At 40.5% G+C, this 63,296-nt stretch overlaps 2 protein-coding genes and 1 long non-coding RNA gene across 6 annotated transcripts; all 3 read left to right on the top strand.

Annotated features, from left to right (window-relative positions):
• The first annotated feature begins 4,209 nt into the window (after positions 1–4,209).
• LOC124856471 lies at positions 4,210–32,217 on the top strand. Of its 4 annotated transcripts, XM_047346892.1 has the most exons (16): positions 16,804–16,959; positions 17,244–17,270; positions 17,474–17,764; positions 17,894–18,423; positions 20,704–20,787; positions 24,542–24,580; positions 24,658–24,711; positions 27,231–27,287; positions 28,714–28,785; positions 29,230–29,325; positions 29,709–29,727; positions 30,914–30,933; positions 31,032–31,078; positions 31,186–31,255; positions 31,628–31,668; positions 31,770–32,217. In XM_047346892.1, exons 8-16 carry the CDS (start codon positions 27,284–27,286, stop codon positions 31,860–31,862), a joined length of 462 nt encoding a protein of 153 aa, XP_047202848.1. In that variant the 5' UTR covers positions 16,804–16,959; positions 17,244–17,270; positions 17,474–17,764; positions 17,894–18,423; positions 20,704–20,787; positions 24,542–24,580; positions 24,658–24,711; positions 27,231–27,283; the 3' UTR covers positions 31,863–32,217. The 4 variants fall into 4 exon arrangements, with proteins under 4 accessions (XP_047202849.1, XP_047202850.1, XP_047202848.1 ...); XM_047346893.1 differs by lacking the exons at positions 16,804–16,959; positions 17,244–17,270; positions 17,474–17,764; ... (2 more) ...; positions 24,542–24,580; positions 24,658–24,711 and adding an exon at positions 4,210–4,728; XM_047346894.1 differs by lacking the exons at positions 16,804–16,959; positions 17,244–17,270; positions 17,474–17,764; ... (3 more) ...; positions 24,658–24,711; positions 28,714–28,785 and adding an exon at positions 4,216–4,728.
• Positions 32,218–43,374: 11,157 nt separating this feature from the next.
• LOC124857242 lies at positions 43,375–45,366 on the top strand. Its single transcript, XR_007035550.1, has 3 exons — positions 43,375–43,684; positions 43,782–43,907; positions 44,171–45,366. It is a non-coding gene; the product is annotated as an uncharacterized LOC124857242 (long non-coding RNA).
• A 9,051-nt stretch (positions 45,367–54,417) lies between these two features.
• Positions 54,418–59,963, top strand: LOC124856154. Its single transcript, XM_047346389.1, has 5 exons — positions 54,418–54,662; positions 54,838–55,146; positions 56,765–56,833; positions 58,108–58,179; positions 59,935–59,963. Exons 1-5 carry the CDS (start codon positions 54,518–54,520, stop codon positions 59,961–59,963), a joined length of 624 nt encoding a protein of 207 aa, XP_047202345.1. The 5' UTR covers positions 54,418–54,517.
• Positions 59,964–63,296: the final 3,333 nt, after the last annotated feature.

Raw genomic sequence — 63,296 nt, 5'->3', positions numbered from 1 at the left:
AGGTGCGAGTCCAAGGTCAGTTTTTGATGTTTTACATGTTGAGCTTGTTATCATTGTGTAATTTATTACTATGTGCTATTAAAGTGACCTAATGTCTTAAACAAAGGATGTAGTTAAAATATATTTCCTTTTATATACGGATTAACAAATAATTTCTCACAAGTAATGTTACGTTCTAATGCAGCAACTAAATATTTGATCCTATGTCTCTGTTTCAGTTCTTCCTCAGGCTAAACTGACGGTGAATTCATCAACAATAACAGAAACAGACTCAGTCACATTAAGCTGTCAGGCTCCAGCTCGTGTTTCTGTGCATAAGTGTCATTTCTATGTGAACAGTGGAACCCAGACACAATTCCCTTGTATGAACACTTTTACAGGAACTGAGCTGCTGAGGATGGCAAAGAATGGTTCATCCTCTGTGGTTGAAGTGAGATGTTATTACATTGTAAAAAATGGAGTTGTAGATTCTCCATCTCCCCACAGTGATACATCCTACATCACTATAGGTAAGTGACAGCTTCATTCGTCAAAGAAATTCACATTTAGTTTTATTCATAAAAAATCTAAGCATGAACTCGGTTTCAAAAGTCTTTTTTTAAATTTTTTTACTTTGCCTTTTGCATACATTTTTCTAGGTCTAAAACCACAAATGAATGTTCAATACCTTAAGGGGCAGTATGCTATCTTCATCTGCTCTCTGCCTGGATCTGTGAAACATGATACAACATGTAACCTGTACTTTGGAGGATCCAGTCATCCAGCCAAAACAACAACCACAGGGAAGACGGAGACCAATCAGTGGTTCTGCTGGACTGAGATACAAGAAGATGAATTGTTGAAGCATCTACATTCAGTTCAACAGAAGGAGGTCAGCTGTGATTACAGTTTGGAAAGTGATGGGAAATCTTTGTCACCTCGTAGTGATCCATACACCTTGCCTGGTGAGTCCAACATGACATTGATTCAATAAATACTGTTAAAGAATAGATCGTTTTTAATGAAGGCATGGACTTTTCTAGACCCCCAAAGGTGCAGTGTTTATCGGGCACCAAGATGTAAGCAGTAGATCATTCAAGTCTTGTTAGTTGTGAGGTGGAACCTCCAAGATCAGTCTTCTTTGACCAGCCCATCCCACAGATGCTGGATTAGAGTCCTTGGAATCCAAGTTAGCTCCTAGAACCATTACTGAACCATTTGTGATTTTTTTTGCAGGGTACTGAAAAAGGGCTTTCTCATTAGTCTGTGGCTATGCTGCCCTATGTGCAACAAACTGTAATGTACTGATCTGACAGCTTTTTATGAGTCTATTTGAACTTCTTCAGCAGTTTGAGCTACAATAACTCACCTGTTTATTCTGACCACATGGGCCAGCCTTCACTCTCCACGTGCATTAGTGAGGTCGAGCCACCCCTCACCCTGTCACCGGTTCATCACTGTTGCTTGCGCCAAAATTTGCCATATTATAATGGTATGTCTGATTGGTGTATTTATAATCGTACTCGTCGTCTTCCGCTTATCTTCCGCTTATCCGAGAGACATAGTCCCTCCAGCATCCCCTGGGTCTCCTCCCGGTGGGACGTGCCTGGAACACCTCCCGAGGAAGGCGTCCAGGAGGCATCTGGTATAGATGCCCGAGCCACCTCAACTGGCTCTTCTCGATGTGGAGGAGCAGCGGCTCTACTCCGAGCCCCTCCTGGATGGCCGAGCTCCTCACCCTATCTCTAAGGGAGTGCCCGTCCACCCTACAGAGGAAGCTCATTTCAGCCGCTTGTATCCGGGATCTCGTTTGTTCGGTCATGACCCAAAGTTTATGGCCATAGGTGAGGGTAGGAACGTAGACTGACCGGTAAATCGAGAGCTTCGCTTTTCGGCTCAGCTCTCTCTTCACCACAACGGACCGGCACAGCGCCCCCATTACCGCGGCAGCCGCACCGATCCGTCTGTCAATCTCCTGCTCCATTCTTCCCTCACTCGTGAACAAGACCCTGAGATACATAAACTCCTCCACTTGAGTGTATTAATTATTTATTTAATTAGAAACTACAATAAGCTTTGAATGAATTGTGAAAAACTCTTAAGTAAGCATAACTACATTTTCAAGAAGTCTTATGAAAATAACACAAAGATTCCTAATTTAGCTGCACTTGACACTGACAGAATATCTGTTTTCTAATTCCAGGTATTGTAAAAACAACTGAGATGAGAATAACACCAACAAGATTTACAAAGACCACAAGTTCATTTGGATCATTGTTGCCCATCCAGGGTAAGGATGAATTATATTTCAGAAAAAGTAGATTGTGTTGCTATCTGTACTAAAATCTAAATCTCAGTATCTAAATGTGTTGGTTGTCAGCAGGTTGCAGACTAAACAGTCTAGTCAAAGCAATTTCCCCTTTAAACAGTTCCCTCCAAGACCAATGTCATGGTGGGAATAAGATAAATTACCATATAGAAACATATTAGTAAGGAATTAGAAAGGATGTCAATAGATATTTTTTTAGTTATACACTAGTTTGTGTTTGTTGATCAAATAAGGTCATCAGGTCAGATGGGAGACAAAATGTAAAACTCTGGCCGACATGTCCAAAACCACAATGTTACGTGGTGTGGAAAACTATGTGTCCACTATGAAAACCTCATCTGTTCACAGATGCTCTCCATCCAGTATGTTTGAGCTTGAGCTATTTAAAGAAAGAAGAATAGGTACAAATTTTTGTTTCTAGATGTGCAAAGTTGGTAACAACATATTTTAAATGTCTTGGAGCTTGAGCTGCTTCAAAGGGTGGTTTTACAAAGTGTTGAGTCAGGAGAGCTGAATATAACGTTATGCCATGGTTTTTAGATCTTTATGTTTTGTCTTTAATTTGGAAAACCATGTTTCATTTTCTGTCTAGTTATGCACAACTTTTCTTTATGGTATGAGAAAACATGTTAATATTTGTGGTTATACTTTAATGTGACAGCATGTGAAAATGGTCACGATGTGGATGAATACTTCAGCAAGGCACAGTATAATGGACTTTCACATTCTGAGAATCACAGAACGTCACAGTTTGAGTGCTTTAATTATTTTGGTATGTTTTTATTTGTACATTTGACTGTAAAAAAAAATCTTCCTCTGAAATGAATGCTTGGTAATATGTCTACCAATCAATAAATTGTAGTTTTCAGAATGTCTGACATATACTGGTTGTGTAATGGTAAAGATTGCAGAAACAAAGGTTTCAAATTAGCTTTAAACTATTTTACGTGTGACATTTATATATATATATATATATATATATATATATATATATATATATATATATATCAGAATAACAGCAGTGACTCAGAACATAGTGGTACATAATGTTTTGTTTTTAGGTACCACAGAGCTGACAACGAGCACGACCAGTGTTTCCACTTCAACCATATCAGGTACGAAAATCCACACTACCGATGTTGCTTTATGGCATTTTAATCTGAGAAACGTGCAAAGAAAGCTTTGCAGTTTCATGTTTTAACTTTAAGTTTGACTATAAAATGTAAGAGGCATTTCTTGCACTGCAATCTAATGTACACTCCTTTTAAGTGGAAAAACAACATGATATATATATATATATATATATATATATATATGAGTTAACAACTCAATTAAAATGTACAGGCCAAGGTGTCTTTATTTCCTCAACCCATGGTTTACAACATATAATATTTTGAGATATAATTCAAACACCTTGATTATTTCTCAAGCTGCTTTGTAATTGACTGGATTTGTTATAAATCAATAAGTCTGCTGTACATTTGGTTTTAGCTCTTAATACACTGATAACTCCTAAATAAAATATAGTGTAACCAATTGCCTTCAGATGGCACCTAATTACTGGACAGAGTCCATCGGTGTGTAGTTTAATCTCAGTATCAATCCAAGGACCACAGTAGACAGGTCAGGTAGATAGCTTTTATATCAAGACGTCACTAAACAGGTTGGTGGTAACTCTGTGAGCTGCCGCAGAGATGAACAGAATTTTTTCAGTTATTCACTAGTTTGTGTTTGTTGATCACATAAGGTCATCAGGTCAGGTGGGAGACCAAATTTAACTTTTCTGGCCAACATGTCCAAACGACAATGTTACGTGGTGTGGAAAACTATGTCTCCACATCACTATGAAAACTTCATCTATTTACAGATGCTCTCCAAATTTTTGTTTCTAGATGTGCAAAGTTGGTAGAGACATATTTTAAATGTCTTGAAGCTAGAGCTGCTTCAAAAGGCTGTTCTACAAAGTGTTGAGTCAGGAGAGCTGAATATAACGTTATGCCATGATTTTTAGATCTTTATGTTTTGTCTTTAATTTGGAAAACCATGTTTCATTTTCTGTCTAGTTATGCACAACTTTTCTTTATGTTGTGAGAAATCATGTTAATATTTGTGGTTATACTTTAATGTGACAGCATGTGAAAATGGTCACGATGTGGATGAATACTTCAGCAAGGCACAGTATAATGGACTTTCACATTCTGAGAATCACAGAACGTCACAGTTTGAGTGCTTTAATTATTTTGGTATGTTTTTATTTGTACATTTGACTGTAAAAAAAAATCTTCCTCTGAAATGAATGCTTGGTAATATGTCCACCAATTAATAAATTGTTGTTTTCATAGTGGTGCATAATGTTTTGTTTTTAGGTACCACAGAGCTGACAACGAGCACGACCAGTGTTTCCACTTCAACCATATCAGGTATGAAAATCCACACTACCGATCCAAAGTCTCATTTAATGGTTTTCCTTATGTTTATGACTATAAGAGAAAATGCTAAGATACCAAAGAAGTAAGCAAAGCAAAGAGTGGCTATTTTGAAGAATCTATATATATATATAAACACACATATATTTGTCTGTATACATAAACAAACTTATTTTAATATAGTTTAATGTTGCTTTATGGCATTTTAATCTGAGAAACGTGCAAAGAAAGCTTTGCAGTTTCATGTTTTAACTTTAAGTTTGACTATAAAATGTAAGAGGCATTTCTTGCACTGCAATCTAATGTACACTCCTTTTAAGTGGAAAAACAACATGATATATATATATATATATATATATATATATATATGAGTTAACAACTCAATTAAAATGTACAGGCCAAGGTGTCTTTATTTCCTCAACCCATGGTTTACAACATATAATATTTTGAGATATAATTCAAACACCTTGATTATTTCTCAAGCTGCTTTGTAATTGACTGGATTTGTTATAAATCAACACAAAGTAGTACAGAACTATATAGGTATAGGAAAACAATACACGTTTTTTAAAATGATCTATTTATATATAAATCAATAAGTCTGCTGTACATTTGGTTTTAGCTCTTAATACACTGATAACTCCTAAATAAAATATGGTGTAACCAATTGCCTTCAGATGGCACCTAATTACTGGACAGAGTCCATCGGTGTGTAGTTTAATCTCAGTATCAATCCAAGGACCACAGTAGACAGGTCAGGTAGATAGCTTTTATATCAAGACGTCCCTAAACAGGTTGGTGGTAACTCTGTGAGCTGCCGCAGAGATGAACAGAATTTTTTCAGTTATTCACTAGTTTGTGTTTGTTGATCACATAAGGTCATCAGGTCAGGTGGGAGACCAAATTTAACTTTTCTGGCCAACATGTCCAAACGACAATGTTATGTGGTGTGGAAAACTATGTCTCCACATCACTATGAAAACTTCATCTATTTACAGATGCTCTCCAAATTTTTGTTTCTAGATGTGCAAAGTTGGTAGAGACATATTTTAAATGTCTTGAAGCTAGAGCTGCTTCAAAAGGCTGTTCTACAAAGTGTTGAGTCAGGAGAGCTGAATATAACGTTATGCCATGATTTTTAGATCTTTATGTTTTGTTTTTAATTTGGAAAACCATGTTTCATTTTCTGTCTAGTTATGCACAACTTTTCTTTATGTTGTGAGAAATCATGTTAATATTTGTGGTTATACTTTAATGTGACAGCATGTGAAAATGGTCACGATGTGGATGAATACTTCAGCAAGGCACAGTATAATGGACTTTCACATTCTGAGAATCACAGAACGTCACAGTTTGAGTGCTTTAATTATTTTGGTATGTTTTTATTTGTACAGTTGACTGTAAAAAAAAATCTTCCTCTGAAATGAATGCTTGGTAATATGTCCACCAATTAATAAATTGTTGTTTTCATAGTGGTACATAATGTTTTGTTTTTAGGTACCACAGAGCTGACAACGAGCAAGACCAGTGTTTCCACTTCAACCATATCAGGTATGAAAATCCACACTACCGATCCAAAGTCTCATTTAATGGTTTTCCTTATGTTTATGACTATAAGAGAAAATGCTAAGATACCAAAGAAGTAAGCAAAGCAAAGAGTGGCTATTTCGAAGAATCTATATATATATATAAACACACATATATTTGTCTGTATACATAAACAAACTTATTTTAATATAGTTTAATGTTGCTTTATGGCATTTTAATCTGAGAAACGTGCAAAGAAAGCTTTGCAGTTTCATGTTTTAACTTTAAGTTTGACTATAAAATGTAAGAGGCATTTCTTGCACTGCAATCTAATGTAAACTCCTTTTAAGTGGAAAAACAACATGATATATATATATATATATATATATATATATGAGTTAACAACTCAATTAAAATGTACAGGCCAAGGTGTCTTTATTTCCTCAACCCATGGTTTACAACATATAATATTTTGAGATATAATTCAAACACCTTGATTATTTCTCAAGCTGCTTTGTAATTGACTGGATTTGTTATAAATCAACACAAAGTAGTACAGAACTATATAGGTATAGGAAAACAATACACGGTTTTTAAAATGATGACAGAAATATTAAAATAAATGTGATATTTTCTGCAGCACCAAGGTTTTCCAAAGTATAAACTAAATGACACCTTTTTATTTGCATGATTATCAACTTATACAGAAGCCAGAATGCAAAGAAAATAAAGCTGCTGCCATGCAATTGGCTGATAAGAAATTTGAGTTAACGAGCATTTGGACAGGTTTACCTAATAAAGTGGCCGGTGAGTGTATTTCCAGTGACAATATCTAATGTACGTTCAGTTGACCTCCAGATGGCACAGCAGGCTCAGCAGATTGAAAATAACACTAGAACAATAAAGCTTGTTTACAAACCAGAAGTCTGGTCACTACTTACTGGTTACGAATCCACCGCTGTTAGACCACTGAGTTACTAGGTAGGCAGTCACAGCCCCATATCAGCTGACTTGTGTAGTTATGTAACAAACTCCTATATATCAGCAGGTAGACACTGGACATGTCTCTCTTCTAATGCTGAGATGCTTTTATGGAGCGTTGGAGCAGGTTTGACTTTGGGTGCCATCTTGTGTGGAGCAACATTTCTCTTCAGTCTCTGCAGAACTGGTGAGAATGAAATGGTCACATTTATGTCTTTATTAGTTTGTTTTCTGCCGTGATTTAAAAAAAGTACTTAAGGACTGATTAACTTAAAACATCTAACGCAAATAAGTTTATTTTATGTTTCTTCCCCTTTTATTTTTTCACAGAGAAACAGCATTCTAGGAGGTAAGAAGTTATAGAATTATTTGAATTTAATAATGATGTTGCGAGTGTATTCATGACTGCTACTATTGCCTGCTTTACATTCACTCTCCTAAACATTTATTCAGTCCTATTAAAAAACAGATTTCTTCTTATAATCTTATATTGTTCAAAAATACATTTAATTTCAATATTTGCTAAGCTAAAGAAGACATTTTTGCTCTAACATTCTTAAAATCCTACCCAATATAAACTGCTCAAAAAAAATAAAGGGAACACTTAAACAACACAATATAACTCCAAGTAAATCAAACTTCTGTGAAATCAAACTGTCCACTTAGGAAGCAACACTGATTGACAATTAATTTCACAGCTGTTGTGCAAATGGAAAAGACAACAGGGGGAAATCTTTGGTGATTAGCAAGACACACTCAATAAAGGAGTGGTTCTGCAGGTGGGGACCAATTCAATTCATTTTCAATTCAATTCAATTCAATTCAATTCAGTTTATTTATATAGCACCAATTCACAACACATTGTCGTCTCAAGGCACTTCACAACAATCAGGTACATACATTCCAATTAATCCTAACCATTGAACAGTGCAGTCAGAGTTAGCTTTTTATTCAAATTGGATAAAAAGTTTTTCTGTCTAAGGAAACCCAGCAGATTGCATCCAGTCAGTGACTTGCAGCATTTACTCCTCCTGGATGAGCATGTAGAGACAGTGGACAGTCACTGGCGTTGACTTTGCAGCAATCCCTCATACTGAGCATGCATGTAGTGACAGCGGAGAGGAAAAACTCCCTTTTAACAGGAAGAAACCTCCAGCAGAACCAGGCTCAGTGTGAGCGGCCATCTGCCACGACCGACTGGGGGTTTGAGAGAACAGAGCAGAGACACAAAAAGAACAAAGAAGCACTGATCCAGGAGTACTTTCTATGGGAAGGAAAAGTAAATGTTAATGGATGTAGCTCCTTTAGTCGTTTCACCTAGAAAGAAAGAACAGATAAACTCAGAGCCAGTTTTCAAGGTTAGAGTCTGAAAGAGAGCACAGAGAGTTAGTCACAGTAATAGCTCAGTCAATCGCCATGTCTAGGAGAGAGAAAGGGTTAAACACTAAAAGACAGGGCCATGTGGATCATTGGTAGAGGGTGAGCATTAAGTTGTTGCCAGCAGAAGCTTGGACAATGCCCCTCTCCAGAAAGGTGTCACAAGTAGACACAGAGTCAGGCCAGGTGTAGCTTCTAGACCACAGAACACTTCTCAGTACCTCTGCTTTCTGGCTGATGTTTTGGTCACTTTTGAATGTTGGTGGTGCTTTCACACTCGTGGTAACATGAGACGGACTCTACAACCCACACAAGTGGCTCAGGTAGTGCAGCTCATCCAGGATGGCACATCAATGCGAGCTGTGGCAAGAAGGTTTGCTGTGTCTGTTAGCGTAGTGTCCAGAGCCTGGTGGCGCTACCAGGAGACAGGCCAGTACACCAGGAGACGTGGAGGAGGCCGTAGGAGGACAACAACCCAGCAGCAGCACCGCTACCTATGCCTTTGTGCAAGGAGGAACAGGAGGAGCACTGCCAGAGCCCTGCAAAATGACCTCCAGGAGGCCACAAATGTGCACGTGTCTGCACAAATGGTTAGAAACCGACTCCATGAGGATGGTATGAGGGCCCGACGTCCACAAATGGGGGTTGTGCTTACAGCCCAACACCGTGCAGGACACTTGTCATTTGCCAGAGAACACCAGGATTGGCAAATTTGCCACTGGGGCCCTGTGCTCTTCAGCAGGTTCACACTGAGCACATGTGACAGACGTGACAGAGTCTGGAGACACCGTGGAGAGCGATCTGCTGCCTGCAACATCCTTCAGCAAGACCGGTTTGGCAGTGGGTCAGTAATGGTGTGGTGTGGCATTTCTTTGGAGGGCCGCATGGCCCTCCATGGGCCCACCAGAGGTAGCCTGACTGCCATTAGGTACCGAGATGAGATCCTCAGACCCCTTGTGAGACCATATGCTGGTGCGGTTGGCCCTGGGTTCCTCCTAATGCAGGACAATGCTAGACCTCATGTGGCTGGAGTGTGTCAGCACTTCCTGCAAGATGAAGACATTGAAGCTATGGACTGGCCCGCCCGTTCCCCAGACCTGAATCCGATTGAGAACATCTGGGACATCATGTCTCGCTCCATCCACCAACGTCACGTTGCACCACAGACTGTCCAGGAGTTGGCGGATGCTTTAGTCCAGGTCTGGGAGGAGATCCCTCAGGAGACCATCCGCCATCTCATCAGGAGCATGCCCAGGTGTTGTAGGGAGGTCATACAGACACGTGGAGGCCACACACAATACTGAGCCTCATTATGACTTGTTTTAAGGACATTACATCAAAGTTGGATCAGCCTGTAGTGTGTTTTTACACTTTAATTGCGTGTGACTCCAAATCCAGGCCTCCATTGGTTAATAAATTAGATTTCCATTGATGATTTTTGTGTGATTTTGTTGTCAGCACATTCAACTTTTACAGAACAAAGTATTCAATGAGAATATTTCATTCATTCAGATCAAGAATGTTATTTGAGTGTTCCCTTTATTTTTTGAGCAGTGTACATTGTGTCAACCTTGCAAGGGATTTCTTTCTTTCTGCATGTCAGAAAAGTGTTTGAAACTTGATATATGAAAACCTGTTGGAAGCTTGTTTTCCTGATCCGACAGATAATAAATAAACATTTGATTTGTTGTTCTAACTTAAATGAACCATTGGAATTTATAATAAATTCACACAGCCACAAAACATGTGAGGGTTAAAATCTTTTTAAAGCTTTACACAGTCTGGGCAGCAGTGGACAATTCAAAAATGTAGTGGAATAACATTTTATCAATTCAAAACTTGGAAAATAAAATGATGAAATTGATCAAAACCAAATATTTTTAAGCTGTCTGAGCATTAAATCCTAAAGAGTTGATAGAGATAGCCTCATTTATAAGCAAAGAGAAAGATTTGCTGCTGCAGGAAGATCCCTTTAAATAGATAAAAACAACATTAGATTTCTCCCCTAATTTTAGAACGAACAGAACATTATTTTAGAAATATATTTTCATGTTGAGATTTTCCTCGTGTAATGTGGACAAAGTTTTCAACATTAAATTGTGTTTTAGGTTCCTTACAGGTGCTGGGATAAGTATGGTGAGTTGCTGATTATCTCTGTTTTTAAATCTCTAAAATGTAATGACTGTAGTGTCTTGGAGTAAAACTGTTCTTCCTCTATTTTGTCTGACATAATGTTTAATCATCTGTAGGCTGATTGTGATGAAACCTCCACCATTGTTGCCTACAATTGCAAAACTCATCCTTGGTAAGTTTTTTTTTTCTAAGGCTTTGTGTTTATCCTAGTTTCAGCAGGATTTGACTTTATTTAAGTTTTGGGACACAGGAACAGATTTTCTATGTTTCTACAATAGAACTAATTTGCCTTTTATATAGTTTTCTAACTGAGCTGCTTGTAGAGTGACAGTGTTCTCACTTTACCTAGTTAATGATGTAGTAAACAGCAAATGTGACTCTGAGCAGATCAAACACAACCAGCCACACAACCGGCCACCTGATGACGCCATTGTTCGCACAAAATAATAAACTTCAAATATGCACTTTCTCACTAGTATGATGATAAATGTGATCTCTTAGTCAGAATTAATGCTGTGTTTCATTTTCACAGAGTGATGATAAATCTGCTGCTGGAGATCCAGAATACAGAACTCCACTTTTGTTTACACTCAGTTTTTATTTACTTGTTCACTAAAATGGATCATATAATAAATAAATTAACTATAAATGAGTTGAACATGTTGATTACATATGTATGTAGTGCTTCACAAACATCCCATTTGTTACAGTCATCAGGGGTAATTGGAAAACCAAAATGAAATCAAAACATTCCTGTTAGTTTTCTTCCTGCTAATGTTTTAGGTAATTTCTTCCAGCGTAAAATGTGTTACAAAGGTTTTAGCTCACTAGGTATTTTGATTAGTCTTATAAACAATTTGTCAGACTGGCATGGATTTAAATATGAACAGATCGACTGCAGTATGAAGCAGGTTTACACATGGAGTTTAAACAAAAATTCAACATGGAAAACTCACCATCACCGCCAGCTTCGTCTAATTACTCCTCAATGAGGCTCTGTTCCACCAATCAGCGTCAAGTCTGCATTTCTCCTCAGCCAATCATCCTTCAAGACTCCACTTTAAAAGATCTTCATCCATGGATCCCTCCGTTCTGCAGGTGAGCTTTGACCCTCCTCCACCAAATCTCCTCAGGCCTCCACTCTACCACCAGGATCGGATCCCAATGGGGGGAAGATATCTCTAAATCTAACCCTAAGATGTTCATTCAAGCGGATGTCATTCTCAGCATTCAAGTCTTCCACTGTGGTCCGAGCACCAAATAAATAAACATTCACTAATAAACTTTTCTAATTGCATCCCTGTCTTCTCTTTGTGAGTCTTTCCAGGTTGAAATACACTCTCATTCTTGGTGGCAAAGAAAGCATTTGGAGTTTGCTTGCGATGTGACCCTCTTCTGTTTAGCAGCAGGTTTAATTTCCACCAAGGGCCAAGATCATAAAGAAATAGGTACAGCATCTAGCAAAAGTGTTGAACAGGGCAGATTTAAATTTTGCACATTGTGTTATTTTACTATAACACAGCTCAATGAGTGATTATCTGTAATAATACAGCACACATTAGCAAATAATGAAAATGATACATGGTTCTCAAATTCTTTTAAAAATAAAAATCTGAAAAGTGTGGTGTGTATTTGTATTCATGTCCACCTAGTCAATACTTTGGACAAGCAACTTTTGTTAAAATTACAACTGCAAGTTTTTTGGGGACTGTCTCTAGAACAACATACACTGTAATGCCAAAATTATTTGTCTGCCTACTTTTCCATATACATGAACTTTGATGGCATCCTATTCATAAGGTCCAATTTGTAGATGAACTTTAACTGGGCCGTTCTAACAAATGAATATGCTTTGCTGTAAACCATTGTTCTGCAGCTATGGCTGTATGTTTAGGGCTGTTGTCCTGCTGGAAGGTAAACCTCTAACCTAATTTCATGTTTTTTATGTCTCTAATTCGGTTTTCCTTTAGGACTGCCCTGGATTTTGCTCCATCAATTTCAGGGGTTGGTAACTCCAATACTCAAGTGCCAGTGTCCTGCAACTATTAGACGTGTTACTGCTTCAACACACCTGAATCAAATAATTAGATGACTAGCAGGACTCTGGAGAACTTCACTGCATACTGAGGAAGTAATTCAGCCATTTTATTCAGGTGTGCTAGACCAAGGACACCTCTAAAAGTTGGAGGACACTTTAGGACTGGAGTTGCCCACTCCTGATAAATTCTCATCAAGTATGACCAACTATGACCAAGAAAACATCTCCACACAATGATGCTACCACCTCCATGTTTCACAGTGGACAGTCCATCCATGGTGGTGGCAAGGTGATGTGCAGTGGTAGATACCCTTTATACATAACATTTTTGCATGTGGGCCAACAAAGTTCAAGTTGGTCTGGGCTAATCAGAGGAGCCTCTTTCTGCATGTCTACTGTGTTCCCTGCATTTATTGTGGCAAACTTCAAAAGACTGTTGGGTTTCTGTCAACAATGTTTTTTTTTCCTGTCACTGCTCTATAAAGGTCAGAAAAGTGGAGTGAACAACTAACAGTTATCATGTCATACTCGTGCCCCACCTGAGCTGCGGATCGTTGCAGCTACTCCATAGTTATCAGGGGTCTCTTAGCTCACTCCTTTTCTGGCTTGTCCATTTAGATGGACAGTCATGTCTTGGTAGGTATGTAGTTTTGCCGTTCTCTTTCCATTTTCAGATAACAGATTGAGCAGTGGTCTCTGAAATGATCAAAACTTTCTCCCTGATCTGTCTGTGTGGTTGCTTGGTCTTCATGAAGCTGTTTGTTCAATTCAATTCAATTCAATTCAATTCAATTCAATTCAATTCAATTCAATTCAATTCAATTCAATTCAATTCAATTCAATTCAGTTTTATTTATATAGCGCCAATTCACAACAAATGTTGCCTCAAGGCACTTCACAAAAGCCAGGTACATACATTCCAATTAATCCTAATCATTGAACAGTGCAGTCAGATTCACTTATTTATTCAAATTGGATAAAAAGTCTAAGGAAACCCAGCAAATTGCATCGAGTCAGTGACTTGTAGCATTCACTCCTCCTGGATGAGCATGTAGAGACAGTGGACAGTCACTGGCGTTGACTTTGCAGCAATCCCTCATACTGACCATGCATGTAGCGACAGTGGAGAGGAAAAACTCCCTTTTAACAGGAAGAAACCTCCAGCAGAACCAGGCTCAGTGTGAGCGGCCATCTGCCACGACCGACTGGGGGTTTGAGAGAACAGAGCAGAGACACAAAGAGAACAAAGAAGCACTGATCCAGGAGTACTTTCTATGGGAAGGAAAAGTAAATGTTAATGGATGTAGCTCCTTTAGTCGTTTCACCTAGAAAGAAAGAACAGATAAACTCTGAGCCAGTTTTCAAGGTTAGAGTCTGAAAGAGAGCACATATAATTAGTTACAGTAAAAGCTCAGTCAATTGCCATGTCTAGGAGAGTGAAAGGGTTAAACACTGAAAGACAGGGCCATGTGGATCATTGGTAGAGGGTGAGCATTAAGTTGTAGCCAGCAGAAGCTTGGACGATGCCCCTCTCCAGAAAGATGTCACAGAGTCAGGCCAGGTGTCACAGAGTCACCTGGTCTAGGAAGCTTCTAGGAAGAGAAAAGAGAGAGAACAAAGTTAAAATTTTAAATAACAGCAAATAATGCAAAATTGGAGAGTATTGTGTGAATGTAGCGAAGGGGGTGAAAGTGGTCATTATGTCCTCCAGCAGCCTAAGCCTATAGCAGCATAACTACAGAGATAGCTCAGGATAAACTAAGCCACTCTAACTATAAGCTTTATCAAAAAGGAAAGTTTTAAGCCTAGCCTTAAAAGTAGACAGGGTGTCTGCTTCACGGACTAAAACTGGGAGCTGGTTCCACAGGAAAGGAGCCTGATAACTAAAGGATCTGCCTCCCATTCTACTTCTAGAGACTCTAGGAACCACCAGTAAATCTGCAGTCTGAGAACGAAGTGCTCTGTTAGGAACATATGGAACAATCAGATCTCTGTTGTATGATGGAGCTAAATCATTAAGGGCTTTATATGTGAGGAGGAGAATTTTAAATTATATTCTGGATTTAACAGGGAGCCAATGAAGGGAAGCTAAAATAGGAGAAATATGATCTCTCTTTTTAATTTTCATCAGAACTCTTGCTGCAGCATTTTGAATCAGCTGAAGGTGTTATGATTTGGGGTTGTTTGGTTTTTTGATTTTTGGGTTTTTCTTATATTTCTCTCAAAGGTTTTGAATCATGCTTCTGTTTATTATTTTTCTGGTCATGTTTTAGTTTTTGTTTGTATTCAAGTATCTCTGTTCTTGCTCCAGCCACGTTCTGTTCTGTCTATTAATTGTCTTTATCTGGTTCACCTGCTTCAAACAAATCTGTCTCCTAGCTCCACCTGGTTTACTTTCCATATATACACTCCTGTTCAGTTGTTCGTCGCGGAAACATTATTCAGAAAATGTTCTTGTCCTGTAGTCATGCCACTCCTGTCTCGCCAGCCTGGCCAAGTCTGTTTTTTGCCTGTTCTGCCTGCCCGTTCATTGTTTTGTTCCTGCTTCTTCTTGGAGTGAATTTTTGTTAAATTTTTACTTACCGACATGCTGCCTTCTGGTCTGCATTCTAGGGTCCTATATCTTGCAAACCATAACAAAAGACTTTTAACTGCATTTTGTGGACATCCTGATAGTAAACAATTACAATAGTCCAGCCTTGAAGTAACAAATGCATGGACTAGTTTTTCAGCGTAACTCCTGGACAGGATATTTCTAATTTTGGCAATGTTCTGGAGGTGAAAGAAGGAAATCCTAGAAACCTGTTAAATATGGGATTTAAACAACATGTCCTGGTCAAAAATAACACCAAGGTTTTTTCTTTATTATTGGAGGTCAATTTAATGCCATCCAGGTTAAGTGATTGACAGCAGTTTCTTTTTTAAAGACTCCGGTCCAAAGACGACAACTTCTGTCTTGTCTTGTTTTTATGTCTTCAAGACATGCTTGTAGTCTATCTAACTGGTTGGGTTCATCAGGATTTATGGATAAGTAAAGCTGAGTATCATCAGCATAACAGTGAAAATGTATCCTATGCTGCCTGATAATTTGACCTATTGGAAGCATATATATAGTGAAGAGAATTGGCCCAAGTACTGAACCCTGTGGTACTCCACAATTAACCCTGAAGTTTAAAGATGATTTATCATTTACATGAACAAACTGGAATCTGTCAGACAAATAAGATTTAAACCAGCCTAGCGCTGTTCCCCTGATCCCTACAGCATATTCCAGCCTTTTTAAGAGAATATTATGGTCGACTGTATCAAATGCAGCACTGAGATCTAACAGAACCAGAACAGACACAAGTCCATTATCTGAGGCCATAAGAATATCATTAGTGACTTTCAGCAGAGCTGTTTCAGTGCTATGATGAGCTCTGAAACCTGACTGAAACTCTTCAAACAGGTCATTGCTGTGTAAATGCTCACACATTTGATTAGCAACTAATATTCTCTAAAACAACAAGAACATACTACACACAGCTAGACTCCACTTACTAACTAGTTGACATCTGAAAGCTACTGGTTGAAAACTACATTAAAGTCCAACATTATTTAGATTTAAAATTATTCCCATTCGGTACAGAACTTCTGAAGAGACAGGCATAAGGAGTTGCAAAAAACATTATGTTGGAGCTGTTGATAACACATCGTGTGAGGCGTCCACCCATTTTCTCCACTTGCTTAATTCTGTTTAGGATCACAGGGGGGCTAATTGCAGCAGAATGTGAACATTCAAAAACACCATGTGAACGTGCTGGATGATGGTTTCTCTCAGTTCTATTTGCAAACACAAAGATTCACATGCTAACTTTGAGGAAGAAGAGTCAAACTGTGTGTAGATGAGAAACCAACTGAAAAAGAGAAGTAAAGAGAGCTTGTATTTTTGAAAGTCTTAGCCACCTGCACAATTACTCTATATTAAACATGTACTGGAACGTTTGACCAAGATGTGTGTGTGTTTGTGGGCTCTATCTTTGAGTCACTCTGATGTTCTCTGTGGTTTTCCTGCAAGTACAACACTCTCACCGTTATTCAGTCAGAGGCTCTTTATTCTCTGAAAGCTTATGAACAGTTTAAGTCCGTCTTCATCATGACGGGAGGCTTAGTTTTTCTCATCCTGTTGGGTAAGTTAACTTTTCTACTTGCTTTCAACATCAATGTGAATTTTTGCTGATAAATACAGAGACACACACAATATTACTTGGTTTGTTCGCACTGCCTGTATGCTTCAGTTGTGCAATATATCCTGTGAAGGACATGCAGTTTGAAATTAAAAATATTTACATTAAGTATGACTTTTTCTTGATTATGACTTTTAAATGTCTCACTTAATTAGTAGTTTATAGATAACTTATTTCAATATATATAAATAAAGATTGAATTTAACTTGCTGACATTTCCCAAACAGGTTATTTTCATGAGGTGCGAGTCCAAGGTCAGTTTTTGATGTTTTACATGTTGAGCTTGTTATCATTGTGTAATTTATTACTATGTGCTATTAAAGTGACCTAATGTCTTAAACAAAGGATGTAGTTAAAATATATTTCCTTTTATATACGGATTAACAAATAATTTCTCACAAGTAATGTTACGTTCTAATGCAGCAACTAAATATTTGATCCTATGTCTCTGTTTCAGTTCTTCCTCAGGCTAAACTGACGGTGAATTCATCAACAATAACAGAAACAGACTCAGTCACATTAAGCTGTCAGGCTCCAGCTCGTGTTTCTGTGCATAAGTGTCATTTCTATGTGAACAGTGGAACCCAGACACCATTCCCTTGTATGAACACATTTACAGGAACTGAGCTGCTGAGGATGGCAAAGAAAGGTTCATCCTCTGTGGTTGAAGTGAGATGTTATTACATTGTAAAAAATGGAGTTGTAGATTCTCCATCTCCCCACAGTGATACATCCTACATCACTATAGGTAAGTGACAGCTTCATTCGTCAAAGAAATTCACATTTAGTTTTATTCATAAAAAATCTAAGCATGAACTCGGTTTCAAAAGTCTTTTTTAAAATTTTTTTACTTTGCCTTTTGCATACATTTTTCTAGGTCTAAAACCACAAATGAGTGTTCAATACCTTAAGGGGCAGTATGCTATCTTCATCTGCTCTCTGCCTGGATCTGTGAAACATGATACAACATGTAACCTGTACTTTGGAGGATCCAGTCATCCAGCCAAAACAACAACCACAGGGAAGACGGAGACCAATCAGTGGTTCTGCTGGACTGAGATACAAGAAGATGAATTGTTGAAGCATCTACATTCAGTTGAACAGAAGGAGGTCAGCTGTGATTACAGTTTGGAAAGTGATGGGAAATCTTTGTCACCTCGTAGTGATCCATACACCTTGCCTGGTGAGTCCAACATGACATTGATTCAATAAATACTGTTAAAGAATAGATCGTTTTTAATGAAGGCATGGACTTTTCTAGACCCCCAAAGGTGCAGTGTTTATCGGGCACCAAGATGTAAGCAGTAGATCATTCAAGTCTTGTTAGTTGTGAGGTGGAACCTCCAGGATCAGTCTTCTTTGACCAGCCCATCCCACAGATGCTGGATTAGAGTCCTTGGAATCCAAGTTAGCTCCTAGAACCATTACTGAACCATTTGTGATTTTTTTGCAGGGTACTGAAAAAGGGCTTTCTCATTAGTCTGTGGCTATGCTGCCCTATGTGCAACAAACTGTAATGTACTGATCTGACAGCTTTTTATGAGTCTATTTGAACTTCTTCAGCAGTTTGAGCTACAATAACTCACCTGTTTATTCTGACCACATGGGCCAGCCTTCACTCTCCATGCGCATTAGTGAGCTCGGGCCACCCCTCACCCTGTCACCGGTTCATCACTGTTGCTTGCGCCAAAATTTGCCATATTATAATGGTATGTCTGATTGATGTATTTATAATTGTACTCGTCGTCTTCCGCTTATCTTCCGCTTATCCGGGACCGGGTCGCGGGGGCAGCAGACTCAGCAGAGACGCCCAGACATCCCTCTCTCCAGACACCTCCTCCGGGGGGAGCCCAAGGTGTTCCCAGGCCAGCCGAGAGACATAGTCCCTCCAGCATCCCCTGGGTCTCCTCCCGGTGGGACGTGCCTGGAACACCTCCCGAGGAAGGCGTCCAGGAGGCATCTGGTATAGATACCCGAGCCACCTCAACTGGCTCTTCTCGATGTGGAGGAGCAGCGGCTCTACTCCGAGCCCCTCCTGGATGGCCGAGCTCCTCACCCTATTTCCAAGGGAGTGCCCGGCCACCCTATGGAGGAAGCTCATTTCAGCCGCTTGTATCCGGGATCTCGTTTGTTCGGTCATGACCCAAAGTTTATGGCCATAGGTGAGGGTAGGAACGTAGACTGACCGGTAAATCGAGAGCTTCGCTTTTCGGCTCAGCTCTCTCTTCACCACAACGGACCGGCACAGCGCCCCCATTACCGCGGCAGCCGCACCGATCCGTCTGTCAATCTCCTGCTCCATTCTTCCCTCACTCGTGAACAAGACCCTGAGATACATAAACTCCTCCACTTGAGTGTATTAATTATTTATTTAATTAGAAACTACAATAAGCTTTGAATGAATTGTGAAAAACTCTTAAGTAAGCATAACTACATTTTCAAGAAGTCTTATGAAAATAACACAAAGATTCCTAATTTAGCTGCACTTGACACTGACAGAATATCTGTTTTCTAATTCCGGGTATTGTAAAAACAACTGAGATGAGAATAACACCAACAAGATTTACAAAGACCACAAGTTCATTTGGATCATTGTTGCCCATCCAGGGTAAGGATGAATTATATTTCAGAAAAAGTAGATTGTGTTGCTATCTGTACTAAAATCTAAATCTCAGTATCTAAATGTGTTGGTTGTCAGCAGGTTGCAGACTAAACAGTCTAGTCAAAGCAATTTCCCCTTTAAATAGTTCCCTCCAAGACCAATGTCATGGTGGGAATAAGATAAATTACCATATAGAAACATATTAGTAAGGAATTAGAAAGGATGTCAATAGATATTTTTTTAGTTATACACTAGTTTGTGTTTGTTGATCAAATAAGGTCATCAGGTCAGATGGGAGACAAAATGTAAAACTCTGGCCGACATGTCCAAAACCACAATGTTACGTGGTGTGGAAAACTATGTGTCCACTATGAAAACCTCATCTGTTCACAGATGCTCTCCATCCAGTATGTTAGAGCTTGAGCTATTTAAAGAAAGAAGAATAGGTACAAAGTTTTGTTTCTAGATGTGCAAAGTTGGTAACAACATATTTTAAATGTCTTGGAGCTTGAGCTGCTTCAAAGGGTGGTTTTACAAAGTATTGAGTCAGGAGAGCTGAATATAACGTTATGCCATGGTTTTTAGATCTTTATGTTTTGTTTTTAATTTGGAAAACCATGTTTCATTTTCTGTCTAGTTATGCACAACTTTTCTTTATGTTGTGAGAAAACATGTTAATATTTGTGGTTATACTTTAATGTGACAGCATGTGAAAATGGTCACGATATGGATGAATACTTCAGCAAGGCACAGTATAATGGACTTTCACATTCTGAGAATCACAGAACGTCACAGTTTGAGTGCTTTAATTATTTTGGTTTGTATTTATTTGTACATTCGACTGTAAAAAAAATCTTCCTCTGAAATGAATGCTTGGTAATATGTCTACCAATCAATAACTAGTAGTTTTCAGAATGTGTGTCATATTCTAGGCTGGGCTCTCAGTCACCAGGGTCATGGTAACTTTAAGAATTAAACATATCGTAGTTCTCTGAAAGAGTTATGTAGGAGTGATGACAAATAAAAGAAAAATTAGTTTAATGTAAAATTAATATATTTGTCAACTGTGTGTCCTTAAATATTAGATAATTGCACACCCAGTTCTGCCGAAAGGAAGCGCTCTGCTAAGAGTACGACTACAAATAAGGATGCAGGAGACAACGACACAGGTACTTATGATTGATAACTATGTATATGTGCAAAGATATTAATGTTTTTGTTTGTATTTTTTCAGGAACTTACAAGCAGAAAATGACAAAAATATAAAAATATATTTGATATTTTCTGCAGCACCAAATTTTTCCAAAGTATGCACTAAATGACACCTTTTTATATGCATGATTATTAGTCGGGGAAGGAGATGGTTGATACAGCCTCACGAGCCAGCACCAACCGACTGTCCATAAATTCCAACTGTATCTCCTGGTAGTTTGTAAAACTATCTGGAAAGAGTGGGCACTGCAAAGGCGAGTGTTGATTGTGATCATGATGTCTCCATAGTGGCTCCGCTTTACAAAATCAATCCAGTGTTTGTTTCTCTCGAAACTTAAAGTCAACAAGCTGCTACCCTTCACATTGTGGCATCCAAGGAAGATGCATAAATGAGGTTAATGAGGCATAATTAGTTAGCCAGATAGCAGCAAACTATCATTGGCACTATCTGTGACTCACAAGTGAGCGGGAGAACCACCGAGGCTACCGCACCTTATATTTGTAGACCGCTGGAGCAGCAGAGGTGGGGTTTTCTGAAGGCAGCCATGTGACGACACGTGGTCGCCCTTTCAGGCACACCCAAAAAATCCTGAAACAAAGAAATCTTGAACCCCCAATTGAATTCTAACTCAACAATAATATTCTGAATGGTTGGGAGACTTTTTATAAGTTTAGAACAATACATTTAAGACATTTATAATGTATTTAGAAGAAAATGGCAGAATTCCCTTTACACGGTCTTTAAGTCTGGACATTACCTGACAATCTGATACTGGTTGTGTAATGGTAAAGATTGCAGAAACACAGGTTTCAAATTAGCTTTAAACTATTCTATGTGTGACATATATATATATATATATATACAGTACAGACCAAAAGTTTGGACACACCTTCTCATTCAAAGAGTTTTCTTTATTTTCATGACTATGAATATTGTAGCTTCACACTGAAGGCATCAAAACTATGAATTAACACATGTGGAATTATATACTGAACAAAAAAGTGTGAAACAACTGAAAATATGTCTTATATTCTAGGTTCTTCAAAGTAGCCACCTTTTGCTTTGATTACTGCTCCACACACTCTTGGCATTCTGTTGATGAGCTTCAAGAGGTAGTCACCTGAAATGGTTTTCACTTCAGGTGTGCCCTGTCAGGTTTAATAAGTGGGATTTCAAGCCTTATAAATAGGGTTGGGAACATCAGTTGTGTTGTACAGGAGTTGGATACAGTACACAGCTGATAGTCCTACTGAATAGACTGTTAGAATTTGTATCATGGCAAGAAAAAAGCAGCTAAGTAAAGAAAACCGAGTGGCCATCATTACTTTAAGAAATGAAGGTCAGTCAGTCCGAACAATTGGGAAAACTTTGAAAGTGTCCCCAAGTGCAGTCGCAAAAACCATCAAGCGCTACAAAGAAACTGGCTCACATGAGGACCGCCCCAGGAAAGGAAGACCAAGAGTCACCTCTGCTGCGGACGATAAGTTCATCCGAGTCACCAGCCTCAGAAATCGCAGGTTAACAGCAGCTCAGATTAGAGAACAGGTCAATGCCACACAGAGGTCTAGTAGCAGACACATCTCTAGAACAACTGTTAAGAGGAGACTGTGTGAATCAGGCCTTCATGGTAAAATAGCTGCTAGGAAACCACTGCTGAGGACAGGCAACATGCAGAAGAGACTTGTTTGGGCTAAAGAACACAAGGAATGGACATTAGACCAGTGGAAATCTGTGCTTTGGTCTGATAAGTCCAAGTTTGAGATCTTTGGTTCCAACCACTGTGTCTTTGTGTGGCGCAGAAGAGGTGAACGGATGGACTCTACATGCCTTGTTCCCACCGTGAAGCATGGAGGAGGAGGTGTGATGGTGTGGGGTTGCTTTGCTGGTGACACTATTGGGGGTTTATTCAAAATTGAAGACATACTGAACCAGCATGGCTACCACAGCATCCTGCAGCGGCAGGCTATTCCATCTGGTTTGCGTTTAGTTGGACCATCATTTATTTTTCAACAGGGCAATGACCCCAAACACACCTCCAGGCTATGTAAGGGCTATTTGACCAAGAAGGAGAGTGATGGGGTGCTGCACCAGATGACCTGGCCTCCACAGTCACCGGACCTGAACCTAATCGAGATGGTTTGGGGTGAGCTGGACCGCAGAGTGAAGGCAAAAGGGCCAACAAGTGCTAAGCATCTCTGGAAACTCCTTCAAGACTGTTGGAAAACCATTTCAGGTGACCACCTCTTGAAGCTCATCAACAGAATGCCAAGAGTGTGCGGAGCAGTGATCAAAGCAGAAGGTGGCTACATTGAAGAACCTAAAATATAAGACATTTGTTTAGTTGTTTCACACTTTTTTGTTCAGTATATAATTCCACATGTGTTAATTCATTGTTTTGATGCCTTCAGTGTGAAGCTACAATATTCACAGTCATGAAAATAAAGAAAACTCTTTGAATGAGTGTCATAACATTTGGTGTGTACTTTATATATATATATATATATATATATAATATACATATACACATATATATGAGGCCATGGAGAAGGACTACCGGTTGGCCTCAAAGCGATTCTGGCAAACCGTCCAGCGCCTCAGGAGGGGGAAGCAGTGCTTCGCCAACACTGTTTATAGTGGGGGCAGGAGACTGCTGACCTCGACTGAGGACATTATTGGGCGGTGGAAGGAGTACTTCGATGATCTCCTCAATCCTGCCATCACGCATTCCGTGGTGGAAACAGAGGCTGGGGACTCGGGGTTGGACTCTTTCATCACCCAGGCTGAAGTCACCGAGGTGGTTAAAAAGCTCCGCGGTGGCAAGGCTTCAGGGGTGGATGAGATCTGCCCTGAGTATCTCAAGTCTCTGGATGTTGTAGGGCTGTCATGGTTGACATGCCTCTTCAACATTGCGTGGCGGTCGGGGACAGTGCCTCTGGACTGGCAGACTGGGGTGGTTGCAGCGGTAATGGGGACGCTGTGCCGGTCCGTTGTGGTGAAGAGAGAGCTGAGCTGAAAAGCGAAGCTCTCGATTTACCAGTCAGTCTACCTTCCTACCCTCACCTATGGCCATGAACTTTGGGTCATGACCAAAAGAACGAAATCCCGGATACAAGCGGCTGAAATGAGCTTCCTCCGTACGGTGGCCGGGCACTCCCTTAGAGATAGGGTGAGGAGCTCGGCCATCCGGGAGGGGCTCGGAGTAGAGCCGCCGCTCCTCCACATCGAGAGGAGCCAGTTGAGGTGGCTCGGGCATCTATACCGGATGCCTCCTGGACGCCTTCCTCGGGAGGTGTTCCAGGCACGTCCCACCAGGAGGAGGCCCAGGGGACGGCCCAGGACACGCTGGAGGGACTATGTCTCTCGGCTGGCCTGGGAACGCCTTGGGCTCCCCCTGGAGGAACTGGAGGAGGTGTCCGGAGAGAGGGACCTCTGGGCGTCTCTGCTGAGTCTGCTGCCCCTGCGACCCGGTCCCGGATAAGCGGAAGACGACGAGTACGAGTACGAGTATATATATATATACATATATATATATATATATATATATATATATATATATATGTCACACATAAAATAGTTTAAAGCTAATTTGAAAACTGTGTTTCTGCAATCTTTACCATTACACAACCAATATCAGATTACTGGTCTGTACTGTATATATATAAACAACTGCATTTTAAGTTCTAATCAACCATCTTTTATTTCCCCAAAAGAATCAGTCACGCCAACAACTGTCACACCCTTCACCACAGGTACGTTGAGATATAAGATAAGCCAAGAATATCATCAGTGACTCAGAACATAGTGGTACATAATGTTTTGTTTTTAGGTACCACAGAGCTGACAACGAGCACGACCAGTGTTTCCACTTCAACCATATCAGGTAGGAAAATCCACACTACCGTTTCCAAAGTCTCATTTAATGGTTTTCCTTATGTTTTATCTGACTATAAGAGAGAATGCTAAGAGACCAATGAAGTAATCAAAGCAGAGTGGCTATTTTGAAGAATCTCAAATAGAAAATTATTGCGTTATTTCACAGTTTTTGTTTACTTTTTAACATATATATATATATATATATATATATATATATATATATATATACACATATATCTGCCAGACGTTCCCAGCAGACCCTCACTATACGCTTGGGCGTGCTAAGTCTGTCCGGCTTTCTCCTCTTCCAGCGGATCCAACTCCCCACCGGGTGGTGATCAGTGGACAGCTGAGCCCCTTTCTTCACCCGTGTGTCCAAAACATGCGGCCGAACGTCAATCATCGACCTCCTGCCTAGGGTGTCCTGGTGCCAAGTGCACTGATGGACACCCTTATGCTTGAACATGGTGTTCATTATGGACAATCCGTGACTAGCACAGAAGTCCAATAACGAAACACCACTCGGATTCAGATCGGGGAGCCATTCCTCCCGATCACGCCTCTCCAGGTGTCAATGTCGTTTCCCATGTGGGCGTCGAAGTCCCTAAGCAGAATAATGGAGTCTCCGGGAGGGGCACTATCCAGCACCAACGACAGGGACGCCAAGAAGGCCGGGTACTCCGCACTACCGCCCGGCCTGTAGGCCCAAACAACAGTCAGAGACCTGTTCCCAACCTGAAGGCGCAGGGATGCGACCATCTCATCAACTGGGGTAAACCCCAACACAAGATGGCTGAGCTGGGGGGCAACAAGCAAACCCACCCCAGCCCACCACCTCTCCCCTTGGGCCACTCCAGAGTAGAAGAGAGTCCAGCCTCTGTCTCGAGAAGATGGTTCCAGAGCCCACGCGGTGCGTGGAGGCAAGCCCAACTATTTCTAGTTGATATCTCTCGACCTCCCGCACAAGCTCAGGCTCCTTCCCCCCAGTGAGGTGACATTCCACATCCCTAGAGCCAGCCTAAGCATCCGGGGATCGGGCCGCCGAGGTCTCCACCTTCGTCCGCCGCCCAATCCTCTTTGCACCAGTCCTCAGGGTTCCCCCTGCAGGTGCTGGACCCACTGGGGGATGGCCTCGCATCTCTCCTTCGGGCTTGGCCTGGTCGGGTCCCGCGCGGAGCAACCCAGCCACCAGGCGGTCTCTGACGGGCCTGGCTTCAGGGTGGGACCCTGGATCCAGGGTGGGACCCCAGCTCCGCTGAACCAGGCGACGTCACATGCCTCATTTGTGTGGTCCTCATGAGGGTGTCTTGAATCGCTCCTTTTTCAACCCGTCACCTAGAGCCTGTTTGCCTTTGTCACTGGTCCTGATCATAACTTTTATGGACAGGATTTCTAGGCGCAGCCAAGGGCCAGAGGGCGTCTGGTTTGGGGACCAGTGGATTTCGTCTCTTCTTTTTGCAGATGACGTGGTCCTGCTGGCCCCCTCTAGCCAAGACCTACAGCATGCGCTGGGGTGGTTCGCAGCCGAGTGTGAAGCGTCTGGGATGAAGATCAGCTCCTGGGTTGGCTTGTCCTCTTCAGGTTGGAGGGGAGTTCCTGCCTCAAGTGGAGGAGTTCAAGTATCTCGGGGTCTTGTTCACGAGTGAGGGAAGAATGGAGCGGGAGATCGACAGAAGGATCGGTGCAGCTGCCGCAGTAATGGGGACGCTGTGCCGGTCCGTCGGGGTGAAGAGAGAGCTGAGCTGAAAAGCGAAGCTCTCGATTTACCGGTCGGTCTACGTTCCTGCCCTCACTTATGGCCATGAATTTTGGGTCATGACCGAAAGAACGAGATCCCGGATACAAGCCGCTGAAATGGGCTTCCTCCGTAGGGTGGTGGGGCACTCCCTTAGAGATAGGGTGAGGAGCTCGGCCATCCAGGAGGGGCTCGGTGTAGAGCAGCTGCTCCTCCACATCGAGAGGAGCCAGTTGCGGTAGCTCGGGCATCTATACCAGATGCCTTCTGGACGCCTTCCTCGGGAGGTGTTCCAGGCACGTCCCACCGGGAGGAGGCCCAGGGGACGGCCCAGGACACGCTGGAGGGACTTTGTCTCTCAGCTGACCTGGGAACGCCTTGGACTCCTCCTGGAGGAGCTGCAGGAGGTGTCTGGGGAGAGAGACGTCTGGGCGTTTCTGCTGAGTCTGCTGCCCCCGCAACCCGGTCCCGGATAAAGCGGAAGACGAGTACGAGTTTAATAATGTCTTTGAAGACAACTTCATGCTTTGAGCTGTCCAAGTCTTGTAGAAATACAGCCACACAGAATACAGTATACTCCTTATTTTTACTATTAGCTGTTAGCTAATAGGACATTTTATGGTACAAAGAATTCAATTTTATTAAAAAACAATAGCAGAAAATAGAAAATTAGCATTAAATATGTTTCACAAAATGTTTACATACAAACAGCTACTGTATGTGTCATTAAAACTTTGATTTCACATCATTTCTATTTTTTGTGTTCTTTCATGTCACTCCCAACTGCAAAGTTGGGACCTCTTCTAACCAATCTACTAGGAATCGCAAATCTAGTGGAAATCATATGGGTGAGATTCCTGTTACTCTATCAGTGATAGAAATGTGTATGATTATTTGTTTTATATTTGTTTACAGTCTGACACTTTATATTTTGCAGCAGGTTATACAGATTTTTTCCAGGTTACAATCTAAGTCATGTTCAAGCTAAAAACAGTTGAAACCAGATATGTTCATATACTATATAAAAAGACTTCATTTTGCTCCCTTCAATCTGACATTGTGGTCATCGTTCCTTTATAAACCCATTTGTGCAAAACCTTTAACCTCCTGGCTGATCTCTGTTGTAAATATAGATCTGAAAATATTATTTAATATTTAATATTAACATTTTAATGTTAATATTTTAATATTTTATCAAATAATATTTCGGTCTGTTAAGGATTGTCCTGTGAATACCAGCCCCATTAAGGCGATGGTATTAGGACAAAATAGAAAGGTGTGAGACGAGCTCTGGCATTATTGAACAGCATAAACTCTGCACATATATGGAATGAATTCACACAATTTCTTAAAATATAAGAATTTATTAACAAAAATAAGTCAACTCAAAGTCAAACATATTTCAATTAACAAACTCTTTACTATCCTAAAACAATCCAACTAAACTACCAAGCAGAATTAAAGAATAACGAAGACTAATGGGCTATGTACAATATCAACAAGTTGATTAAAGATGATTGGAAATCATGACCAAAAAGATTGATGCAACATTACCATACAATGTTTATGTTTGAGAACCAAGGATTATCTTGAAGAATCTGGAAGTGAAGTTAAGTTAGTCTTGGAACTAACTTAGGCAATAATCAGCAAACGTTTAGACAACCATTCACAATGCAAGATCAGATAAAATATTATTTTAATAAAATAATGTTTTAAATAATGATCTACTGAATAAAACCAACCTTCTGTTTTAATGTGGAAATCCATGGCTGTAGGTCCCAACATCTCTGAAGATGCTACTTCATTATTTCCACATAATGGTCTTTCCTCATGACCACATGACCACCTGCAGCAAAAAAACATATAACATGATGTGGCATCTTAAGGCATCTGGAAATTGTAATGAAGGTTGAATTAGACTTGCAGGGGCCCTCAATTCATTTAACCCACATGTCGTTAATTAATTTGGGCTTTTCCCAGATTAAAAAAAAATATTTTTGACATTATTCTAAAATGTAACAAACAGGAATAAATTTGGTAATCCTAACTGAAAACAGGAAACGTTTATTTAGATTTAATGTCAGAAAGTAAAAACAGTTCATATTTATAGAAACTTTAGCTGTTTTTATGTAAGACGTTTTGTAGACTAAATGATTTACTTTGTTAAACAATAGCTAAACAAAAAAGAAAAACAAATATCTTGTAAAACATAAAACAGATATTTTTTACTGTACCTTTAATTAAAACATTTATTTCATATCATTCCTGTTTTAGTGTCTGCTAGTGTCACTTCCATTTATCAGATGGTGACCTCAACAAACATAACAGTGGATGATGAATCCAAAGGTAAATATACAGGGAGATTGAAATTTTACTCGTACTCGTACTTGTCGTCTTCCGCTTATCCGGGACCGGGTCGCGGGGGCAGCAGACTCAGCAGAGACACCCAGATGTCCCTCTCCCTAGACACCTCCTCCAGCTCCTCCGGGTGGAGCCCAAGGCGTTCCCAGGCCAACCGAGAGACAAAGTCCCTCCAGCGTGTCCTGGGCCGTCCCCTGGGCCTCCTCCAAATTTTACTGTCAGTTTTAAATTTGTTATTATGCTTTATTCTTGTTTTGTATTTAAAAACAGCTGTCTGATAGTATGCACACTGCAGCAAGGTATTTTGAAACTTTTAGTCATTTAGACAACCTTTGAAAATAGATTTTTGAGATTTGACATCTGAGCCATTAAGATAAGCCATAATGGCGAGAACACAGAAGTAAAATGACTTTATGACCTCTAAAACAGAAATGTGGAAGTTGATAATACCAGCAACTGTGGGTGGACTGACAGTGGTCTTCATTCTGATGGTGGCAACTTGTCTCAGAGCCAAGAAAATGACTGGTGAGAAACATAATAACTTATACGTTCAATAAAGAACATCAAATTAACAAAGTACTTGAATGTATTAATACATCCTAGAAAATGTTACCTCTTACATCTACAGTGACATGATGCATGTATGTTTGATCATAGTTTAAGAATATTAGGATGTTAGTAGTTTGGAGACGTTATTTAAAGTGTCCAAGAACAGCATTTATAGCAGATGCATACATATCTAGATTGCTGCTTTTAAGGAGCAGATCACAAGCTTTTTAGTTGTTAATATAATACTATTCAGCAGCATAAAAGCAGAAATGGAAATCATGGGTTGTAGAGTTGGGAACAGTTACTAAGTAGCCTACAGCTAGAAGTTATCTAATGTCATCTGCTTCTTATTTTTTCAGCAAACGTTTTGCACAAGAGGTAAGACTTTCTGTTTTTGTTCTTTTTTCAAACTCAGGTTCTCATTGATAAACGCTTACAGACTGTTGGGCAGGAACTCTTTAATCAGTGAAGAAAGGTTTATGTACATTGTTTGAATAAAACGTACTTGGGGCGTGGCGGAGCAGTAGAGCGTGTGACCCAGTCCTTAGTCCTCAATGCAACTGTCCTGGGTTCAAGTCCTGATCCCAGAGACCTCTGCTGCATGTCCTCCCCCTCGCTCCACGCCACTTCCTGTCTGCCCTCTTTGGAAAAATAACAAAAATATAGGCCACTAGAGCCACCAAAAAAAGGAAAAAGATATTCTTTAGATATTGCAGTGAATGATTAACATACTTTATGGGTATAAAAAACAAAGAAACAGTTTATCGATCAGGACATCATATTTATTTGTGTCAAAATCATAACAGTAAACATTTATAATAATGAAACTTGTTTACACTGATAGTGGAAACTTCATGGTTTAACTGATTTAACACCCACAATTTCACTAGACTTAGTTTAATTGAATGTTAGTACCTGTAAAACCTTGACAAAGGTCAAGTTAATATATTACTATTTACAGTGTGACAGTCCTTCTAAACAAACTCGTGTTTTTATTGCACAATCAAAATCTTCAGTGGAATGATCATTTCATCAATATCTTTCAAGTATGGTATAAGATCAAGATAATAAACATTACCTCATTTCAACCTCTATTTGAAGAATTAAGCTGCAAATTTCTGAATTTTCAGCTTAAATACCGGCACTGATAAGCCACTCACTGCCTTCCCCTTCCTTTATTGGATGGTTTATAACCCATAAATCAAAGATAGCTTTCTATCATTTCAGCATGATCACAGTCCTTATTATCATGCTAACACACCTGAATGTCCGAGACCAACTAAATGCCACCATGCCTGCTTTTAAATTAGTGACCTTGTTTTGTTTATACCATCGCTCAATCTTACTTTGTGTTATCTGTGTTAAATCAATTATTTGGCTCTAAAATGTAATTTCTTTTAACTCAAATCCAACCTCAAAAATAGGAAGATTTTGTACTTTGATTTTGCTGCAATGCTTTCATGACAGGGAATTTATGGTTAATTAGTCTGCATCAGATTTTGCTTTGCTGCTCCATGTATTGCACACTGACTAAATAAATCTGGTTTTGTTTATTCTTGCACAGAAAAGAAACAAAATCTTCAGGTAATATATATGTGAGATCTTGAGATGCCAATGTTTATTGTTCCTATATAATAAAGTATATTTAGTCTCTATATATTTATTCATCAAATGTGTTTCAGGTGTAGATCGGTCTGTATGGATGAAAACGATTGACAACACAGAGATGGTAAATAAATATATTTTTATAATGGTGTATCATTCACATGGCATTATCTTGCTCACGTTTTTCATTATTTTTTTCTCTTCATCTTCACCTTTTCCTCTTGTTTCAAGTTACCAGCAGATAATGACCATGGAGCCTACAGCGTCATCACGTCTGCAGCTGCTGCTGACTGTCCTGCAGGTGACTTTCCTTAGTTTTACACACTTGAAGTCAATCTGATAATACATCAACAAGAAAATGTTATCCTAAATATGAATTTATCTCAGATTTATTGTTCAAAGTATGTCTACATATATTAATTGAAAAGGTTTCAGTGGTGTGGTGGCTTTTAAAACAGATACCCCTAATAGGGGATTATTATTTTATTGTCTTGTGATATTTAGAAAAAAAAACATATTGCATTCATGCAACAGATGACATTGAAGTCAATAGAAATAAATTTTACTGTTTTGCATTTGCAGAAATCACAATTTTTTCAGTGTTCATGGTTTATTTGTTACACAGACAGTAAACTGTAAAACCTGATGCTGATAGCTGTATCTTCTTTTTCAGGTTATGTGAAATCTCCCACTGAAAAGCCACAAGCTGATAATGTATGGGGCAATTATCACCAGAAATTATGTTCTTGAGCTCTGCAGGTGTATCAATGTTATAAATTTAAAAAGTTCTCACTGCTGCTGTTTTTATTTTCCAGTCTGATGTCTACCACGTGTACTGCACCATCTCTGATTTACCTCCTTCCTCAATTAAGGACGATGGGGTGTACAGCCTCATCCAGATGAACTGAAACTCAGATTGTTACATGGAGAAGGAACCAAATAGCCTGAAGATTCGTTATACTGCATGGCACCTTGCACGGTGTCACATATTAAGTGCTGTGGTCTTATTCTGTAAAAGGCTTTTGAGTAACCAGCCATGTTAAATGTTAAAGATTTGGATGTTAATACCAGCAGAGTAAAAACATCTTATTTTACACATTCATCCGTAGGAAAATAAATAAATTTTAGGGTATCATTTGTGTGACAGTAACTTGACTGTGTTATGATTTGGGGTTGTTTGGTTTTTGGTTTCTGGTTTCTGGTTTTTTTCCGTATGTTTTTCACTGCTCCAGTCTTTAATCATGTCTCTGTTTATTATTTTCCTAGTCACGCTTTAGTTTTTGTCTTCTAGTTCATGTGCGGTCAAGTTAAGTTTTTGGATCTGGTAATGCTTTCGTTTCATGTTTTTCTAGTTATATTTCTATTAGTTTGTTTCCTTGGATTTGCGTTCTGTTCATGCCATGTTTTGCTCCAGTCACGTTTTGTTCTGTCAATTAAGTTTATTCGGTTCACCTGCACCATGTTAATCAGTTTTGTGTTCCACCTTTACCATGCTCCATTTAAACACACCTTGTTCAGTTAGTCGAAACATCCTTTCATTTTTCATGCTCAAGTCTTGTTTTTTGATCATGCCATGCCTGTCTTGCCTGCCCGTTTATTGTTTTGTTCCTGCGTCTTCTATGAGTGAGTTTTTTGTTAATTAAATCATTTTACACTTACCGTCATGCTGCTTTCTGGTCTACATTCTGGGGTCCTATATCTGGCTGACCATAAAAGACTGTTGTGGTTCGATATCAGTATTTTTAAACAACACATAATTTTTTAACAAGTTTATTGTTTTTATTTTCTAAAGCAATTTATAAAAACTTTATAAACTGGACTCTGCAGACTGTCATTGAATTGTGCTCCGTTTGTTCCTCATTGACACAGTCTTGTTTACAGTTGTCCAGTATGTGTGCGCAGACATATGAGGTGTCTGCTCTGCAGAACTGATTGTTCATTGCAGTTTGGTCGTCTTTTACTTTGTGAGCTAAATCACACAGTGATGGACAAACATAAGTCAGACTGAATAACGCGTGAGGACCAGCTCAGGCCCTGCGAAAGGGTGGTTCCTAGGAACTGGAGGTTATCCACAGTAGACATAGTATTGTTGAAGGGGGTGAGGGAGTATTCTCCAAAAGTTCACCATCATCTCCACATCCTTAAACAGGGTAATCTCCAAGGGGTTCTGACCACACCAGTGGACCAGTCAATCTGCCTCCAGTCTGTATGCAGACTCGTTACTGTGCTTGATCAGCCCAATAACGATGGTGTCATCTGTGAACTTCAGGAGTTTCACAGACAGGTTTGCTGAGGTACAGTCGTTTGTGCATGTTGAAGGGATATACATGAAAAACAACAAAAAGATAATTTTATCAAATGCATTTAAGAAAAAAAGTTATTAAAAACAAAGAACAGTACATATTCTGAGTCAGCCAACACAAAGAGCAGAGTTGATTTAAATATAGAACATAGATCTTTGCTGTGGGGTCAATAAACCACCACCTTTACCTGGTATATCAGTTTTTATTTCTGTGGCCAGTAGTGCAATTCCATTTATAATGTGTGGTTTTCCTCAGAATGCTTTTCTCAAGCTTAATGCAGGTCAAAGTGAGATGGAAAGTTTGTGTTGTTTGTAGAAATTCACATTGTCCATGCATTTGTTACTTCAAGGCTGGACTATTGTAATTCTTTACTATCAGGATGTCCACAAAATGCAGTTAAAAGCCTTCAGCTGATTCAAAATGCTGCAGCAATAGTTTTGATGAAAATTAAAAAGAGAGATCATATTTCTCCTATTTTAGCTTCCCTTCATTGGCTCCCTGTTAAATCCAGAATAGAATTTAAAATTCTCCTCCTCACATATAAAGCCCTTAATGATTTAGCTCCATCATACATCAGAGATCTGATGGTTTCATATGTTCCTAACAGAGCACTTTGTTCTCAGACTGCAGGTTTACTGGTGGTTCCTAGAGTCTCTAGAAGTAGAATGAGAGGCAGATCCTTTAGTTATCAGGCTCCTCTCCTGTAGAACCAGGTCCCGGTTTTAGTCCGTGAGGCAGACACCCTGTCTACTTTTAAAGCTAGGCTTAAAACTTTCCTTTTTGATAAAGCTTATAGTTAGAGTGGCTTAGGTGATCAGGGAGGGAGCCTTCCTCCCTCCCTGTTGGTTGGAGTAAGGGGGAGTCAGGTTTAGCCTAAACCGGCTCAGTTATGGTTGAGGTGCAAACACACCCTCCATTTCTGCTACCTGTATGACCCCTTCTCTTTTCCAATGGTTATATTCAGTCTGACAGAGGGAGGTATCCCAATCCTTGTGGTTTTTAGTATAACAATGACCATCAGTGGGACCCTTTTTGGGGTGCCTTGAGATGATATTGTTGTAAATAAGCTGAACTGAAACTATCTGTGTAGTTATGCTGCTATAGGCTTAGGCTGCTGGAGGACATAATGACCACTTTCACCCTCTTTGCTACATTCTCACACTACTCTCCAATTTTGCATTATTTGCTGTTATTTCAGCTTTTAACCTTGTTCTTTCTTTTCTCTTCCTAGAAGATACACCTGGCCTGACTCTGTGTCTACCTGTGACACCTTTCTGGAGAGGGGCATCGTCCAAGCTTCTGCTGGCAACAACTTAATGCTCACCCTCTACCGATGATCCACATAGCCCTGTTTTTTAGTGTTTAACCCTTTCACTCTCCTAGACATGGAAATTGACTGAGCTTTTACTGTGACTAACTCTATGTGCTCTCTTTCAGACTCTAACCTTGAAAACTGGCTCAGAGATTATCTGTTCTTTCTTTCTAGGTGAAACAACTAAAGGAGCTACATCCATTAACATTTACTTTTCCTTTCCATAGAAAGTACTCCTGGATCAGTGCTTCTTTGTTCTTTTTGTGTCTCTGCTCTGTTCTCTCAAACCCCCGGTCGGTCGTGGCAGATGGCCGCTCACACTGAGCCTGGTTCTGCTGGAGGTTTCTTCCTGTTAAAAGGGAGTTTTTCCTCGCTACTGTCGCTACATGCATGCTCAGTATGAGGGATTGCTGCAAAGTCAAAGTCAACGCCAGTGACTGTCCACTGTTTCTACATGCTCATCCAGGAGGAGTGAATGCTGCAAATCTCTGACTGGATGCAATCTGCTGGGTTTCCTTAGAAAAACTTTTTATCCAATTTGAATAAATAACTAACTCCAACTGCACTGTTCAATGATTAGGATTAATTAGAATGTATGTACCTGACTGTTGTGAAATGCCTTGAGACAACATGTGTTGTGAATTGGCAGTATATAAATAAAACTGAATTGAAATTCACATTTTTCAACTTTATCATTCTGGCTGTTGCTCATCATCAGGGAGTTACGACTTAAATCAACGTTTTTAGTTGTGATTATTTCCCTTCGATTTTATCTGCACATAAATAGTTAAACTTAACAGAGGTTGAAACATTTTGAAGTAGTCAAACAGTGTATTTTATGACGATACCACACATATTCATTAAATTAAAAAAATAAAATTTACCTTCTGCAAAAGAAGTTTAAAACTTTATAAATATTTTTATCTAAATTTGTCTAAATAAGGATGTTGCAGACTAATAATTTCATGTTGCTTATTCTTATTAATTTAATTGATTTTTCTTTATTAAGAGATGTCCAACAAAATGGAAGAATTAATTCCCTATTTGTCTCCTCTGGAATGTGATTGAATCCAAAAGGAACAAAAGCTTTGTTCAACAGTGGGCAACTGAAAGTTAAATAGACATGTAAATACCGTAATTAATTTTGAATAAATAAAGATAATTATTAAATAATAATTAACCAATAACTTAAATGATCAAGCAGATGTGGAAGACCTTAGATGTACCTGTTCAGTCTGATCACCTGGCAGGAGAAGCAGAGAAGGAACACTGCTAAGTTCTCAAAGAGGTTTACAAAGATAAAAATAGTTAGTGTTGAGGTAGGAAAACTTTACTGGCCGTCCGTTAACTCTTACATTACTCCTCACCTCTCATCGACTCTTTTTATTTGGCACCCCAAAGGACAATCCTCAGTCAGAGATCAGTTGCACGTTTCCACAAGTTTATTAAAACCAATCTGAATTCAGAGAGGAGACACCACACTTACAGGGTACCTGGAAACGTCTGTGTGTTGTCTCCTTTGGAGGGGCCACAATACCTTTATATACCCCTCGCTGCTATGCAGTACACATACACAATCATCCTGTCTGTAAATGTCTCCCCAGCAACAATATCTTCATGTCCAAATAAGGAGTGTTTCTGCTTATTCTCTTCTAGCTTGTTTTTCCTCCTGGGTCTGCTGCACCAGCTGTCTTACAACATACACCTGTTCCTTAAACGTTTTCCAAACCGGTGCCTCTGCACCCGACCCTGAGTCATCCGTCTCCCTATAAAACTGTCCGTCCATCTTTATTCAGTTAAAATTCACTCACTCCAATACTTCTCTATCATGCATCAAAACAGCAATCAGTTATCTGTCGTTGTTGACACCTGTTAGGTTTCCAGACAGAAAAACTGCATTCATTCAACTACAAGTACAATTACAAAGAAAAAACACATATTTTTAGCGAGTGTCAGTTGAACTCTTACACCTGGCATTCAGCTGTCTGTTCGACCTTCACAACATTCCTGCTATTCTACTTTTGGACCTTCACAACTTTCCTGTTATTCTGCAGACATGTACAGAAATATCTTCACAGTTGCAGGGCAGACCACAGCCAAGTCAGACACACACAAACACAGAGAGGCCTGTTTTGAGCAAGCCACTAAGTTACACAATACATTTTATTTCACACATTATTAAACCTAACTTGAACATAGCAATGCAGACCCTATTAAGTATTTTAAATATTTTCCAACATTAGTGACCCAAATGTTCACTGAGGTGACTTCAACAGTCTGGTGCTTAGCTGTTTGGAGTGAGCTTAAGGGCCATGTCTCACCAATACAGGTCCTTCTCAAAATATTAGCATATTGTGATAAAGTTAATTATTTTCCATAATGTAATGATGTAAATTTAACATTCATATATTTTAGATTCATTGCACACTAACTGAAATATTTCAGGTCTTTTATTGTCTTAATACGGATGATTTTGGCATACAGTTCATGAAAACCCAAAATTCCTATCTCACAAAATTAGCATATCATTAAAAGGGTCTCTAAACGAGCTATGAACCTAATCATCTGAATCAACGAGTTAACTCTAAACACCTGCAAAAGATTCCTGAGGCCTTTAAAACTCCCAGCCTGGTTCATCACTCAAAACCCCAATTATGGGTAAGACTGCCGACCTGACTGCTGTCCAGAAGGCCACTATTGACACCCTCAAGCAAGAGGGTAAGACACAGAAAAACATTTCTGAACAAATAGGCTGTTCCCAGAGTGCTGTATCAAGGCACCTCAGTGGGAAGTCTGTGGGAAGGAAAAAGTGTGGCAGAAAACGCTATACAATGAGAAGAGGTGACCGGACCCTGAGGAAGATTGTGGAGAAGGGCCGATTCCAGACCTTGGGGGACCTGCGGAAGCAGTGGACTGAGTCTGGAGTAGAAACATCCAGAGCCACCGTGCACAGGCGTGTGCAGGAAATGGGCTACAGGTGCCGCATTCCCCAGGTCAAGCCACTTTTGAACCAGAAACAGCGGCAGAAGCGCCTGACCTGGGCTACAGAGAAGCAGCACTGGACTGTTGCTCAGTGGTCCAAAGTACTTTTATCGGATGAAAGCAAATTCTGCATGTCATTCGGAAATCAAGGTGCCAGAGTCTGGAGGAAGACTGGAGAGAAGGAAATGCCAAAATGCCAGAAGTCCAGTGTCAAGTACCCACAGTCAGTGATGGTCTGGGGTGCCGTGTCAGCTGCTGGTGTTGGTCCACTGTGTTTTATCAAGGGCAGGGTCAATGCAGCTAGCTATCAGGAGATTTTGGAGCACTTCATGCTTCCATCTGCTGAAAAGCTTTATGGAGATAAAGATTTCATTTTTCAGCACGACCTGGTACCTGCTCACAGTGCCAAAACCACTGGTAAATGGTTTACTGACCATGGTATCACTGTGCTCAATTGGCCTGCCAACTCTCCTGACCTGAACCCCATAGAGAATCTGTGGGATATTGTGAAGAGAACGTTGAGAGACTCAAGACCCAACACTCTGGATGAGCTAAAGGCCGCTATCGAAGCATCCTGGGCCTCCATAAGACCTCAGCAGTGCCACAGGCTGATTGCCTCCATGCCACGCCGCATTGAAGCAGTCATTTCTGCCAAAGGATTCCCGACCAAGTATTGAGTGCATAACTGTACATGATTATTTGAAGGTTGACGTTTTTTGTATTAAAAACACTTTTCTTTTATTGGTCGGATGAAATATGCTAATTCTGTGAGATAGGAATTTTGGGTTTTCATGAGCTGTATGCCAAAATCATCCGTATTAAGACAATAAAAGACCTGAAATATTTCAGTTAGTGTGCAATGAATCTAAAATATCGCTCGTTCGTTCGTCGTCTTCCGCTTATCCAGGACCGGGTCGCGGGGGCAGCAGACTCAGCAGAGACGCCCAGACGTCCCTCTCTCCAGACACCTCCTCCAGCTCCTCCAGGGAGAGCCCAAGGCGTTCCCAGGCCAGCCGAGAGACATAGTCCCTCCAGCGTGTCCTGGGCCGTACCCTGGGCCTCCTCCCGGTGGGACGTGCCTGGAACACCTCCCGAGGAAGGCGTCCAGGAGGCATCCGGTATAGATGCCCGAGCCACCTCAACTGGCTCCTCTCAATGTGGAGGAGCAGCGGCTCTACTCCTAGCTCCTCCCGGATGGCCGAGCTCCTCACCCTATCTCTAAGGGAGTGCCCGGCCACCCTACGGAGGAAGCTCATTTCAGCCGCTTGTATCCGTGATCTCGTTCTTTCGGTCATGACCCAAAGTTCATGGCCATAGGTGAGGGTAGGAACGTAGACCGACCAGTAAATTGAGAGCTTTGCTTTTCGGCTCAGCTCTCTCTTCACCACAATGGACCGGCACAGCGCCCCCATTACTGTGGCAGCTGCACCGTTCCGTCTGTCGATCTCCCGCTCCATTCTTCCCTCACTCGTGAACAAGACCCCGAGATACTTAAACTCCTCCACTTGAGGCAGGAACTCCCCTCCAACCTGAAGAGGACAAGCCACCCTTTTCCGGTCGAGTACCATGGCCTCGGACTTGGAGGAGCTGATCCTCATCCCAGCCGCTTCACACTCGGCTGCGAACCGCCACAGCGCATGCTGTAGGTCTTGGCTAGAGGGGGCCAGCAGGACCACGTCATCCGCAAAAAGAAGAGACGAAATCCACTGGTCCCCAAACCAGACCCCCTCCGGCCCTTGGCTGCGTCTAGAAATCCTGTCCATAAAAGTTATGAACAGGACCGGCGACAAAGGGCAGCCCTGCCGGAGTCCAACATGCACTGGGAACAGGTCCGACTTAGTGCCGGCAATGCGGACCAAACTCCTGCTCCGCTCGTACAGGGACCGGATGGCCCCTAATAAAGGGCCCCCGATTCCATACTCCTGGAGCACCCCCCACAGGGCATCACGAGGGACACAGTCGAATGCCTTCTCCAGGTCCACAAAACACATGTGAACCGGTTGGGCAAACTCCCATGAACCCTCGAGCACCCTGTAGAGGGTATAGAGCTGGTCCAGTGTTCCACGGCTGGGACGAAAACCACACTGTTCCTCCTGAAGCCGAGGTTCGACTATCGGTCGGACTCTCCTCTCCAATACCCTGGCGTAGGCCTTACCAGGGAGGCTGAGGAGTGTGATCCCCCTGTAGTTGGAACACACCCTCCGGTCCCCCTTCTTATAAAGGGGGACCACCACCCCAGTCTGCCAGTCCAGAGGCACTGTCCCCGACCGCCACGCAATGTTGAAGAGGCGTGTCAACCATGACAGCCCTACAACATCCAGACACTTGAGGTACTCAGGGCGGATCTCATCCACCCCCGAAGCCTTGCCACCGCGGAGCTTTTTAACCACCTCGGTGACTTCAGCCTGGGTGATGAAAGAATCCAACCCCGAGTCCCCAGCCTCTGTTTCCACCACGGAATGCGTGATGGCAGGATTGAGGAGATCCTCGAAGTACTCCTTCCACCGCCCGATAATGTCCTCAGTCGAGGTCAGCAGTCTCCCGCCCCCACTATAAACAGTGTTGGCAAAGCACTGCTTCCCCCTCCTGAGGCGCCGGACGGTTTGCCAGAATCGCTTCGAGGCCAACCGGTAGTCCTTCTCCATGGCCTCACCGAACTCTTCCCAGGCCCGAGTTTTTGCCTCTGCCACAGCCCGGGCCGCAGCACGCTTGGCCTCACGGTACCCGTCAGCCGCCTCAGGAGTCCCACAAGCCAACCACAGCCGATAGGACTCCTTCTTCAACTTAACAGCATCCCTTACTGCCGGTGTCCACCACCGGGTTCTGGGATTGCCGCCACGACAGGCACCGCAGACCTTACGGCCGCAGGTATGGGCAGCAGCATCGACAATAGATGCAGAGAACATGGTCCACTCGGACTCTATGTCTCCAACATCCCCCGGGATCTGGTCGAAGCTCTCCCGGAGGTGGGAGTTGAATACATCCCTGGCCGAGGGCTCCGCCAGGCGTTCCCAGCAGACCCTCACTATGCGCTTGGGCCTGCCGAGTCTGTCCGGCTTTCTCCTCCTCCAGCGGATCCAACTTACCACCAGGTGATGATCAGTGGACAGCTCAGCCCCTCTCTTCACCCGAGTGTCCAAAACATGCGGCCGAAGGTCTGATGATACGACAACAAAGTCGATCATCGACCTCCTGCCTAGGGTGTCCTGGTGCCAAGTGCACTGATGGACACCCTTATGTTTGAACATGGTGTTCGTTATGGACAATCCGTGACTAGCACAGAAGTCCAATAACAAAACACCACTCGGATTCAGATCGGGGAGGCCATTCCTCCCGATCACGCCTCTCCAGGTGTCACTGTCGTTCCCCACGTGGGCGTTGAAGTCCCCCAGCAGAATAATGGAGTCCCCGGGAGGGGCACTATCCAGCACCCCCGACAGGGACGCCAAGAAGGCAGGGTACTCTGCACTACCACTCGGCCCGTAGGCTGAAATGATAGTCAGAGACCTCTCCCCAACCCGAAGGCGCAGGGATACAACCCTCTCATCCACTGGGGTAAACCCCAACACGAGACGGCTGAGCTGGGGGGCAACAAGCAAACCCACACCAGCCCGCCGCCTCTCCCCGTGGGCCACTCCAGAGTAGAAGAGAGTCCAACCCCTCTCAAGGAGATGGGTTCCAGAGCCCACGCTGTGCGTGGAGGCGAGCCCGACTATTTCTAGTCGATATCTCTCGACCTCCTGCACAAGCTCAGGCTCCTTCCCCCCCAGCGAGGTGACATTCCACGTCCCTAGATCCAGCCTAAGCATCCGGGGATCGGGCCGTTGAGGTCTCCACCTTCGTCCGCCACCCAATCCTCTTTGCACCGGTCCCTCACGGTTCCCCCTGCAGGTGGTGGGCCCACTGGGGGATGGCCTCGCGTCTCTCGTTCGGGCTTGGCCCGGCCGGGTCCCGCGAGGAGCAACCCGGCCACCAGGCGCCCTCCGACGAGTCCCGACCCCAGGCCTGGCTCCAGGGTGGGACTCCGCCGTACAGGGCGACGTCACGTGCCTCGATATTGTGTTCTTCATGAGGGGTTCTTGAACCATTCTTTGTCTGACCCATCACCTAGAACCTGTTTGCCATGGGAGACCCTACCAGGGGCATTTAGGCCCCAGACAACATAGCCTCTAGGATCATTTGAGCACTCAAACCCCTCCACCACGTTAAGGTGACGGTTCAAGGAGGGGGAATCTAAAATATATGAATGTTAAATTTTCATCATGACATTATGGAAAATAATGAACTTTATCACAATATGCTAATATTTTGAGAAGGACCTGTATACACCTCTTTTAATATTTTGCGTATTTTTGACCTAAGAAAATAACAATTCTCTATAAAAAAGAATTTAAATGATGTTTGTACATATAGGCAGGGGCAGTTTATCCAATAATACTAATAATTATAATAATAATAATGCATTTTATTTATAGGGACATTTAAAATCACCAAAGGATACTGTATAACAGAACAATATAACATCATAAATTCAAATATACACAGAATAAATATGGAGAAGCATTTATAGAGAGTATGTTTTCTTGAACAGGTGAGGTTTGAGTCTGGATCTGAACAAGTTTTAAATTGCTTTATTGCTTGTGCAGTTGATTTTGAATTGGCACCCCTTGTGTTGAGTAGGTGTCTGCTCCTTCCTGCTGAAGATATGGAGACTAGGTTGCTTTCTTTTTTTTTCACTGCAATCCATTTCTTTCAACCCCAGGATCTCAAATATTTCTTACATTTCAATATTTAGGGGGGACAGCAGAACGCCCAGGGTCACATTTATCTGAGAACTGCCTCTGCATATAGATCTCTATAAAGGGAACACTGGAGAACTTTCTCCCTGAAAGTGGTGCAAAACATTTATGCTTTGTGTTAAATTCTTCTGTGTTTTCTTTTTTGCACTCCCTAAAGTGGAATTTCACTTTGCTGATAAGATGTGTAATATTTTACCTATTAAACAGTACTATATGCAAACTAAGCTGACTTTAACAGTCAAAGTTTGATTTAAACTTTATGCTGAACTTCAGAAAATGGTAATTTGCACAAAAGTGGTTAAAGGTCACAGGTAAAATTGAAATATACAGGGGTTGGACAATGAAACTGAAACACCTGGTTTTAGACCACAATAATTTATTAGTATGGTGTAGGGCCTCCTTTTGCGGCCAAAACAGCATCAATTGGTCTTAGGAATGACATATACAAGTCCTGCACAGTGGTCAGAGGGATTTTAAGCCATTCTTCTTGCAGGATAGTGGCCAGGTCACTACGTGATACTGGTGGAGGAAAACGTTTCCTGGCTCGCTCCTCCAAAAGTCCCCAAAGTGGCTCAATAATATTTAGATCTGGTGACTGTGCAGGCCATGGAAGATGTTCAACTTCACTTTCATGTTCATCAAACCAATCTTTCACCAGTCTTGCTGTGTGTATTGGTGCATTGTCATCCTGATCCACGGCACCACCTTCAGGATACAATGTTTGAACCATTGGATGCACATGGTCCTCAAGAATGGTTTGGTAGTCCAGACGGACAGTTCTGGTGGAAACAGGAGAGTTGAGGTGCACATTTAATTCTGCCGTTGTTACGACCAGTGGTCGTAGGGGGGTTTTGTTTTTATAACCTTGTGTAAAGGCTGCTGATGTGCTCCGCTGAAGAGGAGGAAACCCTGCTCCTTCGTTTCCGGCAGCTTGGCTGCGCGGGACTCCCTCCTGATGGGATTCCCCCTTTTGTGTTCTTCTTCGCTGGTTGCTGGTGGAGGCGGATCTTACTGGCCGCTCAGTATTCCTCCTGCTGCACGTTGCCGGGATATCCTGTGGACTGTTTATCGTCTGCTTCTGCAAATGCACTGCCAATCATCAGCCTATATAAACTCTCTACACCTGTCAGCAAAGCGCGGCTGTGATTTAATCTGAGCAGCTCGCCTGGTGTACTTGTGAAGCTTTGCTAATGGTGGTATTTGTTGGTTGTGGTTAAGCTATTGGTTACTGTTTAACCTGTCTGTTTTCCCTGGCGACTTGGTTAGAGCTGGCTGGCTTGTTATTAGCTAGACTTGTTAAATAGGTATCAAACCTAGGGTTTGATCTCTTTTGTGTGAGTTTTGACTGTTTTGGTTCTATGTTAGCTAATTGCCTACTCACCAAGAAAACCTTGAGTAATTTATTTTGGGTTCTTTTCTTTTGTGCTACAGGCTGTTTGGTTTGTTGCCTCATGTTAGTGGATACCGTGGCTCTTGATACATCACAAAGACTTGCTGTCTTGGTCACAGATGCGCCAGCAAGACGTGCACCAACAATTTGTCCTCTTTTGAACTCTGGTATGTCACCCATAATGTTGTTTGCATTTCAATATTTTGAGCAAAACTGTGCTCTTACCCTGCTAATTGAACCTTCACACTCTGCTCTTACTGGTGCAATGTGCAATCAATGAAGACTGGCTACCAGGCTGGTCCAATTTAGCCATGAAACCTCCCACACTAAAATGACAGGTGTTTCAGTTTCATTGTCCAACCCCTGTATATTAGTATTGTGTTTTCCACCTTTATTTAACCTATATAATTTCTTTGTCACACACCCCAAGGCTGCAGGTCTAGATGGTGTCAGCCCCAGAGGCCTGAAAGCAGTGATGAACTCTGATGCTCATGATGCTCAATTTATTCTCCTCACCGGCTTGAGGATTGTTCATGGGTCTGAAGAAAAGATGGGGGGGACCCAGAGTTTCACGCGATCAACTCAAAAATGGTAAACCTCTCATCCGTCCAAAACGGGAAAAACATGAGGAACCATTGCAGTTGACTGAAAAACAAGGAGGAAACTCATCTCCTTGGAACAAACCCTCTGTGGGTTTCCCCTGCGCCTGGGTGCGTCTAACGGTCTTCAACAGGGATATGAATATTCTGATGTTCTTATATAAGAAAGATTTCAAGCTCTTCCAGGAATGGCCAATGTGGAGGAAAAGAAAACCCTCCTCACCATAGTCTCGTAAACTACATCTGGAACTGGTGCCTAAAAGTTTGTTTCCTTGGCTTTAATTAGCTTTGATGACATCAGCTTTGAGGCCCGCTGCTGCGTAGTAGAGTTGTTTACCTGACCAAAATGGCAAGTGTGACCCCGAACAAATGCTTTTTTCACATGTTAACCCGGAAGTGAGCACCGCTCAACCTGACATAATTTAATGGTGCTCTATTTGGGGATGAATAAAAGATGTACATTGTGCTTTTCAGAGGCAAGCTTTGGATATTTTTTATGCAGAAAAGAGGTGCAACAACATTTTCCCTCAAGGTGAGCACTGAGTGGCTGCTCTGTGAATCTCTTTTGTGTAAGTGTGAGTAGCAGAGACAAAGATAAGCTTTTGGTTATGCAGAGACTGTTTTTGCTGTCTCTGTGAGGAACCACTATTTATGATTTCTGCCTCTTCCCTTGCTTCAAGCTTAACTATAACATTTTATTTTCTGTATGTTTCATGTGGTTTCCCTGCAAGTACCGAGTAGCATGAAGCAACCGCCTTTTTGCAGTCAGATGTTCAATATCTCCTCCGAAGAGATACATATAATTTAAGTCTATGTCTTCATGATGGCAGCATGCATGGTGTTTGACATCTTATTATGTAAGTTCCTTTTGTGTAAGTTCCTTCTTTATATTTGTTGCATTTGTTTTAATTTGATCATTGAAATTCTGAATGTCAGTGTTCTAATTGTAAACCTTAATAGGAAAATGAAATTATTGGTGTGCAACATCCTTATTTAGACACATTTAATAAAAAAAATTCATATATAATATTGCAGAATGTAACATTTCTTTGTTTCTTTTATTAATGTGTGGTATCTTCATACAATGTACTCTGTTTGACTTCTTCCTCTGTTAAATTTAGCTGTGTTGGTGCAGATAAACCAAAGAGAAATAAAAACATTGATTTAAGTTGTAACTCCCTGATGATGAGCAGCAGCCATAATGATGAAGCTGCTCACTTTGATTTTGACCTGCATAAAGCTTGAGCAAAGAGGTCTGAGGAAAACCACACATTATAAAGGGAATCGCACTACTGGCCACAGAAATAAAAACTGATATACCAGGTAAAAGTGGCAGTTTGTTGACCTCACAGCAAAGATTTGCGTTATATATTGAAATCAACTCTGCTCTTTGTGTTGACTGACCAGTTAACACAATCCAGCCTATTTATTGTGTTAGAAACTCTGGAAGGCCTTGTGTTGAAGCCTACAAATGTAGACAATTGTCTGAATCAATGTCTACCTGACAAAGAGACCAGAGTTTGTAAGACAAAAAGGTTGTCTGGCCAGTTGGACAGGAGCATCACAGGGCACTGTACTCTCACTGTTAGGTATTATTTAGTCAACTCAGAGGTAAGAACGATACAGTCATAGTTACTTGTGACAAGGGTAGCCCACTTTGCAGTGAAACTACAAAGTTTTGACACCCTATCTCTTTATTTATATACACAGTTCAACAGACAGTTCAGACAGGGTGTATGTGTGTGAGACGGAAAGGAGGCTGGTTCACACAGAGATAACAATGATCTCACACACACAGGGAGGAAGGCATAGTGCAGGTGCCTTGCAACCCAAGGTTTTTACATGAGTGATAACAAGTCCTCACACCCATCCAACAGTCCCTCCTTTTATCACAAGTAAAAACATTTAATATAAAAACGAGTAAGAAAAATACTTTGTATGAGCGAAAACCCACGGACGGTAAACAGATTATATTTTGTGGGAAATACTCATACGGCCCCGCCGCCCTCGGCGACCATTAAAAGTTAAATGTTGATTAATACTTGAAATCATAAAAATAAAATAATGATACTTGAAATCATAAAAATAAAATAATGATACTTGAAATCATAAAAATAAAAGAATGATACTTGAAATCATAAAAATAAAAGAATGATACTTGAAATCATAAAAATAAAAGAATAATACTTGAAATCATAAAAATAAAAGAATAATACTTGAAATCATAAAAATAAAAGAATAATACTTGAAATCATAAAAATAAAAGAATAATACTTGAAATCATAAAAATAAAAGAATAATACTTGAAATCATAAAAATAAAAGAATAATACTTGAAATCATAAAAATAAAAGAATTAAAAAATCTGCCCTGTTTATGTCATCATTGTACTTTTTCTCATTTCACTTAAGCAACAACTTCTTTCGATTTTCTGCTGTAAGGTTATTTTATGAAATACAATGTATGAGTTCACTCAGGCTTTTGATGTGATTTATTTACAACATGTCATCATAATCGTCCCCTTCATTTCCGTGCATTTCTACCTAGTTCAGTGTTGCATATGCCACCATGAACAATACCAGAAATTCTGTAGGAATGGATGTGCGTCATGTTCTTCCGTCAGTGTTCTGAGATGGGTCCCGTCTGATGTCCATCTCTTCTGGTTCGGTATCACCTCCTGTGGATCCTGCTTTAGATAGAGAAAGAGTCCTGCTACCAGAATTAAGCTCAGGCTTATCAGTCCTGTCCACAAGTTACAGAGAGCCATTTTATAATTGGGCGCAGATCAGCTGTTTTCTTCACCGGTTTGAGACGCTGGGCCATCTTTGAACCCGGACTTCCTCTGCTACCCCGTCGGTTGATCTGGCTCCTGTAATGGCAAAACTGGCTTACAGTGGCTTTTATGGATCCAGGAAGGCCTCTCTGCTATTTTCAGAACTGTGGGCGTTGTCAGGAGTATTTGAAACGGCCCTTTCCACCAAGGAGTGCTCCAATCCTTCCGGTGGAGTGTCTTAATCAGGACCAGGTCTCCAGGCCTCATTCTGTGGGATAGGAGCAGAGATTATCGGCAGACCACTGGACATTTGTTCTTCTTTTGTCTGCAACATTTTATTCATCCACTCAGCTAATGAAGGTTCCTGTTGTGCTTTCTCTATTTCATTCATGTCAGAGGGCAGAGAAAACGGTCTGCCATGTACCATTTCTTTGAGAATACAAATTCACATCAGCAACTTGGTGTCACGTGATCTCAGGCTCAGAACACAGTGGGTGGAGTTATACAATGATGTACAGTAGGTGGCAAATGGAGTAAGACCAGTTTGATTTGGAGTTATTCTCATCCATAATTTAACCAGGGATAGGCATCCGGGCCATGGCCTCCCTGTTTCTTCCATTGTTTTCCTTAATCTTTAACTGAAACCCTAATGCATTAGAACTTAGTTCTATTAATTTATTTACAAAATGAGTTCCATTATCTGACCTTATAATCTGTGGGATACCATATGTGGGGAAGAAATGTGTCACTAGGTTCATCTATTACAACTAGGCAATATTTCTTCCCCCGTGTTTGCAACAAATTATGCATGATCTGCAAAAATGATTTGCATAGTCAGAAATATTTATAGTGTAGCATTAATGCTTTACCAGATGTGACATATTCCCCCCTTGACACGTGGGTCTTCCCAATGTGTCACTGTAGCCGCTGTGTTGTATACATTTTTTTTGGGAGGATTGGTTTATCTTCTATCTGATAGATGTCATCTTTTTTCTGTGCTCCTCTCTTTAGCCAGGCCTTTATTTCTGTCTTGGGTGCTGACTGTTGGGCGTCTTTCAGCACGTCTGTGTCTATAAATAGCAGATCTGACATTTTCTCTTTAATAGGTTGAAATGAGTTAGTTCTGTCCCTGATGATGTTTTAAAACCTCTATTTTGCCAAATCTTAGCATGATGATGTACTGATCCGAAAACATATTGGCTGTCTGTGTATATAGTAAGTATTTGTCCCTCATGTAATTCACATGCTCTTACTACAGCATATAATTCTGCTGTTTGGGCTGAGCATGTATTGGGTAGAGATTTAGCTTCTATTATCCTATCGATGGTTGTTACTGCATAACCAACTCTATTCTTTCCATATTCATCTTTAGATGCTGAGCCATCTACAAACACAACACATGAATCTGGTATAAGGGTTTGAGAAATGTCTTGTCTGGGTTTGGTGTCTTCTTCAACTTTTGCTTTATAAGAATGTGGTTTTCCATCTTCTGCAGTAGGTATTAGAGTACTTGGATTTAAAGAGCACATCTTTTTAGAGTTATGTTTGGCTGTGATAATAATAGCGATGTCAGTGTGATATGCCTTGCATGTAGCGTCAGGTGCTTCTCTTAATATTCCTGACTTCAACGTATCTTGTATTACTGGCTTAGTATCTTCTTCAGCTTCTGGCTTTAAGGGGTATTGGCGGACTAATGGCCTTTTTTCAGATATTAGTTTAACCTTGTATGGTGGGAACCCCTTTATAAGCCCTACATCAGTTGATGATTGGGACCACAGTTCAGGTGGGACAGCAGCTAGGGCAGGATGCATGTTGCTCTCTTTGCTCTCAGCTAAGCCCTGTATTTGTCCCTCTGCCTCATCTAAATGTGTCCTTGGATGGACTTTGACTATCCACGCCAGAGTGAGCTTCCAGATTCCTGTATTAGGATCTACCTTTGACAGTGTCAATGCTGTTCCTGCAGAGGTTTAAAGCCTCTGTTTTTCCAAATTCTTATTATTCTTTTTTATTATATTTTATAAAGTAAGTCCTTATTACATTTAAAAATGAGATCAATATTTTTGGTAGTTGCTATTATTATAAATAATGCTTGGTTTAGTTCTTATTAAAAATAAAAAATAAAAACTCACTCACTGATGAACACAAAAAAATGAAGGGCATATTATATCTTATAATCTTAGTTTATCTTACCCAGTTTTATAGATACAACATACAGTTTCAGTCAGCTTTGTATTTAGTTCAAATAACTCAAGTTTGTTTCAATTAACTCACGTTTTCTCTATTTCAGTCCAGTCCAGTAATTCTGTTAAGGTTCATTTCATCTTATGTTAAGTTTGAGTCTAATTCAATCATTTTGAACCTGACTGGAAAAAGTCTAAACATCTGTTAAAATCTTTTTGTTTTACCATAGAGAACTGACCTAATATTATTATGGTATGTTGAGGACTCTAATTTTTACATAACATGAAACAGACATTTATTTCACAAAAACAGAAAGTCAAACACAGACATTTGGCCACATGAAAGTTTAAATAACCTGTTTGTAAAAGAATTGTGAAAAATTGAAGACAGATCTATAAACTTTCTTATGGTTATCAGTATTTTTAATACAGGTAGAACCTTTGCTATCTTTATATGATTTTTCGGAAAAGATTCTGGAAACCTTATTAAGATATAAATTTGGCAAAGATCATCAGAACATCAGACCTTTCTTAGCGCTTTTAAGGTCCCTCAAAGATGCATTACAATGAAATCAGTCATTCCCATTCACACACATTCACACACTACTTACTTATTTTTCTGTCAGAGTAATTTTTATTTGCAAAAATTTGAACATAATTTGACTTCTATTATTCTTAAAATGCACATTGTTTCCTCATAACCCCTTTTGTTTCCACTAGGTCTGTTTTGAACACTTCAATTCTTTTTTTTTTTTATTCACCAAGAATCAATAAGGTGGTCTTAGTGGGTCCACCTTAAAGGTGTTATCTGTTGGGTGTCATGTTATCATTGTCAGGTCAGTGAGGTTCATAAGTCAGTCAGAACCTTGGTCATTTGTTCTGTGCACATAATGTTTCATAGATCCAGCCTATGATTAATCAGCAAAACGTCCACCTATAGGAGAAAAAATGATTGTTAATGAATGAGCTGCATTTCCTAGGAACACTGTCTTCCTCCTGGATGAGCATCACCTGTTGAAAAACTTTCATCATTGTTTGTTTCACATATTCACTCAGATCTTTATATTATACCAGTAGGTGAAGTTGTTAGTATCTCATGTAGACTGACATATACTGTTGCATTTGGAGAGGATCTCAGATTAAATAAACATAGTTAGAGCTTCAATCCAAGTTCATTTTGTGTCTGCAGACTTTAGCCAATTTTTCTTTTCTTTCTTTTTTTTTTTTATACATAAAGAGCAAGATTCAAAACATTTTCAAAAGGCAGATTGTGGCAGAATGTAGACAAAACTGCTTATTGATTGACAAAATAACATTCAAGCACACAATCACCATATTAAAAGGCTCTACTTCTAGAGAATCACTAAACTTCTGGGGTCCGGTTTTGGCCCGCGGACCTTGAGTTTGACACATGCAGGGTAGAGTTACAATTTTTTTTTCAGACCTTTCAGCAGAGACAGGCTTCTGCTGTTTGCAGAAGTGTTTTCTTTGTTTTCAGGCAGCTGCATCTCTTTATCAAGGTCGTTTCACAGAGCTGAAATTTAACTTCTCTCAAAGAGGAAAAATCAAGAATGCACACAATCTGAGCCAAATATGGAATTATTTCCCTGTAAAATGAATCTTTTGCATTTTATCATGATATTGTTGGTAGTATAACACCATAGAATGATTTTTAAAGCACCTGTTTCTCACTAATGCTTGCCTACAAAATCTTTTACTCTCAGATTACTTCTTTAACAACATTCTGTTCTCTCTTCTCTAGTCATTGTTCACTGGGTTGTCCAGTTGGACAGTTTCCATGTTGTCCACATTGTCACCTCCTCTTTTAACTTCCTTTACCACGTCCTCTAAAACCATCTCTTAGTCTTTATAATTTGGGGCTACCTTGGTATTCTAACCTGGGATGGGTGGCAGTCCGCCCCCCCCTTTATTTGTTTTCAGTTAAGCTGAAAGTTTTTTTCTGTGCTTTTCTTAAGGCCTCAGTATTATGGCTATGTCAGTTAAAAGCTGCTCTTATTGTTGTTTTTTTAATTCATCTTTTTGTTTTAATCTGTTTATCAACTGTGTGCACTCAGGGACTGAAAAGTCCCCTTTGAAATTATAATCTGGCAAGGTTTTTTATTGTCTCTTGAATCTTTTGAATGCATAATCTCCAGTTTAAGATCCCCGTGTAGTTTTAGGATTTCAGTGATAATTAAGTTACCTGAAAATCCGTATTTTTATGCCATCGTGTACATATTTCTGTTAAATCAGAGCTTTTTCTCTGTTCTTTCCCCATTGTTCTTTGTTATTTTTCTCTTTTTAGTTTTCATTATTGCTAATTTTAGATCCCCTTGTAATTTTAAGACATCCTTTGTATCTAATTTGCCCAAAAACCCATGTTTTTTATTTTTTATTCCATCTATGACAGATCATACCTGCTCCTTTTACATAGTTCTCCATAAACTTTACCTCCCCTTCTAAGTCAATTAGTTTACTTTGTTTCTTCCCCATTATGTTTTATGTTAGTTTAATTATAGTATAAATGTCCCAGATAAAAGGTCACTGGCATGAGACTTTAAGGAGAGGACATTAACACGCCCTTCTACTGCGACTAATACGCAGCGGTGTTAATTTTCTGGAATGAAATCCGACCTGAATCTCCAAAGTCACCAGTACGTAGTTTTAATCTGGGCAAAAGAAAACACAGGACTAGCAGAATCCTGCTATGATTCTATTAAAATGCTTAGTCCTCCATACACATACAACACAGTCACACAGTTAGTTTCAGGTACCTTGTAATTTTTCTAAGTTAACTTGGTGTTATTTTATGAGCTCAATTTACTCCGTTCTTTTTACTTGTATAGCGCTTATTCTATTCCCTCGCAGGGGAATAACCCTTAGTCGTTTTATTTGGCCCCCTTCTTGGCGGGGCCCTACCTTAATTTGTCACTATTCCTTTCACGGTGGAATAAAACCATCCCAATGCAGCGTCCTTACCGGCGACGCACTACCAACGACTTTTAAGTACTTTTCTTCTTTTATTTATATAGCGCTTACTCTATTCCCTCCCAGGAGAATAATCCTCAGTCGTTTTCTTTAATCCCCTTCACGGCGGAATTGTACCAAATTTGTCACTATCCCTTTCACGGTGGAATAAAACCATCCTAATGCAGCGTCCTTACCGGCGACGCACTACCAACGACTGTTAAGTACTTTTCCTATGAACTGTATTTTAAAACTGTCTCACCTCGGAGTTGACTTCTTGGTGACTCTCTGGACCCTGTGAGAGTCACCCCGCGCAGAGGAAGGCAATAAACCACTGGCCAGGTGTGAATTCACACACACCGGGACTTTCAGCCACTCCGGCTAAAGGAGGCTGTGCAGCGGTGCTTCGCTCGACGTCAGGCTTCCCCCACGGATCCCAGAGTCACTGTTAAAGCAAAGAGAAATAAGGTTATTGAATTACTCCGGCTCGAAGGACCAATAAATGTTAGGTATTATTTAGTCAACTCAGAGGTAAGAACGATACAGTCATAGTTACTTGTGACAAGGGTAGCCCACTTTGCAGTGAAACTACAAAGTTTTGACACCCTATCTCTTTATTTATATACACAGTTCAACAGACAGTTCAGACAGGGTGTATGTGTGTGAGACGGAAAGGAGGCTGGTTCACACAGAGATAACAATGATCTCACACACACAGGGAGGAAGGCATAGTGCAGGTGCCTTGCAACCCAAGGTTTTTACATGAGTGATAACAAGTCCTCACACCCATCCAACACTCACCATTCATTTTCACACTATACACCTCAGCAGAATAGGAACATGCAAAATGCCAAATTAAAAAATGGATGACTCTTTCTCTCACACTTGATCTAAGGTTTATCATTTCACAGCATGACTGTAAAAAAGTAGAGACAGAGCTGGTGTGTGGCTCTGAAACACATTAGAAAAAGGATAAGTGTGCAAAGTTTAAATTTCAGAATAAATTGTCCAGGTTGTCTGTACAAAACATACAGCATGAACAATTTCATCTTTGTAACGCTTACTCTGCAGCCCCTGACCTTGGGACATTTTACCAAAACAAGTTACATTGCATCAATAGGGACATGTTTGGATCGTCAGGCAACAACAACCCAAACATTGAGTTGCATAGAGGGTAAGGCCAGTGACTCGTGTTTTAATTATCTCATTAGTGATTTTAATATTAGTGCTGTTGTTCTGACTATAACTTATATGCATGTTACTTCAAACCTTGTTCAGAATGGAAGAAGCCTTTTGGATGAGAGGTTAAATGTCCTTAAGAAACAAGAGTTGCCTTGTACTTAAATACATACAATTTTAATGTTTCGTGACAGAGAATCTCCACCAGGGTACTGTTTGAAATGTGTTTGGCTGTATTTATAAAGACCTAGCAAGCCATGGCTGCGTGTGGTCTGTATGTTTCATGTGGTTTCCCTGCAAGTACTGAGTAGCATAGGGCAGCTGCCTTTTTGCAGTCAGATGTTCAGTATCTCCTCCGAAGAGATACAGACAGTTTAAGTCTATATCTTTATCATGGCAGGATGCATGTTGTTTGTCATCTTATTGTGTAAGTGCCTTCTTTTTATCTGTATCATAGCTTCAAACTTTTCCTGGTGAATGAAAGATTTCCATTTAAAAACTAATATTTTTATTTGTATGTAAGATGTTTTTACTGTCTGTGTTCGTGAGATGCAGTTTAATGTTAGAAGGAAATGCAGTTCTGAGTCAAAACTATTGAAACAGATTATTTCTTGATTAACCTTGATTCCGATCACTAAATGTCCATATTTATTAAGAGTTTATTAATACTTTTTGTCAGTTGATGAATAAGGTCAAATTTATCATGTTGGCTTGTTTCCAACAGGTTTTTGTCACGAGGCACAAGCAAAAGGTTCGATTTCTATTATGTACACCTGTGTAATATTTAATACTGCTGATATATAACCTACAATTTTAGGCAGTGTTTTATAACAATATATTTGTCTTTACTTACAAATAATTAATGCACAATTTTAATAAACAATGCAACAGTAAAGATGATTGATCGATCCACTTTCTGGGTCTTGATTTTCAGTTCTTCCTCAGGCTAAACTGACAGTGAATTACCAAGCGATCACAGAAACAGATTTAGTCACCTTTAGCTGTCAGGCTCCATTATCTGTTTCTGTGCATCAGTGTTATTTCTACATAGTAGGAAATGACACAAGACTATTGTCTTGTATGAAGACATTTACAGGAACTGAGTTGCTGTGGACGTCTGACCAAAGTCAACCTGCTGTGGTTGAAGTGAAATGTTTTTACACTGTAAAATATGGAGATGTGAATTCTCAGTCTCCACACAGTGACATATCCTACATCTCCGTAGGTAAGTCTGAGCAATTAATGTATGATTAAATTTTTTTTATTTAACCATAAATTAAATGTTTCTTCCTGATGACTGAGACAGGACGGCTGTGAAAGTGGACCCTGTTTCAAATGTGTTTTTGCTGCTCCAACATGGAGAATCCTTGATTTTACATTTGCACATGTGTTTGTTGTAGGTCCAAAACCACAGATGAATGTTCGTCAATTTGAGGAGCACTATGTCTTCATCTGTTCTCTGCCTGGATCTGTGAAATATGATACAGCATGTAGTCTGTATTTTGGAGAATCAAGTGTTTCAACTATAACAACACCCACCTGGAAGAACAAAAATGAAAACAACGAGTTGTTCTGTCAGTTTTCTGCCTCAGAAGATAATTTGTTGAGATGGCTACATTTAGTTCAACTAAAAGTTGCCAGCTGTGACTACAAGTTGAAAGGTGACAGGACAATTTCCTCTCCTCAAAGTGACCCGTATAACTTAACTGGTGAGTCTGAGAGAACATGGGTATCACCCCCCAAAATCATTTACAATTGTCATTCTTTGTCTTATTGAATCATTATCAGATAAAACCTTATTTTGATACCTAAATGCTGCCAGAGCTGTATACATGACAATGCTGAATAATGCAGAATCATATATTATTCTGTAAAATGTTACAGGTGGACAATACCTGATAAATCAACATATGGTATAAGAATGTAGGTCTATTTCCCATTATCATGTGACTGATATTACTGTTGTATATTGTAATGATGATGTCAACGATGATAAATCAACATTTGGCTTAATAGGTGCCATCCTCTGTCTCTGGTGTGGCATCTACTGCAGTGAGACTTTATCCAACATGCTGTATACAGTAAAAGGCTATAATTCGTGGCACTACGGATATAACAGCTAACATTTTTGTACATTTTAAACAGTTCTTTGAAATACCAATATTACATACTCTGATATACAAGGATGATATATTTTCTTACATTGTGCAGCCCAGTTCTGCTTGCCAGCTGAAATCCATGTTTCATTCCTATGTCCTCCCATTGTTATTATTTTAGGGCTGCACAACTATAGGACAATTACTTCAGTGAAAATCAATGCTACATGGGTAATATGTGTGTCATGCAAACTGCCAATTGCTGACATTTGGGTTGGAATTTGATAAACCAAAAATATATTAATCTAAACAGTCACTTTTTTTCTTTTTGTTTTTTCTTTTTATTGCACATATTCATATTGAGATGAGCTTTTTTGAGGTTTGGTAGAACTATTGTGCAGGTTGGAACAGGTTGGAACGCTGGAGCTGCATGGCGAGTTGCAAAGACTCTTTTAATAATAATAATAATCAGATAACTTACAGAAGTCAGCGACATACAGGCAGGTGATGGAAATGGAGCAGGTAGGAGCCAGGAGGATGCTGTGATGAACAATGAAAACCATAGAGTATAAATACAGAGGTTGGGAGGAGAATGGACCAATGAACAAAAAAAAAAAAATCAGGAGCAGCTGGTGAGAAAGAATGCAGGGAAACTGAAGGAGGGTTGCCCATTAACACAGATGAGCAGGGAGTCAAAGGAAGTAAATGAAACATCGAAAGACAAGAAATAATCATGAATCTAAACTACAATGAATGAACTAAAATAACAGTAACTGTAAAAAGGGAAGTGCAGAGAAAAGTGAAGTGCAGACAAAGACTCTGCCACGTGAAAATAAGGAAACTAAAAAATAGACATGACATATTTTTATAATATAATAATCTTTATTGGTCATTGCACATGTACATTACAACAAAATTTGTCCTCTACATTTAACCCATCCCTTACAGCGAGCAGTGGACTGCCCAGGGAGCATTCTGGGGCCAAGGGTATTGCTCAGGGACCCAGAGTGGTAATCTGTGGGATACGAACCTGGCCCCTTGTGTCCCCTCTGGAACACAAACCTCCTGTTCTAACCCGAACCCGAACTACCACAAAGAACTGAACATAAAAGAAAAAGTTTGACTAATTTGTGTAATTACCTTTTGTATCCATCCATATAATGTTCATTATATGGATGGATGCTCAATCATTATAAAGACAGAATTACAACTAAGTTTTTTTCTTTTTTAGATGTTGTGGTTGCAGATGAAAATGAATCAACTAAGATCAACATAATACAGCCATCTACAATGAATACAGGTATGTCTGTCAAGTAGTAAATTGTTCTTTTGTGAAACTGATATGTAGCAATGGTGATATTTGATTACAAACTGAAATGCTTTCAGGTAACATATTCTTGACATTATATCAACAGTTATAATTAGGCTGTAGATTTTATTCCTGGTTGTACTAATGAGATATATTATATACATATATTTCTTAAAAATCTACATGTTGTGCCTTAAGGCCAACAACAGCAATTCACACCAGAAACATGCAATCTTTATAATAACAGAGATGGCAACATGGGACCAACTATCGTCAGCAGTGTCGGGAACGATTCTTTAAAAAAGTAACTGGTTACAGTTACTAGTTACTTCTCCCGAAAAGTAACTGAGTTAGTTACTCAGTTACTGTACTATCAAAGTAACTAGTTACCATGCAAAGTAATTCAACTATTCAGTTACTTTTTAGAATCTAAAATGAAGTTACAAGTTGCGGACCAGAAAAAAATCAAGCGTTTTCTGTTTGTACGGTGTAGGATTGTTGGAGCTCATGCTGGCCGCAGCAGGGCTCGGGTTCTTAGCCACAAGTGTTATGAAAGGGTGAGACATGCGAGGTGCTTCACAAGGCTGGAGTTGCTGGTCACGGACGTGAATAATTTCTTTGTTCCTGGACATAACTGGCAAATCACATGTACATTTTGCCGTTAACTAATGTGAATATTGTCTATACTTCCAAAGTACGAATGCTGTCTTTGAATTTACAAGACTCCCCTCCATCGTGCTCCATCACCCAAACATTGCTGTTGGTTAACTCTGTCTGTGTGGTGAAAACCCGCCTACCTGATGACTTCTCAGCCAATCCGCGTCACGTATGCTGCTATTTGTCCGTGCCCTCCTCCCCCACCTCCAGCTTTTTCTTTGAAGAGCTTTAAAAAACACTCACTGCAGCTGCGGGAGAAAAACAGATCTCTCCGCAGCAGCAGACTGTGCTCTTATTAAACCCCGCTTATTGAGTTGTAGTTACGTGTCGTTACATTGCAAACATCATAACGGCGTTACGGAAATGAGAAAAGTAATTAGTTAGATTACTTTGTTACCGAAATAGTAACGCCATTACTAATGCCGTTATTTTGTAACGTAGTTACCCCCAACAATGATCATCAGTGACTTAACTGTTCACAAAATCTCTGACTAGCTTGTGTGAATAATTTTTTATCAACCTCATGTATGACAGATAATTTGTTTCTTGAGTTGCTTTCATTTGAAAAATAACTGGAATAGTTAATTCTTTTTCTTTTTTTCTTTTAGATATCATTTCTATTGATGAAAAAGTATCAAATAAGATCAACGTAATGCCCACAACATCTATGAGGACCACAGGTATGCCTTTCAAAGCAGATCACTTTCAAATGTTCTTCTGCTGATTTTAGGTGTATTTTACTACTGATACTGTTTGCTCCAAAAAGTAAAATTCATCTATTAATTTTCCCAGTCTGCCTTGTTGTTACTGTACAACATGTACATTTGTGTAACTGTGTGACAGGTCAATATTTATTCTGATTTTACTCAACTTATTGTATGAAGATGAAATGATACTATCAAAACAATTGGCATCATAAACTTTATTTTATCTGTTTCATGTTTATTTATTTTTTTCCTCAAGATGTTATGTAGTTAGAACTGAAATAGCCACGAAACAGTAATCAGAAACAGTTTTAAAGCTTGTAATGAACAGTTGTGCTAATTTGACTGTGGGAACATATTGGATTATTAATTTTCTTGTGAACGTTTTGTGATGTATGTTAGATAAAATTTAGGCTATAGGAAATACTGATGTAATTAATAAATACAATTAAATTAACAAATTTAATGGTGGACAATTATGGAAACAAATGTGTCCCAATACTCGTACTCGTACTCGTTGTCTTCCGCTTATCCGGGACCGGGTCGCGGGGGCAGCAGACTCAGCAGAGACGCCCAGACGTCCCTCTCGCCAGACACCTCCTCCAGCTCCTCCGGGTGGAGCCCAAGGCATTCCCAGGCCAGCCGAGAGACATAGTTCCTCCTCCGTGTCCTGCTGGGCGGTCCCCTGGGCCTCCTCCCGGTGGGACGTGCCTGGAAAACCTCCCGAGGAAGGCGTCCAGGAGGCATCCGGTATAGATGCCCGAGCCACCTCAACTGGCTCCTCTCTATGTGGAGGAGCAGCGGCTCTACTCCGAGACCCTCCCGGATGGCCGAGCTCCTCACCCTATCTCTAAGGGAGTGCCCGGCCACCCTATGGAGGAAGTTCATTTCAGCCACTTGTATCCGGGATCTCGTTCTTTCGGTCATGACCCAAAGTTCATGGCCATAGGTGAGGGTAGGAACGTAGACCGACCGGTAAATTGAGAGCTTTGCTTTTCGGCTCAGCTCTCTCTTCACCACAACGGACCAGCACAGTGCCCCCATTACTGCGGCAGCCGCACCGATCCGTCTGTCGATCTCCTGCTCCATTTTTCCCCCACTCGTGAACAAGACCCCGGGATACTTAAACTCCTCCACTTTAGGCAGGAACTCCCCTCCAACCTGAAGAGGACAAGCCACCCTTTTCCAGTCGAGTACCATGGCCTCGGACTTGGAGGAGCTGATCTTCATCCCAGCCGCTTCACACTCGGCTGCAAACCGCCCCAGCGCATGCTGTAGGTCTTGGCTAGAGGGGGCCAGCAGGACCACGTCATCTGCAAAAAGAAGAGACGAAATCCACTGGTCCCCAAACCAGACCCCCTCCGGCCCTTGGCTGCGTCTAGAAAAACTGTCCATAAAAGTTATGAACAGGACCGGTGACAAAGGGCAGCCCTGCCGGAGTCCAACATGCACCGGGAACAGGTCCGACTTAGTGCCGGCAATGTGGACAAAACTCCTGCTCCGCTCGTACAGGGACCGGATGGCCCCTAATAAAGGGCCCCCAATTCCATACTCCTGGAGCACCCCCCACAAGGCATCACGAGGGACACAGTCGAATGCCTTCTCCAGGTCCACAAAACACATGTGAACCGGTTGGGTAAACTCCCATGAACCTGTAATGGAAAATTCTTTTAAAGTGCTCTGACATTCCCTTCACCTCTCACATTTGAGTCTGTGTTTTATCACCCACAGGTGATTTTCCATCTACCCCTCACCTCTGACCTAGGATGATGTCAGGAAGGGCAGTTAGGTCTGTTCCTAGATAACCTTGTCACCTTTGAACTCAAGAAGGGTTTGGGTCATAAAGCACAGACTCTTGGAAGTTGAGATAACACAGTCATGTTCTGGTATAAATACTGTGTGTAAATGTTGATCGGGGCTCTGTTTCACTGACTAACCTCAGTGTCAGGGTCTTCAAACGCTGAATGCCTTTGAATAAAACTTATAAGACAAAGTCCGGATTTTCTCTTGTTGTGAGTCAACTTCTACCCACTTTGATAAGAAAATTCCACAACAATTTTAGCGTCACGAACAGGATCTAACGTGCCAGAGGAGACCGCAGGATGGGACACGGACGCCTGGCCAGCCTGAGAGTTGTTCTCAGTCCACTTCCATATTACGGTAGTGGAGTCCTCATGCCCGCCTGCGGCGTCTGGCTGATTAGATCCGAACAATTTGTCTTCAAATATATCTGGGTGAGAAGTTGCTCTGAATGATATAATGTATATTATTATTTTTATTACACATTAACCATAATCTCCTAACTAATTAATTAGGTTCCAGAGTTGCGAGAGGGAGGACATCAGCTGAGGGCCCGGTTACCCTGCAAAAGGAATTGCAGGGAGGTTCTTATTGGTAACAATAAGATAAAGCAAAACACAGGGTTTTGCGGGTGGTTTTTAGCAATTTTCTACACCTCATAAAGGAGAAAAGCCAGTGGGCAGACGTGCCGCTGAACAGGTAAAAAAAAATGGTTCCGGAACCTTGAGGCATCAGGGGTGTCTCCTTCTTCAGACTCTGATTTATAAAATAATGAAAGGAAAAAGTGGGGATGATTGTGTTAAATGTGCTTTAATTTGGAAGATAAGTTTGGTTTTTCACAGCGTGGAAGTTTGAGTGTAAATAAGTTAAATAGTTTAAAAAGTTTCAAGTAAAACAGTTGATGGAAAAATAAATAAAAAAACATAAGAAAAGATTAAAAAGCACAGAGTGCATCAATTAAGGGGTTAAAGAGTTCAAACTTTCCTGAAGGAAGTTTTGTTTGTCTTAAATATTGCGATCAGTCGGAAAAGAAGGTAAAATTGAAAAGGGACATTAGAGATGCGAAAAGAAAGTTGTTTTAGAAAGGATTATAGTTCATGTTGTGGAAGGAAGTGACAGGCAGGGGGACAACTGACTGACTGACTGATAATATGTATTTGTACAAAATCTGAACCTATACTAAACTTTTCTTTTGCCTCTCTCACACACAAATACACACATATATGGGATTTAAGTTCAACATCTGCGTTTTTGAGTCTGGACCTTAGAAACCTGCCCTTCTCCATGGCTACTCCACCAGAGACGCTTCTCCAGCACGGCCTGAAAGAGAGAGATCTGCCTTCCTGCATGTTGAAAATCGCAGTGTGACTTTCTACAAGAAAAAAAAACAAAACTCAGAAGAAGTCTGGACCCACTGAGATGGACAACGATCCATGCTGTTTGCAAGAGCCAGAAGAGTGATACACTGGATTTATATTGAAAGCACATCTTATGCGGGCAGAAGAGAAACCGGAGCAAAGTTTCTTCTTTCTCCCTCCTGGAGAAGTTAAAGTGGACAAAGAAGGATTGAAGGTCCCACCAACACACCTGGGAAGGGCCTGGTTGTTTTTTGGACTGATAGAGAACTGTGTGCCATGACAGTCTGACTCTGGAGCGATTTAGAAACTGATGGGGGTAACGTACAAACAAACACACATTTACATAAATCTTTTCCTATTTTCTGCAATGAAGAACGCTTATTAACCGCTGCTCATGTGACGCTTGCTTGACGTTGACAGATATAGCAGGTTAAAATATTATTTTAGGGTTAGAAAAGTATCTTTAAAAAGGTGATAACTTAACTCATTTGATACTTTCTGGTTAATTCTTTTAGAGAAACAAGTTCTCTTTCGTCGTGGAATATTCAGGGTAAATTATTCTAGTTATTAAAAGTTATTAAAAGCAGAGGAAGTTACAACATCTCCAAAACTCAGCAGTAACCAAGTGTTTCTATGTTATTCTCAGGACAGATCTCATGAAGGAGTATTTTTAAAACCCAGCGCATGCGTAAAACCTGATGGGTTTCTCCTTCAGATATTATTTTTTGTTGTCAGATTTTGTATTCCATAAATCTAATGGGTAGAGACCTCATTAAAACAGGCTTAGTTTTACTGCAGATGGTCTTCATACAGTTTCTGACAATACTTACAGTTTGGTGCAGTTTTTGTCCGCAAGTGCTAACTGACGCTTATGGAAAGTACAAATTCATTGTTTTTCACAGCAGCTGCTGGGAAGAGGTTATATTAGTTTTTTTCTTCCCTCTTCTGATTCATGCAGCGTGTTGATTTACACTGTACCTTATATCAGGTCCTGACAAAAACTATGAAAGGTTTGGTTCTGCAGGTTCTTTTTTCTCCCTTTGGAGAAGGAAAGGACACCTGATCAGTTCTGTGCTGCATAGAAATATTAAAACACTTGTTGTTTTCTAAGATATCACCAGCTAAAAACTTTTAAAACTTTTGAGAGTAATTGGTTTTGTTAAACACATTTTCCTTGGTAAAACAAACCTTTACAATGAGTATGAAAAAATTGGGTTATTTAGAAAGAATCTGTTTGGACAGTGGTACCACACAAAAATTAAACTAATCTCATGCTTCCTAAAAGACTGCATGAAAAGGCCTTCAGAACCGTGGAGTTATTTTCCACCACAGTATTAAGTTTTTAAGCATGCTTTTTCTTTATTTTAAAACAGATCTGGGTTTTGTTTTGTTTTTGGTTTTTTAGCATAATGTTTGTCTGAAGCTTCTTATGAACTGGGTTAGAAGCAAATATGATCTGAGGTAAATTAGGAGCTGTGAACTAATGATTTTAAATCTGATTATTGTCCAAGCAGAAATAATATATTTAGCCAATCCTTCAATCTCTGCAGAAAGTTAACACCATTGTTCAATGCAGTAGTACTCAACTTGTGGTTCCTGGACTCCTGAAGCCTGTAAGCCATAGATTTTGGGTCCATGAAATTATAAGACTTAATTAAAGGTAGGCTGATTACTTATTAAAATAGATCTAAGCCAATGATGAGTTCCAGTCATTTTGGTGACTTTGAAATGCAATAATACTCAAAATTTCTACTCTGGGGAACACAGATTGGGGTTGAAGAGTTTAGTTTTGGAACCAAGGTTAGGACTTGTATAACGGAATAAAGACAAGTAAAATCCTTCATTTTAGGAAAAGAAAAGCAATAAAGGCTCTCTTAACAGTAAGAGGATGGTCGGCTCAAACTCAAGTCTCCTTGTTTGATTTCTTAAGGTTTA

This window comes from Girardinichthys multiradiatus, chromosome 20 (genome assembly GCF_021462225.1).
Source record: "Girardinichthys multiradiatus isolate DD_20200921_A chromosome 20, DD_fGirMul_XY1, whole genome shotgun sequence".
In the NCBI taxonomy this organism is placed as follows: Eukaryota; Metazoa; Chordata; class Actinopteri; order Cyprinodontiformes; family Goodeidae; genus Girardinichthys; species Girardinichthys multiradiatus.
The sequence above is the reverse complement of the archived record's forward strand: the minus strand, read 5'-3'. Positions and strand labels throughout refer to the sequence as shown.

Coding starts and splice junctions, on each gene's coding strand:
- LOC124856471 (XM_047346891.1), top strand. CDS start 16,926: ATGACGGGAGGCTTAGTTTTTCTCATCCTGTTGG. Junction 17,271..17,473: donor TCATGAGGTGCGAGTCCAAG/GTCAGTTTTTGA, acceptor TCTCTGTTTCAG/TTCTTCCTCAGGCTAAACTG. Junction 18,200..18,277: donor TGATCCATACACCTTGCCTG/GTGAGTCCAACA, acceptor GGACTTTTCTAG/ACCCCCAAAGGTGCAGTGTT.
- LOC124856154 (XM_047346389.1), top strand. CDS start 54,518: ATGAAGACATTTACAGGAACTGAGTTGCTGTGGACGTCTGACCAAAGT. Junction 54,663..54,837: donor CATATCCTACATCTCCGTAG/GTAAGTCTGAGC, acceptor TGTTTGTTGTAG/GTCCAAAACCACAGATGAAT. Junction 55,147..56,764: donor TGACCCGTATAACTTAACTG/GTGAGTCTGAGA, acceptor TTTCTTTTTTAG/ATGTTGTGGTTGCAGATGAA.